Source organism: Apium graveolens, chromosome 11 (assembly GCF_009905375.1).
Source record: "Apium graveolens cultivar Ventura chromosome 11, ASM990537v1, whole genome shotgun sequence".
Lineage (NCBI taxonomy): Eukaryota > Viridiplantae > Streptophyta > Magnoliopsida > Apiales > Apiaceae > Apium > Apium graveolens.
In genome coordinates, this window is record NC_133657.1 from 76,038,664 (window position 1) to 76,110,752 (window position 72,089).

The window sequence follows — 72,089 nt, forward strand, 5'->3', positions numbered from 1 at the left end:
TTTTCGATACAATATTCGTTTCAGTATATCAATAAAACCCGTATTTTCGATAAACGGGAGCTTTTTATTAAACTATCACAATTATCACTTCGTAATACGTGTAACCAGGCGCTGCGACCAAGACCGCAGTACAAATTGTACTGATTTGGATAATTATCCCGAAAACCGATACCGTTTGGATCAGTTTTTACAAATAAACGTACCGTTTTATATCCGGAATGATCCAACGGGATCCCAATTTTTCGTAATTATAAATAGCCTTTTACCGTATTTTATTTCGTATCAAAATCATTTGCAGACAGATAATTATATAATTTTCAGAGAAAAACCCTAATTTCCTAGAACTGTTCTAAGAATCAAACAAGCATTTGGAGGTGTTATTGAATTCGGTTTGGAAAGCTCGAGTAACCAATCTGAAGGTCTTGAAGAGCTCTACCAGATTCTGTAATCCATACACCTGCAGAGATCAAGGTTATTTTTCTAAAAATTTATTTATTTTTGAATTTATTTTATTAAAAATATAAATTTTTGTTCGGATGATTGTTTGTATGATTTGATGATTGCATGTTGTAGAGCTTGTTTTCCTGATGATTTTCATATGTCATACGTCTGATTTGGAGTTCAATAACATGTTCAAATTTGAGTTTGATTTTCGAATTTTAAAATTAGGGTTTATAACCCGTATGAATGTTCTTAATTGAAATTTGGGGGTTTCTTATTCTGTGATAGGTTGATGTTGTGTTATAGTGGGTTGTGTTCTCTGTGAAATTTGCAATCTAGCCGTATAAGTTTCATGAACCAACGAGGTCTGTAGAGAAGGGAGTTGTGTTTTGAAGTTTTCCGATGTTCGCCGGAAACTGGAAAATTTCACGGTCAAATTCCGGCAAACTCAGGGATTGTTAGGATGAATTGATTGCATGGTTGTGTTCCTGGTGTTATGTAGATGTGATCTGGAGGTGATGGTGGCCTGAGCATCCCTGGAACGTGTTCTCCGGCCATCCCCGACTGTTTTCCAGCGACCCCCTGGAAAATTACAGTTTAGTACCTATAGTTTTGAAAACGATGCAGTTTAATCCCTGTAGTTTCCAGACTTTGCAAAAATTGGATTTCTGTTTTAAAAATATTTAAAAATCATATTTCCTATTTATTTTTATTATAAAAATTCGTTTTTAATTTCTGAAAATTCTAAAAATTATTATTTTAATTCTGAAAATTATTTTTAATTCACAAATAAATCTAAATTAATTAGTTAATTAATTTCAGTTAATTTCTAATTGATTAATTGGTCAATTAATTCGAAAATTAATTGATTAATTAATTTAATTAATTATTAATTGATTTTAATTAATTATTTAATTAGATTTAACTATTTAAAAATGATTTAAAAATTCTGAAAAATAGTTTCGAGCTTTAAAATATTATTCTAAATTATTTTCAAGGCTCGATAATTATTCTAAAATTATTTCGGAGCCAGAATTGGCCAACCGAACCCTGTTTATTAACCCGAAATTGATCCAACGACCCGTTTTAATTCCGAAAAATGTTTTAAAAATCACTTTAAATACCAGAAAGCCTATTTATGACCCGAGACTTCTTTATAAATAGTATATCATTGATTACGTGATGTATTATGTGCTATATGTGACTTGTTAATTGACTATCGGTCTATATATTCAGTGTTTACTTGATTATTGCATAACTTTCAATCCGTTAATCGGATTTGGGTAAAACGAAAGGTAGATAGAAGTATGTGTTGAATATAATTCCATGAGTAAATTATTGATAGATGCTTATGATATGTGAGCAGAAGAGGCAAGACGTAGGAAAAGGAAACAGATAGTTGAAGAGTAAGACGCTTGTGATTGGAAACGAGTGCAGTATAGTAAGCTAATATCAGGCAAGTGTTCTGAACTTTCTCGAGATATTGTAGTATTTGATAGTCAAATTGATATTGCAAGTGCTTTGAAGCACTGAAACCTAAACTCTGATTCCAGTTATTGTTCTCGAGCCATAAACCTTATTTTTTCTAGACCATTGATTGTTGTATACCTAAACACAAATCTCAAGTATACGATATTACTCCACAAATACATGTAAACAAAATCCCAAACACTGAACTGAATTACTTGTACATTCAATCTTTGTATCCTATGCTTTGAAAGCCTAAATCTTTGAAACCCTGAAATGTTGATTCCTTTGTTATCCAATTCTTTCATTACCCAGCATCCAAGCTTTTAAATTGCCTTATTGATCCTTACAAGGATTGAAACCCTTTCATTGTTAAACATTTATTGTTGTTAATGATTTCGGTTAGTTGTTTATTATTGCATATTCTGTTATTATGTTAGAATTGGATTGGTTTTTATAAAATTGTGGACCAGATTCATGGTCAGACCATATAATGGTCAAGTTAGGCCAATGTGTGCCTTGGATCCAGTAGTTAGAGCAATGTTGTGTGCCTTGCTCGGGGTTAGTGTGTGACTGATCAGCAGCCTAACCTTGGTTTTTAAATTAAGAGTATAATATCAAATTCTAAATCATAATCCATTGTTCACTTGATATCATAATCATATTCACCTGATGATCATTATTCTCAGTTTTGTCATTGTGACTTGCTGAGCTAGTTAGCTCATTTGTGCGATGTTGTTTATATTCTTTCCAGTTAAAAAGGAACCAGTTGGTAGCAAGGATCCCCAGTCCAGCGCGAGAGCTAGGGGTTCAGGTTGAGAAAGGTGAGCTAGTAGGCTTCTTTTGGGATAATTTAAGTTTGTAAAAGTTTGTAATAATGTTTAATACTTAGTTTGAGTTTGAAATAGTTGGGATTTGAACGGTTTGTAATATATTAGTGTGTTTGGCTTGTGTGCATACTTTAACCTATTGTGGTCCGTGGTGGTTGGTAAGTAGGGTCACTGCATATATTATTATTATCTTTATTATTGTTATTAGCAGGTTATAATTAAGGTTTGTGTGTGGACCCCAAACTTCTGACCCGGGTTTGGAGGGCGCCACAGTAGGCTCGTTGTTCACAGATGTTTTCTTCATACTTTATTCAACCTGGATATACTTTCCTACTCTACTTTGGAGCTGTAACATATTTTCTGGTGGCCACTTGGCTAGTGACATTTTGAAGAACTCATCATTGATTTCTTGTTGCAGTGTTATCATACCTACCTTATCGTGTAGATCGGGGACATTCAAGGCCTCTTTTGTGAATCGATTTAAGTAGTCCGTAAGAGACTCCTTCGCCCCTTGCACTATACTTATGAAAGAAGCAGAGTCTTTTTCATGCATCTTCCTGCTAATGGATTGCTTGATGAAAGCTTGACTTAAATCTCTAAAGGATTCAATTGAGTTTGGTGGCAAGCGGCTATACCACCTTTGGGCCATGCCTGGTAGGGTTTGAGGAAAAGTCCGCCATTTGATCGCATCATTCACGGGATTCAGCAACAATGCATTGGAGAAGGTCCTGACATGATTAGTTGGATCCCTCGTTTCATCATAGGCCTTTATATTCGGCATCTTAAACTTCCTTGTGATATGAGTATTCATGATTTCTGCCCTGAAAGGCGGGGTTGTATCGTCTGGGTCTCCAAGGGGAAGCAACTCGAACGAGTTTCCCTGAGGGATATCCATTATTTTTCTTCTAGGAGTTTCCCTTAAATCGATGACTTGAGCAGTTCCATTAGTTCCCCTAACTAGGTTGGCCCTCGTTGGCTGTCTAGCCCGACTTATTTCCATATCCCTCCTTAGCATTAGGACTTCTGCCTCATGAGCACGTATCCTTTCTTCGAAAGTCTGGGAAATTCGGGTTGCCTTCCTCCAACGGGCTCGAGGCGCCTGTCTCATACGGACTCTCTATCCCACATTTTCCTCTTGTGATGAGCATCTTCATCGGTTGACTCTCTACTCTACTCAGTGATATAGGGTCCAGATACATCTCTTTCATTGTTGGTTGGTTGCAGACCTCTAAGAAGAGAGGGAAGGAAGCTTGGATGGCTCTGAAACTTGACATGTCAAAAGCGCATAATAAAGTAGAATGGAGTTTTCTACAAGTATTCTACAGAAGCTGAGTTTCAATCATAAGGTGGTAAATTTGTATTAGCCGTGTCTCATCAGTCAAGTACCATATTTCACATATGGGGATAAATTTTGGTTTAATTATCCCTTTAAGGGGTCTCAGACAAGGAGATCATTTGTCTGCATATTTGTTCCTTACTTGTATTGAAGGCCTTATTGCTATTATTACTGACTATGAGAACAAAAAGCTTATTAAAGGCTTAAAAGTAGCACGTTCAGCTCCTCCTATTTCACACATATTTTTTGCGGACGATTCTTATCTCTTCTGTCAAGCTAGTATGGAGAGTGCAAATTTTGCAGCTGTTGAGTTTATTTGAAAAAGCTTCAGGCCATAAAATTAATGTGAATAAGTCTTCAGTTTTTTTTAGCAAGAATACACGCAATTCTTTGAAGGAGGACTTGCGTTCTAAACTTAATTTTCAAGAAGTCAATGATCAGAGCTTGTATCCTGGGTTACCTAATATTATCGAAAGGAACAAATTTGCAATCTTTGTTTACATTAAGGAGTGCAAGATAAGATCCGGAGGTGGGACAAAAAAACTTTATCCAAAGGAGCTAAAGAAGTGCGGCTAAAAATAGTAGCACAAACATTACTGGATTTTGCGATGAGTATGTTTTTGTTACCGTTAGATCTCTGTCAAGATCTTGAGAAGTTAATGTGCAAATTTTAGAGGAGAACGAGTTCGCAAAAAGAGAGAGGAATTCACTGGTTAAGTTGGAACAACATGAGCAAGAAGAAATTTGAAGGAAACATGGGTTTTAGAAACGTTCGAGATTTTAATATTATTCTTCTTGGCAACAAGGGGTGGGGGCTGTTGAAATATCCAAAAAAATTGGTTAGTAAAGTGTTCAAAACTCGTTACTATCCCAATGGTTCTTTTATCAATTCCAATTTTGGGTCCAACCCCGGCTACATATGGCGTAACATATTAGAGGCTCAATTTGTTCTAAAACAAGAAATCGATTATCGTGTCGAAAATGAGCGGTCCTTAAATATTGTAGAAGACTCATGGTTACCATCATAGAATGACCCTTATCTTCGTACCAACAACCTTTCGATTCATAAAAAAAGTTTCGTCTTTGACGGAGATAAATTTTTACTGTTAAGGTGAAGAGCTGGTTCTTGACATTTTTGAAAGTAGAGACATAAAATATTATCTTATCCATTCCCCTGAATAATGATGTGGAAGTAAGGACGCAACTTAGATAGGGAATTGCGAAGGATCTTTTATAAAGAACTCCATCAATAAAAAAATATCTCAGGGCTCGTACAAACGGTCTCTGTGCCTTCACTGTATAATACACTGTGAAGCCATCCAGTTTGTAAGTGAGCCTTAATGCTGCTAAACTCCGACCAAAACTTATGTTATCAAACTACGATCACAACTTTTTTCTATTTTTTTAGTATTTTTATTATAATTTTATAATTATTATATATTTATATAAATATATTAAAACTACTATATGATTAAATAAATAAAATTTAAAATTATTTAAATATTAACAAAAATAATACACGCAACTACAAGCAAAATCTACCACAACTCACGTACTTCCTCAACTTCGAACACTACCTCTGTTGATCCTGTGCGAAGAAGCTCAAATTGATCCCAATCTTTATCCTTTGTTGCATTTAAGGTTTGTTAAATCAAGATACTAATATGTTAGGAGTTGTCTCACATCGTTTGTGGGAGGGGCAGTTTGCTAGAATATAAGCAGTCAGACAACTCCAATTAGTATGAGGCCTTTTGGGAGGTGCCCAAAAACAAAAACCGTGCGGGCTCGGCCCAGAGCGGACAATATCATACTAATGTGGAGTTAGGCCTGCTCAGCAAGCCCAACAAGTGGTATCCGAGCTATGGTTGAAACAATCTATAACAATCTCAGATGGGCTCCAGAAGTGACCTAGAAAGAGGCAGATGGGCTTGCCCCAGAATGTGCTCAAAGAAAAGGCAGACGGGCCTTCCAGTATGGGCCTAGGGGAAGCAGATAGCCAGATGGACTTTCAGTATGGGTCGAGGGGGAGCCTGGTCACACTAAAGGAGGCAGAATCGACAGGTGTCGGGCCCGATGTGTGAAGGGGGAGATTGTTAGGAGTTGTCCCACATCATTTGTGGGAGGGGCAGTTTGCTAGAATATAAGCAGCCAGCTAACTCCAATTAGTATGAGGCCTTTTGGAAGGTGCCCAAAAACAAACCCGTGCGGGCTCGGCCCAAAGCGGACAATATCATACTAATGTGGAGTTAGGCCTGCTCAGCAAGCCCAACAAGTGGTATCAGAGCTTCAGGTTATAACGGTCCATAACAATCTCACGTGGGCTCCAGAATGGACCTAGAAAGAGGCATATGGGCTTGCCCCAGAATGGGCTCAAAGAAAAAGGCAGACGAGCCTTCCAGTATGGGCCTAGGGGGAGCAGATAGCCAGATGGACTTTCAGTATGGGTCGAGGGGGAGTCTGGTTACACTGAAGGTGGCAGAATTGACAGGTGTCGGGCCCGATGTGTGAAGGGGAGATTGTTAGGAGTTGTCCCACATCGTTTGTGGGAGGGACAGTTTGCTAGAATATAAGCAGTCAGACAACTCCAATTAGTATGAGGCCTTTTGGGAGGTGCCCAAAAACAAAAACCGTGCGGGCTCGGTCCAGAGCGGACAATATCATACTAATATGGAGTTAGGCCTGCTCGGCAAGCCCAACATAATCTCAATTTCCCCCTGTCTCTTAATTTCGCTGAATTGGTTATACAAATAAGGGTCAGTTACGGTGCCGAACAGGTTATACAGGTAATTAGGGTACTAGACAATCATGAGACTGGAATAGAAGGTTAAAAACATGGTCCCGAGAAGGTATTTTCATTCCCATTATCAATTATCAATACCAAATCTGATAATGATATTGTATCGTCAAAGCTCAAAGTTGAAAGTTTCATTTAGTCCAGTAAACATGTGATAAATAAATCTGAACTTTTTAGCTAATCAAATCCACACATCTACAAGTTGAAAAAACAGAAAAATATAAACATCAGTTTATTTTCATTTTATATCAAAATGTCATTTCAGATAAGTATAGCCAAGGTATAACTAAATTTCATCCTATATATTCTGTTCCTTGCACGTAATGAAGTGTGTCAATCATACCATTGTTGTACTTGGATGCTTCTCTTTTATTGAAGTTAAAGTCCATTTAGGAAAATAAAAGATACAGTAGATCGAGCATCCAAGTGCAGTTAGAACTCCGATCAATACCATCATGTATCTTTCCTGATCACCCTACCTTTGACGGTGGTAATGTTAATGAATGTGTCCTTATTTTCTACTGATTCATTTTAACATTTTATACTTTGTAAGTCCATATATAAATAAAATGAGTTGTAAAATTGACTTGAAAGTGTCCATATCTTTGACACTTGAGTTCCACATATATTTTAATAGCATTCCCTCGATTTTAGTCATGTTATTAACTTATTTGAGCATAGTGTGTTGATTAAGCCTGAGTTGCACTTGAGTAAAGTAGTTTTTGCCAATATACCAACTATTTTCATTATAAGAGTTTGTCACTCTTTAAGACATAGAAGTAAACTCACATTGTAAAAAGTAAATTGGTTATTTACTCATGTAAAACACAAATGACTAGATCAGTATTATCGTAAACATCTTATGATTGAACAGAATTCAACAGTCAACATCCATAGTGTATTCAATTTATTACAAGTTCTTCCCTATCTTGCTTCCGATCTTCATGCTTGGTAGGAACGTGTTGTCAGGAAAATCAAAACCTTGCCACAAAATATCTCTTTGATCAGGGTCATTATCTATTCTACTAACAAGTTCCAGTGTCTAACAACCGTGCCACAGGATTCTTCGAATATTTTATCGAGTTTAATGACCAAACTATGGTAAGAACTATACACATTCAAAATAAAAATTTAGAAAAAGTTCGTACTGCTTTAGATGTATGCTAGACTACTGTTTGTGCTAGCCTGAAGTGGAAGATTATATTATTGTAGAAAAATACTTTTTCCTTGATACTTAAAAAAATATTTCCAAAAAATATAAATTATTAATATCAAATGTCAAAAACATATTTGTTGCTTTTTCAGATTAAGATTTTTAAAATATAGGTTTTAACGTATAAAATTCAAATTAGACCGGCGATGCACGGATTATAGGCTAGTATATTTAATTATTATTATATTTGATAGCAGTGCGTCTCCATAATCTGTAAGTATCTCTCTACTTCCTCTCGATCATGTTATATATATTCAACATATTTAGCTACACAGCACTATGTCTAACTTTTGTTAATGAGCTGATTAATTCTCTATATTCATATAATTTGTTATATGCTTAATTTGAGTTTATAAACACTCTTCGTGCATCAGTTGAGAAATGGTGTTGAGTGTGCCCATAAGGTGTTTGTGTATTTGTTTACATGACTGCATTATTCTATTTCTTTCTGTTTGAGAGCTACATAAGTTACATTTTAAATTGAGTGTTTTTTTGTTTTTCATCACATGGGAAATGTTTGATGCTTAATTTGTTTCGAAATTGGCGTAGTAGAAACTCTGTTAAAGAATGGTTTGATTAAGCCTCTATAAATAAGATTTCTTTGAATGCGAGTTCAATTTATGTCCACCATTTGTCAACGTAACACTCAGAGTTGGTATCTGGCATTTTCCGTAACGTGGCTTGTTTTTTGGGCAAAATTTAGTGTATTAGTACTCCATTTGCGTTACATATCAGAATTGATTTTATAAAATCTACATGTATATCAAAGATAACTTTCTATCTTCTTTTAATGAATTTTATGTTTTTGTTAAATGTTTTCTGTGTAAGAGTAAAAAGATATATAACCTTTTAAGTGTGTAATGTGATCAAGAAAGTCCATCCTCATATACATAGAACTCATTATACAAAATAAATAAATAAATTTGTGTATAACATATATGTCATGAATTTGACCTTGTTAAATGATGCTCCTTGAGTCCTTGTGACTATTGATGGGAATGTACTTACATTTGTCCTCAACTTGTGTTTACTGTTGCTATATTCTTCTATATTAATAACTGTTATTTCTTGTTTCGTTAACCCGTGTTTAATCCTCAACTCGACTCTTGTTTGATTGTTCTGTCGATCGATCATCATCTTGTGTTTAGGTCCATTATTTGGAACTTTCGGATAATTATTGTTTCAGAACTATTTTTTTCATAGTACTTGGACATATTTGTAAAATTGTATAGATTTAGAATATGAATTGCAAGTAATATGATATAAATGACTATCAATTTTGTATTTAATTGCGATATTATTGATTCGTGGAGGCTGGCGCCGATGATGATTAGGTTGAAAGTTGTGGGTTCGATTAGGTCGAAAGTTTAAATGCCAAATATAGTCACTTAAAATTTTAACGTTCATTTTTTGGAATACTTTAATTTAAAAATAGAATCGTATAAAATATTGATTTTTTATTAAAACTGTGGACCAGAGGGAGTGCTATATTAAACTTTACTGATCTTTTTAGAAACCAGGACATGTAAAATAAATGCATGTCGATCGAATAAGTACAATGTTAAGCCAATAATAAGCATTCACACATAATATATACGCATCTTTGTGAAATTTGTAGATTTCAAGCAGAAGATTATAGAGGTGAGCGAAGATGAAGAATTAGAGTCTGGATTGAAACTTGGTGGGAGATAAAGAAAGAAGAAGCATTAAAATCTCACCTAAATTAAGGGTATGATTATTTTTATCTTCGGTATTTATGTATTAGTACATGCTAATCCATCTTTGATGGCTAATTTACAAACTGCAAGGGTGATATTATTGTACTTATATATTAAAATAGCAGAACAAGTCCCAGGTTTATTAATAATTTGAAATTTAGGTTTCATGCAGTTCTAATAGTATATGAACATATATTTGTACAAGTTAAATGTATTTAATTGGTTGTTACAATTTATTAACAAGTGAGTGCTGGTTTTTAATTTTACATCACATATGTTTTATTTGTAATTTCTTTTTGTTTTCAAATTTTAAACGCAACACAGACAAATGTTAGTCATACACTTGAGCCTTGATAAAGTAATAATCGATAAATTAATATCCTCTCTAAAATAATATTTTTCTCCGGTCCCAACATAATGGATACAATGTATTTTTACTCACGATAAATTAATAAATTTGCCAAAGTAATATTTGTTCTTTGTCCCAACCATATTATTTTAAAGGGGTTTAACTGTATGTGATAATGTGGAATGTTGTGTTATTAGCACTACATTTTTTGGGCTTTGGTCAAATGAGAAAGTTCTCTAGTTTAATTACCTATCACAATTTTAGCTGGATGTTGACTGTCAATGGTTTCACTTGTAGTTTCTCTTTGTATGATGGAGAGTGCCTTACCACTAGAGAAATTATCATTAGGGCCTAAAGATCATGATAACGGGTACTTTCTACTTTCACTCATTTCACCATTTTGTTCTTGTTAGCCAATTTACATTAAAATTCACTATCTTGTATCTAGATGAACATCGCAGGTTATCTTTGTTTTTGCTGGCATGTATATGTAATAAATACACAAATTCATAATACCCTAAAATGAAAGGCTGAAAGCAATATATATGCCAAGTACAACAAGCCATATGCTATATTTTCTAGTTCAGTTCCATCATTTAGGCCCAAATTTATTTCATGGCCCAATACGAAACTCTGGCCCAATTTAATCTTCGGGTGAACAGACTCACTTCGTGACAGTGTATTCATCTTTGTAGATACATATATGGCATTAGTTTTGTATCCTCAATTTATTAAGGCATGCATTGTATGTAAGAGCTGTTACTACTAGTCTTCTAGTAGTCTTCTGTACAGATTTAGGCGACCGATTTTTTTTACTACTTTTATTAGCTGACAAACTAACTTTTGGAATTTTAGGGAAACAACCTACATAGTTTTACTCTCTGCTGGAAGTTTCAATCCTCCGACATATATGCATTTACGTCTTTTTGGTAAGTGGCTATTACCCTTTTCTCTTTTACTCGAGATATTATAAATTGAAGCTTAACCTCAATTTAAAACTTACCAGGGACTCTTGTAAGATTGATGTAGGTCTTGCACGATTATATTAAGTCAGTAAATTTAGCTTATGGTACTTGTTTGAGGGCAATGTACACACACCATCACATATTTATACACGCTCATTAATATATATTTACATTTGTCTATGACTACGATAATTCTTATCTGCAATTTCTGGTGGAAAGCTGATCATTTTATAGTTAATTTTTTTATTGTATATTAAATATTCTTGTTGCTAGAGCTGGCAAGAGATGCACTGAATTCAGAGGGGTTCTCTGTTATTGGTGGTTATATGTCACTTGTTAATGATGCATACAAGAAAAAGGTATTTAACTGTCTATTAGAGCATAACGTATGCATTTTGTCCTTACACCTGATTCCCCGAGTATGGCCAAGTTTACATATGAAGTTAGTAGTGGAATGCGCTTTTATATGTAGGGTCTTTTATCAGCTGAGCATCGGATCACAATGTGTAATATTGCTTGTAGAAGTTCTGAATTTTATAATGGTGGACCCATGGGAGGTCTCTTTTTTCCTCACTCCTCGCACTTGTGTCTTTAAATTATTCAAAACTTAAAAAAGCGTCATGTCTTTTTACGAACATCAATACATAGGTTTTGATGTCAGCTGTTGTTTTGCTATGTATATATAATAAAGTATGTATCTCTGTATTAGGCAAATCAGAGTACCTTCCAACGGACATTAACTGTCTTATCCAAAATCAGGAATTCCTTGTATGATAACGGATTGATACCTATAGGTAAGCTTTGTGTTATGCCTTGTTTTTTACTCGAAGTCCTAAATTGAAGAACTGGCATAGTCACTTTTTGCAAACAATCTATAATCATATTAATCATCGGTATTCTATGACTGAGAAGACATGGTCCTAAAATGTTTGTATTAATAACATAAGGCATCATGCTATATTTGCAGAGTTTTTTTCAAGTTTTCTTTGCTTATTATTTTATAGATCATGCATTCATGCTGCAGTCAACTGTATTTGTATCTCATATGTTAGTATTCACTGTCTTTGTACTTGAATGTTATGGATAATGATATTTGGCGCTAAAGATATTGAATAGCGGGGTTAAAGGAGAGATGGACAAGGCTATGATGTTGCTTATTAAGAGAACATCGAGGAAGAGTGCTGATGGTGCCCCCTCTGGCCCGTCGAGGGTTGGGCATTCTGTGTCGATCGAGTTATTGGATGACCAAGGAAATAAAGTTGTAGAAGATCCTTGAAAGGCCGTGTCAGATGTGGAGCCGGCTGATCTGAATCCTCGCAAGAGGAAACGTCGAGAAGTGGAAGAGGAATGTTAGATATATTTGATAATGTCATGGATAATATAATTTATGTTTAGATTTCAGATCTTACTTAACAGGACAAATCAGTACTTAACCGTTGATCAGTACTTATACTGGAAGTCAGGACTTAAGGATATTAGTACTTATATTATCTAGAGATAATCATCAGAAGTTAGATATCAGAACTTAAGTGCTGAAGGACGATCAGATAAGGACAGTAGCTGATTAAAGGAAAGAAGATCAAGATAAACATAAGAAGAGATATGCATGAAGAAGGAGTTCCGTGAAGAATGGAATACTTGGAAGAAAAGATATCTGATTGATATATTTTAGGAAGCAGAATTATATTCCATATCAATTAGCGATTATCTTGTAACTGTGTAGTATATAAACACAGACATAGGGTTTACACTATAAGTGTTATCATATTCGAGAAGATTATTCATTGTAACCCTAGCAGCTCTCGTGATATTTGTTCATCACTGAGAGGTAACAGTTCCATACTGTAACAGAGTATTGTTTCAATAAAGTTTGTTTTCTGTCACTTAAGATATTAAAGTTCGATTTGATTGTATTATACACTGTATTCACCCCCTCTACAGTGTGTGTGACCTAACAAGTGGTATCAGAGCCTATCTGTTAACACACATACAGTTAAAGATCCAAACACAATCATGTCTGACACAGAAACTCCAACTAAGCCTACCAAAACTGAGGAACCACCAAAGACACAAATTCAGAGTCGGTATGAGACCATCAGAGTTCCTATACTGAGACCATCTGAATATCTCATATGGAAGGTGAGAATGACCATGTTCCTGGAAGCAACAGATCCAGAATACCTTGATAGAATCAAGGAAGGGCCTCACAAACCAACCAAGCTTGCTGTTGCAGTTACAGGTGAAGCAGCAAAGACTGTACCAAAGGAAAAGAGTGATTATAATGCTGAAGATATAGCATCAATTGCTAAGGATGCTAATGTACGACACTTACTGCATAGTGCCATTGATAATGTAATGTCAAACAGGGTAATCAACTGCAAGACTGCTAAGGAGATATGAGATGCTTTGGAAACAAGATGTCAGGGAACTGACACAATTAAGAAGAACAGGAAGACAATACTCACTCAAGAGTATGAACACTTTGACTCAAAGACTAATGAGTCATTGAATGATCTATATGATAGATTTGTCAAACTTTTGAATGATTTGTCATTGGTTGATAAAGAGTATGATCTTGAAGATTCAAACCTTAAATTCCTGTTAGTTCTTCCTGAATGCTGGGATTTGAAGGCAACAACAATAAGAGACAACTACAATCTTGATGAAACAACTCTTGATGAAATCTATGGAATGCTCAAGACTAATGAACTTGAGATGGAACAAAGAAGCAAGAGGAAAGGAGGAAAGTCAAGGACAGTTGCTCTTAAGGCTGAAGAAAAATCCCCCAAAGCAGCTTCCTCAAGGAAAGACAAGGGTAAAGCTCTTTTCATAAAGTTTGATACTGAGTCATCAAGTTCTGAAAGTGATGATGACTCAGATTCTGAAAGCTTGCCTGAGACTGATGCTGATGAGGAGATGATGAAGCTATGTGCTCTTATGGTGAAAGGAATCACAAAGATTGCATACAGGAAGTTCAGGAAGGGAAAGAAGTTTTCCAAGAAAGGCATAAGTTCTGAGTAAATCTAAAGGCAAAGTTATTTTGAAAGGATACAGGCGTGGTAACATTTATGAAGCTAAGCTTTCAACAAGTACTGATGGTTCTGCAATTTGTCTGATGAGTAGAGCATCAATTGAAAAAAGCTGGAATTGGCACAAGAAACTCTCTCATTTAAATTTCAATAATATAAATGAACTGGTCAAGAAAGATCTTGTGAGAGGATTGCTAAAGTCAGTATTTGCTCCTGATGGTCTATGTGATTCATGTTAGAAGGCCAAACAAAGAAAATCTTCCTTCAAGAGCAAGACTGAATCATTAATTCTTGAGCCTTATCATCTACTATATGTTGATCTATTTGGTCCAGTAAATGTCATGTCTATTGCAAAGAAAAAATATGCGTTGGTCATAGTGGATGAGTTCACCAGATACACATGGGTGTATTTCTTCCACACAAAAAGTGAAACTCCATCTATCTTGATTGATCATGTCAAACATCTGGATAAATTGGTCAAAGATTCTGTGAAAATCTTAAGGAGTGATAATGGCACTGAGTTCAAGAATTTGATAATGGAAGAGTTCTGCAAAAACCATGGAATAAAGCAGTAATTTTCTGCTCCTGGAACTCCACAGCAAAATGGAGTTGTTGAAAGGAAGAATAGAACTCTCATTGAAGCTGCACGAACTATGCTTGAAGAAGCAAAGCTTCCAACTTATTTCTGGGCTGAAGCTGTGCAGACTGCTTGTTTTACTCAAAATGCAACACTTATTAACAAGCATGGAAAAACACCATTTGAGATGGTGAAGAAAAAGAAGCCAAATATGAAGTACTTTCATGTATTTGGATGCAAGTGTTTTGTTCTCAAGACTCATCCTGAACAGCTATTTAATTTTGATCTAAAAGCTGATGAAGGAATCTTTGTTGGATATCCACTTTCCACAAAAACCTTCAGAGTCTTTAATTTGAGAACAAAAGTGGTCATGGAATCTATCAATGTCTCTTTTGATGACAAGAAGATTACTAGTCTTGAAGATTTCATTGATTATGATCAGCTGAGATTTTGAAAATGAAGACTCAAATTCTGATACTGAAAATCCTGACAGTCTAAGTCCTGATACTGTAAACTCTGATGGATTAAACTCTGATGTTATTGAAACTGTGGTGACTACGTCAAAGGAAGATGCACCAATGCAGGGGGAGCATACTCAAGATCCTACTACATCTCAAGAAACATCAGAACATACATCTGGCTCTTCAAGTTCTGATTCATCAAGTTCTGATAAGCCAAGTTCTGATAGTGCTGAAAATCTAAATTCTGAAGAATCCAACTCAGAGAGCATAGTTTCAGGGGGAGCATCAGAAAATGAAAACGAAGACAACATGGATCATGGGGGAGCATCCAGTTCTAGAGAAAACCTTCCATCTGCAAGGAAGTGGACAAAGTCATATACACCTGATTTGATAATTGGAATCCTGATGCAGGTGTCAGAACTAGAACAGGTACTTCAAATGAATGTCTTTACAATTCTTTTCTCTCTCAGACTGAGCCAAAGAAAGTGGAAGAAGCTCTTCAAGATGCTGATTGGGTGCAAGCAATGCAGGAAGAGTTAAATGAATTTGAAAGAAACAAAGTTTGGACCCTAGTGCCAAGACCAAAGAATAGATATGTTGTCGGTACAAAGTGGGTATTCAGAAACAAAACTGACAGTGATGGCATAATTACAAGGAATAAGGCAAGGCTGGTTACAAAAGGATATTCTATACAGGAGGGAATTGACTATGATGAAACATTTGCACCAGTTGTTAGGTTAGAAGCCATAAGGATATTTTTGGTTTATGCTGCTCACAAAAAGTTTACTGTCTTTCAAATGGATGTGAAAAGTGCTTTTCTCAATGGAGAATTGGAGGAGGAAGTATATGTTGAACAACCTCCAGGCTTTGTAGATTCCAAACATCCAGATTATGTCTACAGACTTGATAAAACACTTTATGGACTTAAGCAAGCTCCTAGAGCATGGTATGAGACTTTAACTCAGTTTCTTCTGGAAAGTGGATTCAACAGAGGAACAATAGAAAAAACACTGTTCTACCTCAACCATGGAAAGGACTTACTTCTCGTCCAGATTTATGTTGATGATATCATTTTTAGGTCTACAAATGACAGACTTTGCAAGAAGTTTGCCAAACTGATGCAGTCAAGATATCAGATGAGTATGATGGGGGAAGGCACTTTTATTTGTCAAGTCAAGCAGAATGAAGAAGGTACTTTTATTTGTCAAACTAAGTACACCAGAAACTTGCTAAAGAAATTCGGAATGCAAGATTGTTCAAGTGCATCCACTCCCATGGCCACTGCAACAAAACTGGATAAGGATACTGGTAAATCAGTAGATATTACTGATTACAGAGGTATGATTGGCTCTCTACTCTAACTAACTGCTAGTAGACCTGATATCATATATGCTACCTGTCTTTGTGCAAGATTTCAAGCAGATCCAAGAGAACCTCACTTAACAGCTGTGAAAAGAATTTTTAAGTATCTTAAAGGAACAGCTGATCTGGGATTGTGGTATCCTAGAGAATCAGATTTTAAACTAATAATTTACTCAGATGCAGATTTTACAGGTTGCAAAATTGACAGGAAAAGCACAAGTGGAAGCTGCCAATTTCTTGGAGGCAGATTGGTTTCTTGGTTCAGCAAGAAACAAAAGTTAATTTCCACATCAACTGCAGAAGCAGAGTATATTGCTGCAGGAAGCTGTTGTGCACAGATTCTTTGGATGAAGAATCAGTTACTGGATTATGGGTTAACATATTTCAAAATCCCTATTTACTGTGATAATCAAAGTTTTATTGCTATGACAGGTAATCCAGTTCAACACTCTATGACAAAGCACATCAGCATCATGTACCACTTCATAAGGGAACATGTGGATAAAGGTACAGTGGAATTGCACTTTGTTCCAACAGATCAACAACTAACAGATATCTTCACAAAACCACTGTGTGAAGCCACTTTTACAAGATTGGTCAATGAACTTGGAATGGTTTCAGGTTCTTTTTCTAAATTTGTCTAGTTTTGTTCTGTTTCATTAGACTTTATGATCAGTATTTACAGAATGTAATCTCTTTGTGTATTCTGTGATTAATTGAAATATGCGTTCAAGTACTGATTGTTGTCTGATATATGTTTCTAAACTCTAATAAGTGATATGTCTGTTTAAGTAACTATTCAATCCTATGAGGATAACTGTGCTAGATACTGACCTAGTAGTCTTCAATAAACAAATGATCCCATATAAGAAGTAATTATTTCTGTGGAAATCTTATGACACAAGCAAATTCTGATAATTGAGCTTAGTTGAGTTTACTTTGTTTATCTTATTACTAAGTCACAAATTAAAATAATGCTACTCATCTGTTAAGTTCTGATACTAGTAAATCTGTTGAATGTACTAAGTGCTGATAAACCTCAATTATCAAAAGAAAAAGCAAAAAGATCAAAGAATAAAATCAGGTACTCCTTTGAGATCTAGAGTAAACATGTGGAAGGGACGACCCAAGTGCATTGCTGGTATTAAGTAAATATGCATTAGAAAAGCAAAATATTTTCTTGGTGACTTTTCACACTCTATGATTACTGGAGAAATACTCTAATAATAGCATAAATTCTGATAAGCAGTCGTGGCTCACTTACACTGAGAAGCCACTGTAAAATAGAATTTAAAAAGATGCATAAAATTAGCACAAAACAGTTGAGGTGGACTCAAGCATGAACTCATTCATCAGTAGGTTTCAGGATAATGATAGCTCTTTAGCAAAATTTAGTTATGCCTTATTTCTAAGATGTACTGAAGTGAATCAGACTTTACTCCTTGTCTGAAATTTAGCTTAATGCACACACTAATCACTCCATCTGAATGATGAAAATTACTGTGGTGGTCTATGTTGTTTTAGATAAACAGTCATTATGTCATTTTGCACTAACTCCGAGGACAAGTTCTGGTTGCATATTCTGACGATTAAGTTCTGAAGAGTATAACTCAGAACTTGTATGTGGATTTACTCAGATAGGCATTCCTTTTTCGAGTTAAGAAATTATGTTCTGATGACTGTTAAGTTCTGATATAAGTCTAAGTTCTGATATTATAGTCTAATTCTTTACTTGACTTATCTGTGGATAAAATTTGATAACACTCTCGGTTCAAACTAGAATATGTTGAAGTGGAAGATTAATAGTCACTATGGTTAGGGTTAATGGTATTCGTACTTGAACAGTCCACTTTTACTTGTTTCTTGTGCGCATTCAACCATGTTTTCTCCTTCCAATGAATGTTATTCTTTTTCCAAGTCTGGGGAGACGAGGTAGAATTAATTCTACCTGTCAGCATTAAATACTTTTACGTCTCCTGACATTCTCTTGCCTATATAAGCAGCCACTTCACATCAGCCTTCCCATCAAATTCTTTCTCACAAACTTACCTTCATACTTTTTCTTTCAAAAATACAATGGTCAGATACAACATGTTTTTAAACTACCAAAACTTCAATATGGAGCTAAGCTGTGCCGACTGGCAGCAGGAATGGCACGTCACGGCCATTCCTGAGGAGATATGGGACTCTGTCCCACAAGAGGTACTGACCCACCTTCTGTTCTTCTATATGGATTACCCAGCCTTCAGTCTTTTCGAGCCAACAATTTCTGACGTTTTGGCGGACTGGGCACTTTGATGATGGTGGTAGACATGGCACTCCTAGTATTTTTTTCGAAGTGGGTGATTCTTCTTATGCAGTTACTCCTGGTACAATACGCAAGGCTCTACATCTCCCAGAAGGTTGCACCTTTTCAATTCCAGAAGAATCAGCTCTTCAGGAGTTAATGGCAAATTTGGGGTATGAAAAGAGTTTGGCAAAACTTGGGCAGTTAAAACAGGCTCATATCAGACGAGAATGGAGCTTCTTCTTTGACTGCATCACTAAAGCTTTTGGGAACAAATGTTCGAATTTTGATGATATCCTAATTCTGAGTCAGCACATCGGGTATGCTATTATACATCAAACTCATTTTGATTTTGCAACTGGTATAATTGGTTTTATTGGGGATAGGATGATAGAGGATAGGAATGTTGTCTATTTTGCTAGATTCTGTCAACTTATTTATACTTTTTGTACTGATGAACCTCAATTAGTCAGTTCCTCAACCCCACCTTTTAAAGTTGCAAAACGCTACTTTAATGACCTGGTAAATGCTGACACTAAGAAATCAGTGGTTAGACCATTACAGATTCCTCAGTCTGTAAAACAGATCCTAGTAAATGTTGATCCTGATACTTATAGATCTGTTTACTCTGATGTCCAACCAACAATGAACACTCAAAAACCATCATCCTCAGCACCTACCACTCATTCTACTCAACCTGCCCTAAGGAAATATCTCAAATCCTATCTCTCCACTTCACAGACTGATCAACCCTCATCCTCAGCACCTACTGTGAAGCCTTCATCCTCCAAGCCAAAGAGGACAAAGACTGTTCCTCAAACACCTCAAAAGAGAAGGAGGATTGCCTTGAGAGATAAATCTGATACTGAGGACCAGGTTCCTTCTTCAGAACCTGTTGTAGGTGAAGCTGAGAAAGAGACTTCTCAGAAGGATTCTGGAATTGGGGGATCTAGGCTTCTCAAAAGGCTTAGAAGAATGACAGTTCCTGAAACTCCCAAGGAATCCAAATCAACAACGAGATACAAGAAACAGAGGGCAAAAAGGCCAGTTTCAGATGATGAAGAGGAAGCAGCTAAGGAAGGGGATCAGGAATCTCTGATCTCACAAGACAAGGAATTGGCTCCAGTCACTTCTTCTCCATCAACTCCATCTAAGGAAGCTGTTTCTGAAAAGGCTAACACACCATCTGTGTCTCCTGTTGATCCAGGCACACGTGCTGATATTGATGTTCAAATCTTGGTTGTGCCTGAAGTAATTCTCTTAGAAGCTCCAACAACAACTAATCCTTCCACAACACCTGTTACTGATGTTGTTCAAACTCCAGAGTTATCTACAACACCTTCTCTGCATCAAGATGCTGATGATCAGACTTTAGGTGAGCATCAGGATATGGCTGTTGATCAGAACTTAGAACCAGATCAGCGATTAGAGGATGTTGAAGCCTCCATTGCTACTCACACTGTTATTTTATCAGAGGATACTGATTCTGTAAGTTCTGATACTGCAAATGCTGGAGATACTGGTGATGCTGCTCCAACTGCGGATGCTGATGCAGCAGGTCCTTCAGGACATGTTCCTCAACAAACTATTCTTAAGTCTGAAATTATTAAGAAGTTTGTTACCAGAGAAGCACCAGTACCTTGGAGTGAAACTCCTGCAGGACAGGAGTGGACTAAGGAATGGAATTCAGTTTCATGTGTTCCAACTGAAAAACATCTTGCTGAGCACTTGACTAAAGCTGATGAAATGTTAAATTCTGATGATTTCAAAACCCAGCTTAGAGTCACTGCATTGAGTACTAAACATCTACAAGGTCTTCACTCAACTACTCATGCAGAGCTACACAAGATTCAGGAAGAATTTATCAAACAGGAACAAGTTTGGAAAATTGATAAGAAAAAGTTCTTCCAACCTACTTTGACATGATTGCTTATATTGAGAAGACTCAAGATCATCAATAAGCTCAGATTGATGATATTCTAAAAAATCAAGCTTCTCAGCAATCACAACTGACTGAAATCCAATCCTCAGTGGAATTGTTTATCTCTCTTCTACTACCTGCTAATGCCAAAAAGGGGGAGAAAGTAATTAAGTCCAAATGCAAGACTGACAAGACACTGACAGGGAAGGATGATGAAAAAGATGATCAGGGAAACCCTGGAATGGGTATAGGTCATAGTCAAGGTAGAAGATTCACATCAAGAAAAGCTGAAATCACAAGTCACAGGACAAGTTCTGATACTGGGAAAAGAATAAGTTCTGCTGCTGGTAAAAGGATAAGTTCTGATGAACTTTTAGATCTTGATGAGGAAATGTCAATACAGTTATTTCTTCAGGAAAATCCAGGAATGGACTTGGAAAGTTTAATGGAAGAAGAAGTCAGGCTTAAATCAGAGAAAGTCACATCTAAATCTGAAGCTTCTGGTAAAAAGCCACTTCCAAAACTCAAAGGCATTGTGATAAAAGAAAGGACACATACTGAAGCAACATTGGCTAGATCACAACCGCAGATAGATCCAAGATCCAAGGGTAAAGAAAAGGTTGGTGAACCTATCAAGGTTTATGTGCCTCCTGAGGATGAAGAAATTAATGATGAAAAGGATAATCTTGCTCTGACTTTAAGAAAAGTTCTTAAAACAACCTCTGACATGGCTCAATTTGTTCAGAGTCAAGAAATTGTAAGTTCTGATATTCAGAAGAAGCAAGTAACCTCTGACATAGCTCAAGTTAACTTGATATCAGAAGATAGACCAAAGACACTCTTACCAGGATTCACTAAAGCAAAACAGACTCAATCTTTGAAGACTACTGCAAGTGGTTTTGAAGCAAGAGTAGTTACTGGAAAGGAAGCAAGAGATAAAACTGGATTGGGAAGTGCTGATGAAAGAAGAATACATAACACTACCAATGATCCAACTTCCTTGAGTGAACCAGGTATTGGAGCAACTCCTGAGAGATTGAATCAACTGGAATCTGTACAGATGGTTTACCATACCTACTTAAAAAAATACATCTTGTTGTATTTCATGACAGATGGTAGGGTTTATCATATAAGACAAAATGCCATTCCATTGAAGTATTTTGAAGAATTGGAGCATGTACTATTCTTACTTCAAGTGGATGACAGAATAACAAGAACTGCTGCAAACTATTTGAAAGAACAGATTCAGAGACAGAAAAGGCTTTATTCTGTTAAGTCTGACAACACATACGTTCCAAAGTACAGAGATCACAATGGTGATATAGTTGAAATGAAGCCCAACACTGCTAAGATTATAACTACCTTTCTGGGGTACAGGGCTGTTGAATTCAATCTTGAGTCTGATAAAGCTTATTTGATCAGACTGGATCAGGATATAAGAAAAGCAAAGATCAATGATCTCAGAGCTGCAATCTTTCAAATTGGTGAAGATACTGCAGAGCTTAAAGATGCCAAAAGGAGAATGATTGATGAACTCAGATATGCGGAGAGATGTTTGTTGAAGAATTATCTCAGAACAACTCCTGACATCAGAGAGATCAGATGATGAAGCCAAGTCGAAGATCTACAACTGCTTAAATTATGATATTTGTACAGACTGAAGTTGTTATCAGAAGTTGAATATTGGTAAAGCTTTAAGGACTGTAAGTTGTAGTTATCTAGTCTAATTCTCATGCATTTGTACTTAATGTTTTTGACATCATCAAATATTTGTTAAACTTGTATATTATGCTAATTTACAAGTTGGGGGAGATTGTTAGATATATTTGATAATGTCATGGCTAATATAATTTATGTTTAGATTTCAGATCTTACTTAACAGGACAAATCAGTACATAACCGTTGATCAGTACTTATACTGGAAGTCAGGACTTAAGGATATCAGTACTTATATTATCAGGAGATAATCATCAGAAGTTAGATATCAGAACTTAAGTGCTGAAGGACGATCAGATAAGGACAATAGCTGATTAAAGGAAAGAAGATCAAGATAAACATAAGAAGAGATATGCATGAAGAAGGAGTTTCGTGAAGAATAGAATACTTGGAAGAAAAGATATCTGATTGATATATTTTAGGAAGCAGAATTATATTCCATATCAATTAGCGATTATCTTATAACTGTGTAGTATATAAACACAGACATAGGGTTTACACTATAAGTGTTATCATATTCGAGAAGATTATTCATTGTAACCCTAGCAGCTCTCGTGATATTTGTTCATCACTGAGAGGTAACAGTTCCATACTGTAACAGAGTTTATTGTTTCAATAAAGTTTGTTTTCTGTTACTTAAGATATTAAAGTTCGATTTGATTATATTATACACTGTATTCACCCCCTCTACAGTGTGTGTGACCTAACAAGGAAAATTGTGGAGATGGTGGGTTTGGTGAAGCGAAGGCGTTGGTTGGTGGGGTGAACAAAACCCTCACATTGGTTGGTAACAGAGCGACAATGGCTCCTACTATCGACCCCCGATCGAAAAAAGAAGTTGTGAGGGTCGAGATTCAACCCCACGAACGCTGGACAGGTGGGACTACTGTACCGCTGAGGGTCTTCAACCTTTTTCATCTTCCTCAAGATGCGATTGCTTTCGACGGGCGTCGCCGAGAGGATTTAGCGGATCGATGTTAGAACCGAGCTGGAAGGGTATGTTAATTAATTTTTTTATTTTTTTTTGGTGCCTTGTCTTGTTTCATTTTTTATTGTTGTAATTTTGAATTGTGGCAGTTTCTCGCCAATTTCATGCATGTCGTGGAAGAATTTCGAGCCGGTGGAAGTGATGAGGCTCGAGCGAAGTTGGAAGCTGAAGTGAGCACTCTAGGGGCAGAGAAGAAGAAGCTCGAGGCGAATTACTCGGGTTTAGAGAGAAGGTCATTTGATTTGGTTAATGCGAACACCGCATTGTCAAAGAAAGTAAGTGAGATGGATGTTAAAGGCCAATCGATGGATGCGCAGGTGTCGGAGCTCGAGCAGAAGCTTCGCGATGCTGAGAAAGAGCGCGACAATCTGAGGGTCAAGTGTGAGGCCTTTGAGCGTCAAGTTGATGGGATGAATTCATCCTATAAGCTTATTGTTGACGAGAATACTGCTTTGAAGGCGGAGGTTGAGAAAGGGATCGAGGATATTGCGAATGCTCTCGGGGATGGCTATGGGAGTTGTGTTACTCGAATGCAAGGAGCGGGGTTCGACGTCACGGGGCACACTTTTGAAGACTATGTATGTGACCTCGCGGCTTCGCCATCTGATGATCAGACCGATAAGAATTGAAGGCGGGGAATGCCCCGTAGATGATGCATTGAATTTAAGTTTTATTTAATGACTTTATGGTTTCTGTGAAGTTGTGAACTTAGGCTTTCCTAATGTTGATCTTTAGATTTATGTTATTTCTTGCTACTCGCTGTTGGTGGATTTTATTTGTTGTTTGATGGTATTCTGTGTGTTTAGGTTTAAGGAGATATCTCTATTTTAGGCACTTAAAGTGTTCTTTTGAGTTGCGATATAACTTTCCTATAGTTAAAAATTTCGTTTTTCAAAAATATATTGTGTTATTGTTCCCCGTTCGTAGCTATCAAGCACATTTGTTTTACTTGGCTCTTTTTTTTAAATGTAGTCACATGTCGCTTGAAAGAACTTTTTTGCCTCTGGAGGTTTGTATTCTAAAACGGATATGACACGGATGTTCTCTTTTTGCCTCTTTGACGTGTATCTTTCCAGCTCTCCGGTTGATCCTCAAGAAGGCCTTCAGGTGGAGGAAACAAACATTTAGGCTTTAATGCCGACTGCTTTGGAAGCTCATAGCCATCGAAGGCCGAGGGATCGGCGGCAGGTTCTGCCGTCAATTCTTTAACTTGTGTTGGTCCGGCTGTTCCCGGATCAATCTCTTCTACAATCATTTTCTGGTTGGATCTGTTAAAGCAAAGCTCCTTCTAGCACCAAATGATGTGCCAACAATATTATTATTATTAGACTATAATTTTAGGAGATGATCTCTTTGCTTAATTTACCAACCCCCCTCAATGAGATTGTTGTCCTCCAATTATATCAAGTCCCAAATGGGCTTTATCTTACAAATTGGGCCTTCTTGGGCTTTACATTATGTTCCGTAATTATTCTAACTATGATTCCTTTGGGCCGTCTTGTCTTGGTTGAACAGATAATACATTGTCTTTGCTTCTGCTTTAGCATCCCTGAGAGTTATGCTCATCTGTGGTTCTGATCTACTTGAATCTTTCAGCACTCTTAAAGTATGGATCCCTGAGCAGGTAATTCCAAGTCTAAAATTAAATATTTAACTCAGATAAAAGCTTTCTTTCTGCTAGTTAAGGTTGAACAAATAACTCTAGTTTCAGAATCAATTAAAAATAAGTCATGTCTCGGTTCTAATCTGGACACCATCGCCATATTGTAATTTACCAAAGCATATGCACTCAGAAGCTTATGAGATCTTGGTAACTGTGTATCTGATGAAAGGTTTTATGTTGATTTTGATTGATATTTTGGCCTGTTAAACTATTTTTGCTTGATATAATAGTTTTAGGTTTTCCATTATTGAATATATCTTAATTTAATGAATATAAGAATTCCAGTACATGATAATGTGCAATGTCATATTATTTGAACGCATAGCAGAAATCTCCTTTTAGGAAGTAATACTTTTTTTATTGGTCAAGTTTTTAGGAAATAATATTGTGCAACATGTAGAGCTTATTTGAAAATGTAGACATGCAATTTTAGTCATGTTAGGTGGGCTTCCAATTTCTGATACAATATCAAATTGAGTATAAATAATGCCATACAAAAGGTTCTTATATTATTCAATACATGGAATGTTAACAAGTTGTCTGGAATTTGCTTCTACTTCAACAAGTATGTTGACTTGTATCTTCTGCATTTTAATTTGTGGAAAAAATCTCGATATATTGTTTCTTTTTCAATATTTAGGTCAGGACTATTTGTAGAGACTATGGTGTGGTTTGTGTTCGGCGAGAAGGTCAAGACATTGAGAAACTTATTGCTCATGATGAAATTTTGAATGAATGTAAGGTAAAAATAAACATTTATGTTAAATTCTCTTCTTTAAGGTGATTTTAGGTATGGAAATCGGGTCGGATCGCGCATAATTCAAATTCAAACCCAAATTTTTTAACCATACTTGAATCCAAAAAATACCCCAAAGTTGAAATCCAAACTTGATCATATAGATTCCGGGTCGGGTTTGGATATACCCGAAATCCAAAATTCTTTTATATTGGATTTGGATAATATCCGAACCTTAAAATCTATTGTATTGGATTAGTTTGCCATCCGGGATTTGGCGTTACATAGAAGTGTATAAGATGAATTCATTTGTTTCGCATCTTCCATTCAATTTTGTTAGAGCAAGTCCAATGCAAGATTCAAAATAGCTATAGCTATTGCTATAATTTGGCACCAAAAAGTGTCTTTTGATGCTAAAATAAAACTTCAACTCCAATGCTAGATGCATTTTGAAACCAAATATTTCCTAATTTACCTAAATTTTGTCACTTTCCCCTAAGTTTCATTTAAAGCACAACAACATTCATCTCATTTATAGTAGGTTGATGATGTGGCTAGATGCATAAATGCATCCTTGGTTTCAAATTTAGATACAAGGATGCGTATATGCATATTTGCATCCAAGTATAGAACTCTTCTGCAGTTGAAATTTTTGACATTTGGTTTCAAATTATAGAAATGACATCACTTATAGCATTGCATTGGACTTGCTCTTTTGTAATTTCTAATTTAATTGCATAAGTGTCAGATGTTTCCTATAATTCGACTTGTATTTTTCCAGAGTAACATCAAAATTGTGGATGAAATTGTTCCGAACCGAGTTAGTTCTACAATAGTAAGGTAACAACAGATTCAAATGTCTAGTTGGTTTGAGAGGGCTCCCATGTATCGTACTTGTATCTGTTGAGCTAACTCTAATCTGTTACAGGGATCGTGTTTCCAAGGGTTTGTCGGTGAAATATCTAGTGCCAGATGAAGTCATTGACAACATCAAACAACATAATCTCTACATAAACTCTGCATAAATCTGACAGTTGCACAACAGGTTTATAAAGCCAAGATATTTTGCTTGGTGATAACTTGGTGTTATGTTGTATGTTTAGCAAGATCTGCATTGTATAAGTGGATTGTAGTTATAGCTAAATTCTACTTCCCTTGTCCACCCTATTTTGATGTAACACTGTCAATAGAATTATATTATTATTGATGGCTTAAGCAAATGCCGTTAGTATCTTTATTATCTTTAAATATTCTCACTAGTAAATTCCGAGAATCTTCTAATAAGAAACAAAGGGAGTGTTGAAATTTTTTCGAGGCTGCGAGGCATTAGGGATATTTGAAATTTTTCACAAGGATAAGAAAGAGATGAAAATTTCTGAAAACAAGACTGACCTGAGCCTAGTTTGATAAATAACAGGGTTACAACAGGGTTGCTAAATTCAAAAAAATATATATTTGTTAACAGCGAGTAAAAGCTAGCTGGCTTCTCCAGAATTTGTGTGTATCTCTCCAGTCTCCACTTCATCAGTTAGCTACACATCACCGTCTAACTTTTATTTCGAGCTGATTATTTCTCATTTGTTATATGCTTACCCAGAGTTTATAAACACTCTCCATGCATTAGCGTGCCCACAAGGTGTTTGTGTATTTGTTTAAATGACTGCATTTTTCTATTTTTTGTTATATAGCCTAAATAAGTTGGGTGATTTGTTCATTTGTTATCACATGGGGAATGTTTGATGCTCTATTTGTTTCAAAATTGGCGTAATAGAAAACTCTATTGAAGAATGGTTCAATTAAGCCATTATATATAAGATTTCTTAGATGCGAGTTCAATTCATATCCACCATTTTTTGTCAACATAATACTCAAATTTGTTATTCAGGCATTTTCGATAATGTGGCTTGGGTTTAGAGCAGAAGTGCAAAACTTGGTGTACAACTGTCCTTCATTCGCGCAAATCAGAATGTTTTTATAAATTCCACATTTATATCCAAAAAAAACTTTCGGTCTTCTTTCAATGAATTTTATTTATGCTTTTCTTAAATATTATCGTCCAATAGTAAGACTATATAAAACTTTTAATTGTAGAATATAATCAAGGAGCATCAAGACTCTGTATCCTGATATACATTGAACTCATTATACAAAACAAATAAATAATTTCACGTACAACAGAATGCTATGAGTTTGGCCTTGTTAAATGATGCTCCTTGAGTCCTTGTGATGGCTGTTTGGAATGTACTTCTATTCATCCCTAACTTGTGTTTACTGTTGATGTATTCTTCTATATTAATAACTGTTAATTTTTTTGTTTAGCAGGCTTTCATCAATCTAATTAATGTTTGGGCATACATGGAAGTTTTGAAATTCAAATATTTTTTTTCTAATAAAAAAACAGAGATGTGCTTTCGTTACCAAAATCAAGCAAAGCCGGTCAGATTCTCCAGTTCTTCCATAATTAGAAACTTTTTAGTATTTCTTTCTTCTCAACCAGCCAGCCTCCTTCCTCTGGAGATATAGAATTTCAGGTTGAAAATCTTACTAAAATTATCAATGACAGTCCGTATCCTGATAACTTCCTCTGTAGATATAGAATTTCAAGTTGAAAATTTTACTAAAATTATCAATGACAGTCCGTATCCTGATAAACTACCTCGATTGTGGAAAACGTTCTAGGCTGCCTGTTTGCAACCCATGCTAATGGTCTAAAAGCCTCTGAGTTCTTTAGATATACTCTCCAAGCACCTCACTTGTATCCAAGTGCAGATGCATTTGAAAAGACACTGCATATACTTACACGAATGCGCTACTTTGACAAAGCTTGGGAACTAATCCAAGAAATCGAGAAAAAACACCCTTCTTTACTCACTATCAAGTCAATGAGCATTATTGTAATTTGCTTATTTCAACATTAACATAGATCAGCAATGGAGATTTGTATGTAAACTAGAAGAACATTAAAAACATTTTTCTATCTGAGAAGAGTAAAATATTGAGAATGATAGTTGTTACAATACTACTGCTAAAACTATGCAAGTCTCATCCTTATATACTAACAAACTATTGTAACTAATTGGTGGTGCTGTATCCAGCTGGTGTGCTTAGCTGGAAATGACTGATCATCAATGATGCAGCTTTGCAAGACAGCAATGGAACCACCAACACCCCCCCCTCGAGATAGGAGGTCCAGGAATGGAAGGTGCCTGGAATCCTATCTTGGAGAGCAAATGAGCAAACTGTGTAGGGGACAAACTCTTAGTAAAGATATCAGCAAGCTGGGATTTGGTAGGCAGATAAGTAAGCTGAATTAAACCTTCAAGAACCTTGTCACGAGTGAAATGATAATCAATTTCGATATATTTTGTGCGCTCATGAAAAACTGGGTTTTTGGTAATATGAATAGCTGACCGGCTATCACAATGAAGCACAACAGGTTTAAGATCAGAAATGCCCAGTTCAGCCAACAAACGAACCATCCAAGTTATTTCAGAAGCAGCAGACGCCATTGCCCTATATTCAGCTTCAGAAAAAGAACGGGAAATGGTGCTTTGCTTTTTCGATTTTCAGGTAATCAGAGAAGAACCAAGAAGAAGGATATATCCGGTGACAGACTTGCAAGAATCAACACAAGAAGCCCAATCTGAGTCACTAAAAGCTTGCAGCTTAATCTGTTGATCAACATGCAGTAAAATGCCTTGGCCAATGGTATAAGAAACATAACGTAGTGTATATAGTAATGCAGACAAATGAGATGTCCGAGGTTGTTGCATAAATTGACTTAGAGATTTGATATCATAAGCTAAATCTGGACGAGTGTTTGTCAGAAAATTAAGTTTACCAACTAAAGAACGATATAATTCCGGAACAACAAGGAGATCTCCATCAGACCCAGTGAGTTTAAGATTTAGAGGTAAAGGAGTAGAAACCTTCTTGGACAGATTAAAGTCACAGGAGTCTAAAAGTTCATGGGTAAATTTTTTCTGACTCAGAAAAATACCATCAGGCAAATAAGCCACTTCAATGCCAAGGAAGTAGTTCAATGCTCCTAAATTTTTAATGCCAAATTCAGAATTAAGATGAGATTTAAGATCCATGATAGCTTGAGTAGCTGTACCAATCAGGATTATGTCATCGACATAAACAACGGCCATACAAACAAGATCACCTGAATGTTTGATAAACAAACTTTAGTCATTTTTAGACTGTACAAAGCCCTGGTCCTTAAGTGTGAAAAGAAGTTTTGCAAACCATTCTCGAGATGTCTGTTTTAAGCCATAAATGGATTTACGAAGCTTGCATACCTTGTTAAAGGGATTAGGGATGCCATCCGGTACACGTATATACACCTCCTCACTTAAGTCTCCATGTAAAAATGCGTTGTTAACATCTAACTGATGCAAAACCCACTTCATACTGGCAGCTATAGCTAGGAGACAACGAATTGTAGCCATCTTGACAACCGGAGAAAACGTCTATTTGTAATCAATACCAAAGCGTTGATTAAAACATTTTGCTACAAGACGAGCTTTACAACTTTAAAGAGACCCGTCTGATTTATGTTTCACTTTAAAAACCCATTTCGAACCTATAGCCTTCTTACCCTGTGGTAAATCTGAAGGGTTTTTAGCACATAAACGCAACGAAAACATAAATTTAAATCTTAAAAAAAACCGAAACCCTCCGCAGGATCCATGCGAAAAATAATATTTAATTCGTAGTTCAGTATGTTTACCTTAAGAAGCTTTACGTTAATGGAAAGATGGAGGTCTTTAATAACGATCCAAGAACGATGAACGGAAATCCCTAGCAGCTGCTCCTCAAGTGTGAAGCACTCCACCGGTATCCACCAAGAGTGCAATGTGATTGAGGAGGAAGAGGTTGAGAGAATTAGTTGACTCCCTCTTGTTCTACTTTAAAATTAGGGTTAATTATTTGGGTTGAGGCAAATAGGGTTTATAATAGTATATTTATAGGCAAAATTTTCAGCTGAAAAATAATTAACCCTTTAATTGATTATTCTTATTAACCAATTAACTAATAATTAAAACATCTTTTAATCATTAATCCCTTTTCTAAACACTTTAGAAAAATAATTCTCTCACTTGATTTAATTTCCAAAATTAAATTCTTAATTAATAATATTAAGAATTTATTAAATCTCATTTAATCAATTATTAAATCTGCTAATTAATTATTTATTTCACAAATAAATTATTACCAGCCATTATTAATTAATTCCTCCACCATTAAATCATTCTTTTTTATGGTGTGACCCTGTAGGTTCAATATTAAGCCGATAGTAGAATAAATAATAATAAAACTATTTTATCATTATTTATATAAATTCTCTAAATCATTACATCGTGAGGGATACTTCTCAGCATATCGCGACTATCCGGATAAAACGAATTCACTGCTTAGAATACCAAGAACCTATTCAGTGAGTAGTTACCGTACAATCAATTCCTTCTACCCTGCAATGTCATGATTAAATACAAGGTATGGAACTTGTGTCAAGCCTATCTTATTTAATCATTTGCTTTCCCATTCACTATGCTTAGTTCTATTTAATGTAAATTAGAAACTCCTTTCTAATTTCATTCACTCTGGACAGAGATTCCTGAACTAGCATAAGTGGATCAGCATTGAACATTCTCTTCCTTCACTGGAAGGGGTAGATCCTTTATTGATCATACACTATCTTCGTGTACAAATTCCTATACCCAGTAGAGCCCTTATAATTGTCCCTGAAGACTAAGAACTAAACCAAAGCATAGTTCAGTGTACACAAGATGACTATGATGACCTCAAGTCTAAGGATACTTGTACAACTGTCACTATGTGAACAACTGCTGACACGTGAGTGAACTCCATCAGTTGTTCAGTTGTGTGAGTCATGTTCAGTGAACTTATTCTATAATAAGTACCTACATACTAGCTACAGTGTCACCACACAAATGTCTATGAGAACAGACATCCTTCATAATGAAGCAAGCATTGTATGTACCGATCTTTGCGGATTACTAATTACCAGTTAGTAATCCTACGACCAGGAAATATTTAATTTTAGAGTTATCATCTTTTAAGTCTCATTATTATGATCTCATCATAATCCATAAAAAGCTTTACTCTAAACTATGGTATATCTTATTTAAACACTTAAATAGATAAAGCCCGCAATAAAACCAAAACAAGTCTTTTATTAATAACAATGAAATCAAAACAGATTACATAAAAGTTATTCCTAATTCATCATACATGATTGGACTTAGGACACATCTCTTTCAAAATCAACCAAATCCCACGTGTGGTTACTGTTTAGAGCATCAATCTCCTTAGACATGGCAGCAATCCATAATGGATGAAGAGAAGTTTCATGATATCCATTAGGTTCACGAATATCACAAATCTTAGAAATTAAACACTGATGAGGACCATGCAAAGAAAAATGTTGGACAAGATTACACCAATGGGGTGTGGAGGCCACAGTATGACACAAAAAATCCTTAAGGTAATCAAGAAGTTTATGAACACGAGTAGACTGACGTGTAGGTTGGGGATTAGTAAGAGTCAGAACTGAAGTGGTATTGCTAGGCAATGATGAACGTTGATCATTATTAAATAAAGAAATTTCAGAATTTTCAGAATGTTCAGAAATTTCGAGAGTTGCAGATTGAGAAGGACTGACTACAGGAGAAAGATCAACTGTGAGATCTAAATTGTCACTACGGTGATTATCATCAGAAATGATACCAGGAAAGATTTCAGTATGAGTAAATGATCCAGGTGTGACAAGTGGTAAATATATAGCAGATGGGAAGGTAGTAATAGACTGAGAATTAGATTCAAATAAGTATGGAAAATGTGTCTCATAGAAAATAACATCCCTGGACACTACAATTTGTCGAGTGTGAAAATCGAGTACCTTATATCCTTTAGTATTTGCAGGGTAGCCAATAAAAACACCAGGATTGGCACAAGAAAAAAATTTAGTTCGATGAGCTTTAGGTGTAGAAATGTAACATAAGCAACCAAATGTCCGAAGATTATCAAGGTCTGGGGACTTTTTAAACAGCTTGAAATATGGAGAAGAATGATCAATACTTCGTAGAGGCATCCGGTTGATAAGATATGTGGCACACAACACACATTCGCCCCAGTACTGTAATGGAAGCTTGGACTAAAAAGACAAAGCACGTGCAGTTTTTTAATAAATGGTAATGTTTGCGTTCTACCACCCCATTTTGTTGGGGTGTGTATATGCAACTCTTCTGATGTAAAATACCTTGCGTATTGCAAAACAATTTCAAATCTCCCTCACAAAATTCTTTAACATTATCAGTACATATGGATTTAATAGTGGACTAAAACTGGTTCTGAAAATAAGCAACAAAATCATGTAAAATTCGCACAACATTAGATTTTCTTTTAAGCAATTGAACCCAGGTAAATCTACTGAAATCGTCTACAATTGTGAGAAATAAAGTACAACCAGAAGGGATTTTAGTTTGGTATGGACCCCAAATATCTAAATATAACAATTCAAAACAAGACAAAGCTTTGATACTGCTATGAGAAAACGGCAAACGTGCCTGTCTTGAAGCAGTACAAATTTGACATATAGTATCATTGATACAATCTTTGACATTACAATTTGGTTGAACTAATTTCAGTTGGGAAAAAGGCAAATGCCCTAGACGGAGTTGCCACAGTTTAGCATCCTCAACAGCTGAGCAACACACATTAGAAGTTTGAGATATTTGTGTACTGATACTATACAAACCACCAATCTGTTTACCAAGAAGCCTCAGAGATTGTTTCTGCAAATGGTCCTGGATGAAACAAGTATTATGATGAAATATTAATGTACAATGCAAATCTTTACAGAGTGTCTGAACTGAGTAGAGGTTGAACTTGAAATCAGGCACATGTAAAACATTATGTAGAATGATATCCTGATCAAGAAGAACATCACCAATATGACATATTTGAACCTTCTGCCATCTGGTACTATAATGAACTTATTCATTTCATCACATTTGTGAAAACTGTGAAATAATTCTAGGCTAGAGCAAATATGATCAGTTGCTCCGCTGTCTAAAATCCAATTCACAGTAAGGCTAGATGACAAACAAAAATTACCTGCAAGTAACGCATGTAAGTTTCCAGAAGGAGTAGGATCAGAATGTTTCTTTGTGCTTTGTTATTTTCTGAAGCATTTCCATTAACTGGTTATACTGATTAACAGTGATTGGACTAGCCAAATTTTCAATAACAAAAGTGACAGATTGAGACACAACTGCTGCTACTTTTCTGTCTTTGAATCCCTTGAAATTGGGCGGATAACCATGAACCTTGAAGCATATATCAAGGTTGTGTCCTACAATCTTACAGTGCGTACAAAAGTACTGAGAACCAGGCTTCTTATTCCAAGTTCCTGCAGGTCTAGAACTGTTAGCAGCGGTAGTTGAAGTTGATTTAAATTATGATTTAGGATCATTAAATTTTCTCCTATCTGAATAGAAGGCCAATGTTTCAGTTTGAGAAGTCATCTGAGAGATCTCCTTATGCCTTTCCTCTTGAGCAAATAACCTGTACGCATTTGTAATACTAGGCATAGGATGTTGCATCAAGATATTAGCCCTAATTGTAGAGAAATCCTCATTTAATTTCATCATGAACTGAATTAACTTTTGATTCTCCCGCATTTGTTGAAGTCGATGTTCTAAGTCACATGTACATTTGTGACAAGTGCATTGAGGTAAAGGATTGGCATCAGAAACAACATCCCATAGCGTTTTGAGCTTAGTAAAAAATTCTGAAATCTTATATGTTCCTTGATTCAATTCATGAAGCTGTTGTTCAATTGAATACATTTGAGTCATAGAAATGTAACCAAACCGTTCTTCGAGATCGTCCCAAATCTCTTTAGCAGTTCGCAGAAACAAAACACTTTTAGCAATAGTATCATCAAGATTGAATATGAGCCAAGAACAAACGAGATCACTGCATCTCTCTCAGGCTTTCAAATCATTAGATGTAACATCAGGCTTTGCTATACTACCATCTACAAATCCTAATTTGTTTTTAGTTGAAAGTGATAAAATCATTGATCGTTTCCAATTGCTGAAACCAGATCTGTTAAATTTCACTGAAACTAATTGTGAAGTGTTTGAATCAGACGGATGAATGATAAATACACTCGACGGATCCAGAGTCAAGCTACGAGTTCTATTGTTTTCACTCATGTTGTATTAATCTCGAATTTTGATGAACAATATCAAATTCAGTACAAACACAATGTCAAAATGTCAGATTCAATCAGAATGAAACTAATTCAAAAAAAATCAGCACGTAATGAATAAACTCTATATGTTTTCATGTTTCGAGTATGAATTTATCAGTGAATCACAGATCTAAGATAAAAAATAAACTCGAGTATCAACAAGAAAGATAGAACCTGTGAAACGAAGATTGTAAGTCATATGTCATAGTCTATTTGTATATTCGAGGATTCAACTCAACTCAAATAAGAATGTAATAAGTAAATAGTGGATCGACCGTCAGAGAGATCTCGCAAAATAATATCTGTCAAAGGATTCAGAAACAAGGTTCATCTACAGACTTGAGGAGGTAATTCACTGGAAGAAGTTCAAGAAGTTGATCATGCCTCAGTGATATAAATCAAGATCGTGGATTTAATCAAGTGACAGAGATCTCGTCAGAGTATCATTAATTACAAGGATTTAATCTGAAGAAAATCAAAGCGTCAAAGTCAAGACATGAAGAAATGTCACGGAAGTTAGTCACTCATGAACCAGACAGTACATCGAGTGTCAACGTTGAAGTGGTGGAATTGATTCATAATTCTCAGTGATTTTCAGAAGATATTCAGAAGAATGGATGCTGCTCAGGGTTAGTATTAATTCTCTATTAATTAATTAAGTCATATAATTTAATTAAGTAAATAAATTATATCTGCAAAGATTAATTTATTGATTAATTAAATTAATTGATTAATTAATTTAGAATTAATTTTAGGAATTTTCAGAAGTTTAATTGGATTAAATTCAATCTTAAATCAGCAAGACAATTGAAAATGAACTAGCATGACAATCTGGATTGTCATACCGATTGTCATGCTAGGCCATTTTCAATAGTCTCACCGAAAGTTACACTAGGAGAAGGATTGTCTTGCTAGTTCATTCTGATTGTCATGCTAGTTCATTCAGATTGTCTTGCTAGTTCAATCCATTGTCCTACCGAAAGTCTTGCCAGCTATAGGATTGTCATGCCAATTCAATTCTATTCGGCTGTTGATTAAAAAGAAGCAGAGAAGCAGCAACTCAACAATCCAGAACAAAGAAGTCAAGAAAAAAGCAGAAAAGAAAAACAAGAAGAAATATTTCATCTTTTCATCTGCATACTTCAAGATTAAATTTCTAGATTGTAAAGTTAAATCCAATCAACTAGAAATCTTTATCTTGTTCTTGTGTAACAATCTAGCGGATCAAAATCCCTAGAACTTAATCTCAAATCGCGTTTAGCATTTGATTCTAATTATTGCAAAAATAGAAAAAGTTCATGTCGAATTTATTCTAGATTTGTGATAATTGATTTGAGATTAATACCTTGTAATCGATACAGTTGTTGTAACACCTTTCAAGTTTAATAATATTTTTATTTAACTTGAATTTTGTTTCACATTTTTTATTCCGCATTTATTCGATTATTTGGTACTGTTTGTATTCAACCCCCCTTCTACAAACTATTTGGGACCCAACAATTGGTATCAGAGCCTTCTGATTAACGAACAAATCAAGATCCTAGACTTTTGTGATTTTTCAACTCCTTGAATTTTTATTTATTCAAAAATTCATAATGACTTCACATAAAGTTGGAACCGTTAAAATTCCACAATTTGATAAAGAGAATTATATCATGTGGAAGAAGAAGATGCTATTATTTTTACAAGTTGCAAATCCCAAATATTCAAACTTGTTAAAGAAGGGTATAAAAACTCCGATGGTTATTGAACCGGAGGTAATAATAGATGGTGTGGTGACTACTGAAGCTAGAATCTATCCAAAAGAGCCTGAAGATTTTACTCCTGCTGAGAAGGAAGAAGCCTCCTTGGATGCCAGCCTTCAATTAATATTAATTGATTCCCTTGATCCCTTGATGAACAGACATGTGATGAACTGTAAAAATTCCAAACACATGTGGGAAACTATTGAGGTGATTAATGAAGGCACAGAGGAAGTTAGGGAGAACAAGTTGGAAATCCTAACCTCTGAATATGAACATTTCAAATCAAATCCAGGAGAAGGAATTACTGAAGTGTTTGAGAGGTACAATGCGTTGATCAACAACCTGAACATCAATGGAAAGTATTATTCAATCAGGGAGGTCAACAAAAAGTTCCTTTTAACACTGCCAGCTCATCTTGAACATAGAATCACTGCCATTAGAGAAGCTCGAGATCTGAGTGAGATTTCTTTGGACAGGCTCTATGGAGTGTTAAAAACCTATGAGTTGGAGCAGATTCAACAGAAGGAAGTCTACGGGGAGGATAGAATGGTCAACACATCTACTGTACTTGTAGCTGAAGGTCAATAACAACAACAATCTCAACAGTTAGAAAGAATGGTACAGTTTTCCAAGGGTCAGGAAAATGAGTTAGTAGCAGAATATGATCCTCCTACTACAAATCAATCAAGTGATGATTTTTATTCCTTGGAAGAGCTGGAGCAATTGGAAGATGAATCAATGGCCCAAATTGTCAAGAGATTCTCCCATGTCAGATTCAGGAGGAATCCCAAGCTTAAGTACAAGTCCAACTACAACAAATTCCAGAAAGGTGGATCTTCATCCTCTAACACCAGCAGTGGTGGGTACAAAACAGGGATGGTTGATCGAAGCACCATTAGATGCTATAACTGCAATGAGTTGGGACACTTTGCCACAGAATGTAGGAAGCCAAAGCAAGTAAGAAAGAACTCTGAAAGGGCTTATCTGGCAAAGGGAAGAAGCTGGGATGATACTGACAGTGAAGATGAAGATGAAGGAAATCTTGCTCTTATGGCTATTGATGGAAAAGCTTCATCGTCAAGAATAGAGGTAAAACTTTCTGATGCTGAAATGGTTTATCATCTAAGAGGTAACTTAGGTTGTGCACGTCGTGATAATGAACTGTTAAGTTTAAAGATCACAGACCTTGAGAAAGAGGTCAATGAATTAGGACTTGTGCATATTAATCAAGACAAATTAAAAGAACAGGTATCTTTTCTAGAGAATAGAGTTGACTGTTATAGAAAACTCGAAACTATTCTCAAAGACAAGATCACCGGTCTTGAGACTAAGGTTAGAGCCTACTTCAATTCTTGTTCGAAGGCTAAAGAGTTCTACAGTAAGCAAGCTGTTAATCAAACATCTGGAATAGGATATGATTACAATGCTGCTATTGGAGAATTAGGCATAAACTCCCCTCCTCATGTCTGTGCTAAAGGGAGGGAAGTACCACATGTGCTTAAGGGTGTTGATGAACCCCTCTATAAAGCATCAATTGCTGAACCATTTGATGCGACCTCTTCTATTATTCAAGAAGAAATACGTGCTGAGGATCATGCTTATGAGAAGATTGTTTCCAAGTCAAGTGAGTCGAAAGTTCCAGTCAAAGTTGTGAAAGCAACTGAGACTAACTCAGACACACATGAGTTGGATAACAATAATGCCATGTCTACCATGCATAAATTACCTGCTGTTAATCACTCTCATAAAGCATGTGGTGTTGCTAATTGTATGTCTTGTGCTTTTAATATGATGTATGCTTATTTTAATGGTAAGCATGTGTCTAATGATAAGACTACTCCTCGTCAGCATGTGAATAACAAGAAGCATGATAGGTCTAAGACTGCCAGTCCTTCTAAGGCTAGAAAGGAGACATTTGTGCCTAAGCTTAAACAGAAATTTGTTAAGGCTGTTTACAAGGTCAAATGTTCAGTCATTGAGAAAGTTGAGACAATTAAAATTAAAAATGTTGTTTTGCCTGACAAAGGACAGTTCTACAAGTATGCCGGGCCCAACCAAGTTTGGGTTCCGAAGAAGGTCTAATCCATTTGTAGTGCAGGGCATTAAACAGGTGTAACCGGTAGTGTGGATTCTTGACAGTGGATCATCAAGACATATGACCAGAGATAGAGCCCTGTTATCAAATATGGATTGAGAAAGCTGGCCCCCTGATTACCTTTGGAGATAACAGCAAAGGTTTATCTGAGGGATATGGCTGTTTGCAAGCTGGGAATGTTATCATTGTAATTTTGTATATTGTGCTAGGTTATTATCAGGAAGCAGTATCTAACATATAGCACCAGTGACGAGACTTGAGAATATTACGACATATCAGGCACCTGCTGCACATTACACTTGGAATTGTACTCTAGTAAGATGTGTACAAGTGTACTCCTGATTGGTGAGTCAAAAGAGGAAGTCAATGCACCACAGTTCATGGACTTTGCAGCTACAGATCTATTGGACTATGCAATTTCTTCTTCACAATCTCACTTCAGGTTGGTATGAACTAGTATACTGCTCAAGCAATCGTCAAGGACATGGTATGGCACTCTAACTGCAGTTACAGTTTTATATGAATAAGTAGAGTCGTCATATTTATAACTATCTTATCACTAAGCACAATCATATTGTTTTATATGTGCAGTGGTATATTGATTATGCAACATAACAATTAGTATCTAAAGTACTTGACAAGTATCGGTCAATGATATCTTGTTAACACTATGTTACAGATATTCGTAAGCTTTTAACATGAATGAGAATTACTTAAACTTTACCCTAAGTGATCAATGTTTTATCCAAAAACTCATTCATATTGAAAAACAAAATTAAACTTCTTTCTACATTAGTGATTTCTTATTTCATGTAAAATATTTTGAAATCACTATTGTAAATCATTTTCTCTCTATTACCATATATTCTGTGTTACAGGTTCAGTCTCCAATGACTTTCTTTCATTAACAGTCATGAGGTTGAAAACCCACAACGTCTATCCCAGACTGTAAAGACAAACACAAAAACAGAACCAACCAACACTCTCTTACCATTAAATGTAGTATGAATGAGCGTGAGGGAGATAGTGCCTAGTGCACCACATAAGGAAGGTTCTGTAGTCAACCCAGTAGCTCTGTCTCCTACATAGATGAGTAGTATTTAAACCGAGACAACTGCTAGCCCCCATACATCTTCTCAAAAAGATGTAATGGCTGAAAAGGCACAAAAACAGTTACTAGATTCATTCTCTCAACAGGGTGCGTCTATTGAATTTTGCCTATCGGCCAAGGTATCCGATGTAGTGTCACCACTTCAAACATAATCAATTCTTGATGCACAAGGAGAGGTTACACACACAAAGGATGAGTTGACGGAAACAAGAGTTTCGACCATTTTAAGGTCAGATTCGATTGTTCAAGGTTCGTTAGTGGACCAATTGCCTGTACAGGTGTTAGGAGAGGATACTGATCCAAAAGCCATATGTCAGTGGTCAGTGTCTACCTCCCCAAGCTTAAATCCCCTGGATGCATCTGCGGATAGTGGATCTGACATAGGCGCAGATCGGCAACTTGTTGACAATGATTCAGATATTACCTGATGAGTCACAAGGAAATGTCTTCACAGACATTAGAAGGGAACTTTGATCTTTATGCTAAATTCTTTGGATCATTGTTTACCTTCCCAGAATTCAAATCTGAAACCCTAAAAGGGAAACTAGCAACTTGTAGATTATGACTCAGATTCATCTGACGAGTTTAACAAGGATGGGGATTTGCGAACTCCCATTGCACCACCTATGACCTCCTTAAGGATGGCTAAGGTGATTTTCCTTGCAGGTACAGCTGGATTATTGATCTATGAGAGAAGAGTGATACACTTGTGAGAATGAGTGTAAACACGAGTGGAGAGAAGAGTGAAATACATGTGAGGTACACTAAACAGAATCACACACTCACAGTGAGGTAGAAAAAGAAACTACTTGTTATTTCTTTTCCAACCAAGTGAAATATGAGAACTCCTTCAGACGACGGCATACATTCCTTCTTTAAGGGGGAGATAAAAGCTTAAGTAATATTTTGGAGGATTCCTCAACTAAGGGGGAGAAATAGCAGGGAGGAAGAAAAAGATCCTACATATGTACACTACACCACACCATTGTTGTTTGTAACTACGGATCCTATTGTACGGGAGAGGTGGTAAACACAAGGTGATTTTCTAGTAAGGGAAGAAGCTGTTAGGGGAGTACCATGGGTTTTTATCTGCGGATCCTATTGTACGGGAGAGGTGGTAAAACGAAGGTGATCTTCTTTAATCAGTTGATTCTCATAGGGGGAGAAGCAAGAGATATGGGCTTCTCAACAGGAAATGTGGTTGTACATGTGAAGATGGAACTACTTGAAGATATGTTCAGTCTAGAGGAACATCTACTTGGAATCTGGAAAATGTTAAATCTAGTCCAGAACTTTTCTACTATTTACTTTGCATTTCTATTTATATCTTTTTCTTATTTGTTAGTTGAGTTATCCTCTAGGTATTTGTGTGTTATTGTCTAACAAACAAATAGGGGGAGATTGTAAGTCATATGTCATAGCCTATTTGTATATTCGAGGATTCAACTCAACTCAAATAAGAATGTAATAAGTAAATAGTGGATCGACCGTCAGAGAGATCTCGCAAAATAATATCTGTCAAAGGATTCAGAAACAAGGTTCATCTACAGACTTGAGGAGGTAATTCACTGGAAGAAGTTCAAGAAGTTGATCATGCCTCAGTGATATAAATCAAGATCGTGGATTTAATCAAGTGACAGAGATCTCGTCAGAGTATCATTAATTACAAGGATTTAATCTGAAGAAAATCAAAGCGTCAAAGTCAAGACATGAAGAAATGTCACGGAAGTTAGTCACTCATGAACCAGACAGTACATCGAGTGTCAACGTTGAAGTGGTGGAATTGATTCATAATTCTCAGTGATTTTCAGAAGATATTCAGAAGAATGGATGCTGCTCAGGGTTAGTATTAATTCTCTATTAATTAATTAAGTCATATAATTTAATTAAGTAAATAAATTATATCTGCAAAGATTAATTTATTGATTAATTAAATTAATTGATTAATTAATTTAGAATTAATTTTAGGAATTTTCAGAAGTTTAATTGGATTAAATTCAATCTTAAATCAGCAAGACAATTGAAAATGAACTAGCATGACAATCTGGATTGTCATACCGATTGTCATGCTAGGCCATTTTCAATAGTCTCACCGAAAGTTACACTAGGAGAAGGATTGTCTTGCTAGTTCATTCTGATTGTCATGCTAGTTCATTCAGATTGTCTTGCTAGTTCAATCCATTGTCCTACCGAAAGTCTTGCCAGCTATAGGATTGTCATGCCAATTCAATTCTATTCGGCTGTTGATTAAAAAGAAGCAGAGAAGCAGCAACTCAACAATCCAGAACAAAGAAGTCAAGAAAAAAGCAGAAAAGAAAAACAAGAAGAAATATTTCATCTTTTCATCTGCATACTTCAAGATTAAATTTCTAGATTGTAAAGTTAAATCCAATCAACTAGAAATCTTTATCTTGTTCTTGTGTAACAATCTAGCGGATCAAAATCCCTAGAACTTAATCTCAAATCGCGTTTAGCATTTGATTCTAATTATTGCAAAAATAGAAAAAGTTCATGTCGAATTTATTCTAGATTTGTGATAATTGATTTGAGATTAATACCTTGTAATCGATACAGTTGTTGTAACACCTTTCAAGTTTAATAATATTTTTATTTAACTTGAATTTTATTTCACATTTTTTATTCCGCATTTATTCGATTATTTGGTACTGTTTGTATTTAACCCCCCCTTCTACAAACTAATTGGGACCCAACAAAGATGATGATGATGATGATGATGATGATAGATTCCTGATGTGAAACATCGCTAAACAAGTAAATCCTGCTCTGATATCATATTGTAATTTGCTTATTTCAACATTAACATAGATCAGCAATGGAGATTTGCATGTAAAACTAGAAGAACATTAAGAACATTTTTCTATCTGAGAAGAGTAAAATATTGAAAATGATAGTTGTTACAATACTACTGCTAAAACTATGCAAGTCTCATCCTTATATACTAACAGATCCTAACAAACAATTATAACTAATAGGTGGTGCTGTATCTAGCTGGTGTGCTTAGCTGGCAATGACAGATCATCAATGCTGCAGCTTTGCAAGGCAGCAATGGAACCACCAACAAGCATCGTGCTATCAAGAATTGCGAAATTCCAATCATTTGAAGAAACCCTTGAAGCATTCGAAAGAATGGAGAATGACATATATATTAGAAACAAATTTGGTACCCTGGAGTTCAACGTACTTCTCCGAGCATTTTGCACTCAGAGACAAATGAAGGAAGCAAAATCCGTATTCAACAAATTACATTCTCAGTTCTCTCCCAACACAAAAACAATGAAAATATTGCTCTTGGGATTCAAGGAATCAGGTGATATTACTTTGGTAGAGTTATTTTATCACGAAATGGCTCGAAGATGTTTTAAGCTTAATAATATAACTTACAATATGAGAATTGATGCGTACTGCAAAAAAGGTTCTTTTGGAGATGCTTTGTGGCTTTTTGAAGCAATGGAACGAGAAAGTTGTCTGCCTACATTGTAAACCGTAACTACTTTGATTCATGGCACAGGGGTTGTTCGAAACGAAAGCAAGGCAAGAGAGCTATTTGATGAAATTTCTCATAGGAATTTGCAAGCAGATACCGGGGCTTATAATGCTCTAATCAGTTCTTTTATTAGATGCCGAGATATGCAGTCTGCAGCTGGTATAATGGATGAGATGTTTGAGAAAAATGTTTCACATGATAATGTTACATATCATATATCATACTATGTTTCCCCCATCAAAGGGGTATGCTGCTGGGCTACCTGATCAAACCAGTGTGAAGTGATTGATATAGTTAACATATAGGCCATGTTTGTTTAATAGGATTATGGAAGAGATTCAATTAATCCTTTAAAAAAAATTATCCCATGTTTGTTATAAAAATTGGATCAAAAGATTATAATCCCCGGATAACATTAAAGTTTAAGTGTTGGCTATCACGCGGGATAATATAATCCGTGCTCAACGCAGGTATTGTGAAGGATTAGAATATGACGAGACGAATATACCAATGGTCAAACGAGTTGTTAAACCTTATTTCTCACTCATTTCTTCTCAGTCCCGTGACTTCATTACATACAAATACATACATATATATATATATATATATATATATATATATATAGCTCACCATATCATTAACAAATTGCAAATAATCATCTTATTATCTGGTAAGAAATTTTTGAATCTTCTTTAGTTTATGGGTTTTTTGGAAATTGAACAACTATTTTGTTGACGATTTTCTTCTGATTTTAGAATAACTATTTAAATCTAACGTTGTGTTCGAGAAACTTTTTTTGGAGAGAAAAGAAAAGAAATGTAAAGAATACATTTCTTCAGCTTGTTCCCGAACAACTTTTCTGAAAGAAAGGAAAAAAAAGCTGCAGATTTGGGAAGAAGTTTTCTTTATTTTTGTCTCCAAGATCTTCTTCCCACTTTTGGAAAGATTTGGAGAGAAAGGAAAATTTGTTATTTTCTATTCTTTTCTTTTCTACCCTAGATTCGGGAACACATCGTAAAGCAAGTTTCATTTGGATTGATATAAAATTTTATGTTTTTTATCTTGTAAGGTAATTTGTGCGTTTTGTTGTGGTTTGTTTTTCTATTTTTGATGTAGGCAAACTGTTTGTTTTAGTGCGTGAGTGAAGTTATGAAAATATGAGAATTTGTTAATTTTGTACAATCAACTATTTTAGTATCTTAAGATAATTTTACAAACAAACACGGGATTAGATTATTTTAAAAGATTAAATACTTAGAATAATAATGAGAGGATTATAGTAAATGTATTATAATCCGAGGGTTATAATACTACAAAACAAACATGGCCACACATCAAAATGATAATATTAATGTTTGTGGTGTAGGATGTAATGTCTGCAGTATGTAGGATGTAATGTCCTTTAATGTGTGATGAAATCAGCCAGAAGTCCAAAAATTAGTCATAATTTTTCCTAGGGGTGAGCAGAAAACCGCACAAACCGCAAAAACCGCCCGCATCGCACCAAACCACACCGCAAAACACGGTTTTTAATTTTCATGGTGCGGTTGCAGTTTGAATTTTTAATAAACCGCGCTGAGCGGTGCGAGTTGTGGTTTTAAATTTCTGAAATGCGGTTCAAACCGCACAGCACCGCATTACTTAATATATTATAAATATAAATATATATATACACACTTATATTCCTATCGGGTAACATAAAGAACCATTTTATGTTCTTAGTTAAACTGAATTTCACGAGATGACCATAGCATCCTTATTGAGTTAGAATTATATGTTAAATTCATTAAGGAATTCAAATGGACCACACGATCTTCTGACAAATAAAAAAAAGACTACACAATCTCTTGTTTGTATTTCTTCACTAGGAAAACCAAAATCCAAGTATTTATACTAGTGAACTAAGATGTTGCATTCTGATTGACTAAAACTATTTTCGGAAATTTGATTAAATTTAAGTTTTGTATATATTTAATTTTTTTGAACTTGTAAAGTATAAACTGCAGTGAACCGCACCACACCATACCGCATTTTCGTGGTGCGGTTTATGCGGTTTTCGAGGGTACGCGGTGCGGTTGCGGTTTGGAAATTTAAGCAAACCGCATGTGCGGTTTGATTTGCGGTTTGGTTTGCGGTTTGAGGAAAAAACCGCACCGCCCGCACCGCACTCACCCCTAATTTTTCCTTTCTTTTTTCGTTCTCTAAAGTTACTTTTTATAAATTTTTAACTGAAAAAATTTTAATTTTTATAAATAATACTCCTTCCATCCCATTTTAATAATTCACTTTGCAAAATAAAAATTCCAAAATATTTATCATATTTATTAACACATGCAAATTTTATAGTTTCAATATTGATTAGAAAACCCTTATCATAAATATCCTTATATTAGAATTGAAAATGAATATTATTTTATGAACTTTTGCGTGGATATATAAATGTACTCATTTTTTGGAGTATATGCAATTATGTAATGTGTAAAACTATATTGTATTATTCTGTGAAAATGAGAAAAAATATATTGTAATTTTTATTTCATGTGTGAAATTTGTAAAATGGACTATTAAAATAGGATGGAGGCAGTATTTGAAAGTTATTTTACATTTTTAGGCAGCATTGGCTCGTTATGCAAGTTTTGGGCATTTTGATAACTTAAAAGAGGAGAAAACAAAGCCGAAGAAAATGTCAAATAGTAAGATTATACTTACCGTTGTTTTTCTAATAAAAAGAAATGATGTATTTGTTGCATCAATTTGATGGGAATGCAATCATTATGCAACCAAACTATGAAATCGTGATTATTTTTTTAAATTTCACGAAAATAATTTAATTTTAATAAACCAATTTTATTTCTAACATGAATTGACATTGTTAATTTCTAAATATTGTTGAATTAGCTATATTATTTTAATTGTTTTAAAATAAACTTAGAGGTCCTATATAGAAGTTTTAAATAAAGTTACTTCTAAAAATTAAAATTAAAACATTAAATAAATTGTTTATTCTTCAATTTTTTTTAACAATTTAGTGAAACAGACTCTAATTTACAAAATTCAATATTGTTTTTGGTAATATAATGATGTTGGGCTGGGTGCGCCTATATAAACCACTCGATACATACATCTTCCCCTGACGGATCTCTCTCTCTCTCTCTCACCACAACTTTTAACAAAACAAACCCTAGAAATTAACAATGGACTCAAAATCGAAGAACGTTAATCCCCGATCAGGCGACGGTGCTAGTCCCGGGTTTGTGTCGTCTTCTCTTCTTGCTCTTATATTTCGTCGTTTTGGTATATATATTCTCGTATCTAATAGTTTGTATCTATCTTTGCTGTTGCAGAAAAATCTTCATCGGAGGATTGCCCAAAGATACCCTCTACAGTTAGATCTCTCTCTCTCCCTCTCTCTCTCCCTCCCTCCCTCCCTCTCTCTCCCCCCCTCTCTCTCTCTCGCTTCCCCCCTTTTCATATGCATATGTAATTATGTAATTGTTTGTGTGTTGATATAAGTTGTAATTGTGTGTACAAAAATCATATTTTATGGTTTAGGGTTTTGTGGTGTTTATAATTTGTTAATTGATTAAGGGTTAAATAATTGTTTGGTGTGTGTATTCATGTGAAATAGTTGTATTTGTTGTAATTGTTTGGTGGAGTATTGAATTTTGTTTGTTATTTGTCACCATCGTTAACACCTTTTATTGATTAATTTTAAACTTTAATTGCTTGTATCAGGGGGACTGTAATAATTGTAAATAGAACTTGTGCTTTGTAATTTTATAGGGTAGGCAAATAGAATACAGAGCTTAAGTTGTTATTATGTGATAGTGTTTATGATGTCAAGGTGCTCTTCAGACCATATTTAACCATCTGTTTGCTAATTACCAGTGGGTTTGTGTCATTTTTGTATAGGTTATGTTATTTAATTCACTTGTTTGATTAAATTTCTGGTTGGTTGATGGGGTTTGATGTTTAAAATTTAGATGCATTTACGAAGCACTTTGGAAAGTATGGTGAAATTACTGATTCGGTGATAATGAAAGATCGTCATACTGGACTACCTAGGGGATTTGGTTTCATCACTTATGCTGATCCTTCAGTTGTAGATAAGGTTATTGAAGACGACCATGTCTTCAATGGTAAACAGGTTAGATGTCTTTAAAGGCATTGGGGTTGGGTATAGTTGGACCTGGTTTTTATTTTTTTTTGGGGTATTGTGAATTCATTATTCTACTCATGCATATAGGGCTTGAAATGTTTTCTTTTCTCATTCAGGTCGAGATCAAGAGAACCATTCCTAAAGGGGCTGGTCAGTCAAAGGATTTTAAGACAAAAAAGATCTTTGTTGGGGGTATCCCATCAACCGTCAGTGCAGGTATGCCTTGCAAATAGCTTGTATCTATTTTAATTTACAGACTCCCTTGCATTCAACTGATGCATTTTCTATCATTTTCAGACGAGCTTAAGGACTTTTTTTCGAAGTACGGCAATGTTGTTGAACACCAGATTATATGTGATCACGAGACCAACCGATCACGTGGATTTGGATTTGTAATATTTGACAGTGAAGAAGTTGTTGATGAAATGTTATCTAAAACCAATATGATTGATATGGCGGGTACCAAGGTGAGATTAGTTGAAAGGTCCCTTACAGATATTTTTGTAATTGTACATACGTTTCCTATGAAAATTGCATTACTTAATATGCAATACATGATCTTTTTTTTTCATATTGTTAATCATATTGATATTTGCTCTCATTCCTTAATAAAATATTATACTCTAGTATATTTTGGTGTTCTGGCTTAATGCTAGGATGAGGACGTTACTGGTGTAGATTTTTACCAAGGGGAGGCTCTTAAACTAGTTCCTATGCAGCAGAAATTAGGTTAACTAAACTCCTTTATTGTAGGTGGAGATCAAGAAAGCAGAACCAAAGAAAGCCTCAAACCAACTACCTACTCCTGCTTATGGTAGCAAGCCTAGGGCCCGCTCTTTCAGTGATGAGTTTGGTCGATTTAACAGCTCTTATGGGGGTTACGATAGTGGATATAGCGGCCCTGGCCCCTATAGGACTCCGGGTGGTCTTGGCAGGCTTAGTGGTTATGGGGGTTATGGTGGTGGAAGTAGTGAATATGGTGGCTATGGGGACTTTGGCAGCAGCGCCTTAGGAGGCTATCGAGGTGAATCTTCCCTTGGTTATTCTAGCCGCTTTGGAGCTTATGGTGGCGGATATAGTGGGGGTTATGGTGGCAGTGGTTTAGGAGGTTATGGCAGAGCTGAAGGCTTAGGTAGTTATGGCAGAGGCGAAGGCTTAGGTGGGTATGGCAGAGGTGAAGGCTATGGAAGTTATGGTGGTAGTGGATATGGTGGTGGTTATGACTCTGGTCCTGGTGCTAGTTATGGCGGAACAGGTGCACTTTATGGTAGGGGTGGCTATAGTGGCAGTAGTAGGTTCCATCCTTATGGAAGGTAGACAGCCTAGATGGTCCAGTTGCACTTGAGCTTTGTCGTAGGAGTTCAGCACATGCCTCTAATAGTTTCTTGCCTGCTAGGCTCTATCTCAACACTAGAAGACCAGCATTAAGAGACAAGGATATAGCCTTCTTATGTATTTTCTAAGATGAACCTTTTAGATTTTGGGTTTCGAATTGTGTCTCGTTTATTATAGAGTACTTTTGGCTTAGCATGTTATGTAGACTATATAATACCTATTATAGGCTTTTGGCTACTTCTGTAGTTTAAGATTTAGGTTAATATGCCTGTAATATGACATATTCTAGCAATGCATGTTTTAAGTATTATTTCGAGTTGGATTTTATTATTGTGATACTTAAGTTTACTTAAGCTAGGGAATTGCATCCTGCTCCGAAAGCCTAATTTTATTACTTGGAATTTGACACTGGTTCTGTGTATGTTTACGTTGTACAGGGTTGGGGCTAAGTAGAAGTTATAAAGTTGTATATGTTATTGATTTGAAATAGGAATTTTATTCTTCCAACATGTTTAATTTATTAGGAAGATTGACAATCGTGCTGGGTGTTTTTAAGTTTGATTAGACCTTGTTTAGTGAAAATGGGGAGTACTTGGTAAAAAAATACTTTTGAATATGAATACTCTAGATAAAAACTTCTGTATTTGATATCATAATTGAGCAGGTAGTGTGTGTTTTCACGGTTAACATACATATTTTTCGTACCGTAAGGACTAGTTTTTTAGTACTTCTAATGCATCTTGTATAGCACCGAGGAGCACAAATGCATACTAATCTGGAACGAAATGCATCTGCCATCCATTTTTCTGATATGCAGAGATTGTGGGTTCTCTTGTTTGGTATATGATACATGATTTAGAGATTGTGGTTTCTTTTGTGTTTTTTGATATAATGCAGAGATTGTGTGGCTTCTCTTGTTTGGTATATGATATATGATTTAGAGATTGTGGTTTACTTGTTTGGTATGGAGCACTCTAGTACATATTCAGAATATAAGTCGCGGCGCAAGAACTGTTCAACTTAAGCAAAGCAATTTCTTGCCTCTTGTCTGGTTTGCTGTTGAACCTAGGAAAATATATCATGTGTTTGTAATTTTGTTAGCAGTGTCTGGTTTTTATATATGCAGTGGTGCTTATGTACGCAAATCAGTATATGTATCGTGTGAGAAATCAACGGAGGTAACCAATCTGTACAAAAACATATGTACATATTTAAATCATTATTTTTGTAAAAGACATAAATGAAATAGTATAGTTGTAAATAAGTTAAAGATTATTTATTTAGAAAAAAAATAAAAGGATTGTCACGTGTAATATATAACTATATTAAGGAAAAATAATAAAACTTTAATATTTGTTAATTTCAAATTCTTAACAAAAAAATATCTAATAAATACAATATAAGTTAAAATAATAATAAAAAAACTAATACTTAAATATATAGCATCATTAAAAATTATTTTTATTATTATGGGTTAATATTTGAAAGTGCAATATCGTTGTCATGTCGGCGACTAGTTTGCGACTAGTCGACTAAGCGGTGATTGGATGTCGACTCAGCTAGCTGAATGTCATGTCGATATTTCGGTCGCCTGGTCGACTAAGCAGTCGACTAGTCGAGCAGCTCAATTTATATATTTTTTCTGCACTTTTTTTGCATGCTGCACTACTACATTACATCAGAGTTGTATGGACAATTGTTATTGATCAATTGTTATATATGTCACTTGATTGCAAGTACTTTTCTTTGTTGTACTAACAGTTGCAAGTACTTTTCTTTGTTACTTATTTGTTAACTCTTCTAGCTTTTTCATCATTTTCTCGAAGCGTCGGATTCTTAATTCCTTAAAATCTGAAATAAAATATTATGGAATGAGTTGGACCTTAGAACCTTTAACTTAGAAATCTAAAATACATAATAAATATATATGCGTGTGTGTAAATATATATATATATATATATTATATATTATATTTTTAATTTATAAAAATATATCTAGTCAACGACTAGTCAACTAATCGACTAGCGTGAGATCCGTCAACTCGCCTTGACTCATCGACGTGACAACGACTGCAATTATAATTTATATATATATATATAGTCAACTAGCGTGAGGTCCGTCAACCCGCCTCGACTCATCGACGTGACGACTGCAATTATAATTTATATATATATATATTACTAATATTCAAATTAAATTATTAAATTATAATACTAACTTAACAAACATAAATTTTAGATGCAAACGGGACGGAAAAATGTCAATATTTAAAAGACGATATTAATGATTATATCATTTTTGACCAATAATAATAAATTTTAAAATAATGTGACAATTACTCAAATCTTGCTGTTTATATATTACTAACAATAATTTTCTAACCAATCACGGCAAGTTATATTTGATGTATCAATATATAAATGAATGCCACATCTTATTATTTGGGGGTTAAATTGAAACACAATTATTGATTGTTGATGTTGTCCGGACAATGATCGTTAATAATTCTTTAAATTGTCATTTGTATGATCAACATATAGCCTGGCAGAATTTGTTGTCCTACTATTATTTTTTTCAAATTAATTAGTGATGATCACAAATGTATGCTTTTCTTTTGATAAAAAAATTAAATAATATGTATTATTATTATATAATTAGTGTAAGTCATTTAAAATGATACGTTTAGATGATTTGGTCGTTAGGGCTAATAAGGTCATTTAAAAATTAAAATTATATATGCACTTCACACAAGTTTGGTTCAAAGTACAGGAAAAAACAACTCATTTTTTTTAAAGTAGTTTGTCCAATGAACTTATATAATGAAGATGAAGATGAAGATATAGTTTGTTTAATTAAACACATTCTAATCATTTATAACATGTAATTATTTTAGATAAAAACCGTACATAAATATAAAAAGCTATAAAACTAAATGAATAAATAAGAAACAAATACATAAACAAAAAAACCTAAAAAATATAAAAGTAAATTACATTAATTATTGCCCGCAAGGGTTGACTCAGTTGGTTAAAAGAGGAAAACTAACCTCTTGGTTACAAGTTCGAATCCCACGGGAGGAGAATTTATGATTATGCCTCCTGAGCCAGAGCCTGTCGCTTAAATGCGGTTTACCTTGGTTCACGTGGTTTGCAGGCTATTACGTGAACCCATAGGGTTACCCAGTGCGCACCCGAAGGGTAGCGGCTGCGGTTTACCTACGATAAAAAAAATAAATAAATAAATTACATTAATTATTTAATACATCAAAGTTACAACAAATAAACATTCAAATTAAAAATTAAAAAATAAAAAAAAAACAAATTAAAAAAATCATAATAGTTGTGAAAACACTATAACAAAGTTTTATATTATTTACATACATACGCGTAATTAAAATTAAAAATAAATAAAAAATAATTTATAAAACATATTACATGACATGTTAAAATTTATCATATGTTCTTAATATTTATATTAAAATATTAATCACAAATCAAAATATATAACAAAATCATATAAAATATATATATTTAAATATACTGTTGTGCAAAACATGCATGTACTTTAACATGATTAAGTTAAAATTGACAAGCCCTAAGTAAGTTGTATGATAATCTAAATTTGCATTTTGTATTATAGCACTTAAGTCTATAATAAATAGGCTAGACTGGAGTATTTTTCTGTAAAACAGTCTCAAGCCTAAGAATAGACTCTGGAAGAAGATCATGCCTCAGAAACATTGTGAATAAGCTTGGAGTTGAATAAATATGTTAAAGGGAAAAATATTCTAAGTCAAGAAATCTACAAGTCACAGATTAAGTGTTATAGAGAAGTCATTCGAAAACTCCAGAATGACTTATCGAGAAGTCAAGAAAAGCTTATAGAAAAGTGTCAGAGATATCGACAAGCCAAATTGAAGATATGGAGATTGGAGATATCGACAAGTCATTTCTTTACTAGAGAACTTTGATATATCGAAAAGTCAAAATATCACTAGAGAACTCAGAGATATCGATAAGTTAATTCTACATGCAAAGAAATGGAGACCTCGATAAGTCAAGTTCATTCGAGGACTCACTCAAGAACTCAGAGACCTCGATAAGTCAAGATGATACTCGAGAACTCAGAGATCTCGACAAGTCAATTTCACATTTGAGAACTCAGATACTTCGATAAGTCATAACAACTATAGAGTAATAAGAGATCTCGATAAGCCATTATACTTAACGAGATATCTAGTTCTCTATATACCAAACTGGAGATCTCGAGGTAAAACTCAAAGTACAAAGTGCAGACCAGTTAAATATCGAAGATTATCAATCAACAAACAAATCAATCAATGATTTGAAAAGTCTACAAAAGCAGCTTGAAGAATACAAGATCAAAGGTCAAGATTAACTGATAAAGTTGAAGTCACAGACATGCACGATTTGCAAAGATACACTAATCCAGAAATAGAAAGTTTTAGTTAACTTAAAGTAGGGTTTAGTACATGTTATTGCATGTTGTGTAAAACTAGTGGTTACTGTTTTATAAAGTAAACACATGATGCTTTATTTCAGTTGTAACAAAATAGATCTAAATTCTTGTAACTCTCAAGAGAGAAGTTGAGTTCTTAACATATCAAGAACCCAAAATTTTGTAGCAAAATATTAGCTTGATTTTTATATAAGATTAAGTGAATTTTGAAGGATAGTGTGTTCATATACATATTTTATCATTTCTGTTAAAGCATATTATCTCTACAATACATATTACTTTGTTCACCATTCATAACAGTTCAAAAAGTCATTAAAATTGTCAAAAATACATTCACCCCCTCTGTGTTGTATTTATTACCTAAAAAGTGGTATCAGAGCAAATCTGAAAGCAAACAGATTAAAGATCTTGGAATAATGAATACACAGAAGCTGAGCAGTATCAAAATCCCCACATTTGACAGATCTAACTATACACCATGAAAAAAGAAAATGTTATTGTTCATCAGGATGGCCAATCCCTTATATATTCAGATCCTCAAGAATTGGCCTTTCATCCCATGGTAAGAGTTGAGGAATCTACAGATGGAGACACGGTCATTCCATCACATTATGCTCCTAAAGATCCTTCTGAATATAATGAAACTGAAAAAGAAAAGTCTCTCTGGATAGTGGTTTGCAGCTTATCTTAATAGAGTCACTTGACAATATAATGTACAACAACATTGTCAACTGTGACACAGCCAAACGGATCTGGGAGAAAATAGAGATTTTATGTGAAGAACAGAGGAGGTTAGGTCAAACCGAAGGAGGATTCGGGTTTCTCGGTATGAAGGGTTTATGGCTAAACCAAAAAAAGGAATTACTGAAGTTTTTGAAAGGTTTAATAAACTGATAAATGACTTGCAACTACATGATAAATATTATGAAGCTGAGGAGGTTAACCTAAAGTTTCTGCTAGCTCTTCCTGATCATCTTGAACAGAAGATATCAGCTATTAGAGAAGGAAGAGATTTAAGCAGAATAACTTTGGAAGTTCTATATGGAATCTTGAAAACTTATGAACTTGAAATGCTGCAAAGAAAGTCATTGAAAGCACACCATGGTCATATTGTTGGTGGATCAAGTGATTTGATTGTGAATGACAGAGAAGAAAGTGAAGATGAGCAAGATGATCAAGTTCCAGTTATTCAAGCTATGGAACAAAAGAACAAAGGACCTCGGAAGTAAGTTGTATTGGAACTAGAGGAAGATGAATATTATACCTTGGATGAGCTAGATGAAATGGATCAATCCATGGATTACTTGGATAGGAAATTCTCCGACATAAGGGTCAAGAAGCCAAGAAAGGCAAGGGACAATCTTCTAATAGTAATAATTGGAAACCAAAAGCTCAGTACAATTCAGTTAGCAAAGGTGGCTAAAAAACAGGATCTGTTGACAGATCAAAGATAAGGTGCTTCAACTGTGATGAGTTGGGTCACTTTACTACTGAATGCAGAAAGCCTAAAAAGGTGAATAAAGACAAGGCCTATCTTGAACCGGAAACAAAGTATGAAGCTCTCTTGAAGAAGCAATCTGGAAAGGCTTATATTGCAGAAGGAAAGAGTTGGGATGATACTGATGTTGGGATGATACTGATGTTGATGATGAGGATGAAGAGGTTGAAAACTATACATTCATGGCTTTTGAGCATGGATAAGCATCCACTTAAATCAAAGGTACCAACTCTAAACAATATTGATTTAAATGCTAGTCAATGTAAGGTGATTGTGAAAAAGATGAGTGTAGAGATGTTTCATATACACACTAGCTTGGTAGCAGCTACTGAGAAAGTCAGTAGGCTAACAAAAGCAAATGAAAAGTTTGAGAGTGAGAAGCAAAAGATGGATTTACTACTTGTGGAGCTTGAGTCAATCAAGCAAGAAAATGAGTATTTGGAAAACAAGCTGAAGTGTGCAAATGAGATTGAAAATGTGTTAAGAGAAAAGATTGAGAAGACAGAGGTGAAGCTAAAATCATTCAGAAATACATCTGAGTTGGTTGGTCAGTATCATGAGAAGAACAAGTCATGTGCTAACATAGCCATTGCTCTTGATTATGATGTTTTGAACAACAACAAGAAAGCCGTAGATGATAAATGAAAAATAACAGAAAATGAAGATGTTCCAGCTATGCTGAGAAAGGTTGGATCACCTATGTTTAAAGCATGTGAAGTAGATTTCAGTGAAGAAGAGTTGATCATAAAGCAAAAAATTGCTGATGAAGACAATGAGAAGAAAAATACAGAAACAACTCCAATTTATAAAGCTGAAAAGAAGCCCATGGTCAACCAAAATTCCAAGAAACTTGTCAAGGAAAAGAAAACTGAAGATGCAAGAAAGAAGAAGAAGAATAAAAATGGAAAGATTGAGATAAACAAGAGCAATAATTTTGCTTATGTTGCAGATGCTCCAAGAAAACAATGTCAGAAATGTGGCTCTGTGAATCATCTAACCCGTCTTTGAAAAAAGGTTGTTAGTAAGCCAGAAGTAGGAGCATCCAAGTACAATGAAGCAAAAACTGAAGATCCTTACTCATTCCGTGACAAGTTTGATTACATACCTTACAATATGAAAGTAATGACAAGTTGCCACAAGCTGAGATTTGATCTTAAGGAAATCAATTTTGAGTCTTCAGCTAAAAAGGACACTGCACATTTTTGTATGAACTCTATTCTTTCTGGATCATCAAACTCTACCTCTATCAAATCTGTTAACAAGAAGAAAGTACCCAACACTGCTTGGGTTGCTAAACACACTTAAACTCATTGTGTGCAGGGAAAAAAGAAGAAAGTCATATGGATTATAGACAGTGGATGCTCAAGACATATGATAGGTAATATGGCCATGCTATCACAGTTTGAGGGGAAGGTTGGCTCATTAGTGATTTTTGGAGACAACAAGAAAGGCTTCACAATGGGATATGGTAAATTAATTTCTGGAAATATTGTCATTGATGATGTAGCACTGGTAGTTAGTCTTGAAGTGAATCTTCTCAGTGTCATCCAATTTGCAGACAAAGGTTTCAAGGATTTATTTAACAAAGAAGAATGCACTTTTATCAGTAAGAAAACTGGTGAAGTTGCTCTAAAAGGAGCAAGGAAAGGAAGCTTGTTTGTTGCAGACTTGGACTCAACAAATGAGGATGGAATTTGTTGCTTCTACACCAAGGCATCTATAGAGCAAAGCAAGTTATGGCATAAGAAACTCTCACATCTAAACTACAAGGCAATCAACACTCTGGTCAAGTAAGAGTTGGTGAGAGACATGCCAAAATTAGAGTTTGCTCAAATTGAAGTTTGTGAAGCCTGTCAGAAAGAAAAAATGAAAAGATCAAGTCACAAGTCAAAAACTGCGAATTCCATAAGTGCACCATTACAACTTATTCACATGGACTTGTTTGGGCCAGTAAATGTCTTATCAATTTCAAGAAACAAATATGTACTTGTGATGGTGGATGACTACTCAAGATACACATGGGTAGAATTTATGCATTCTAAAGATGAGACTCCACACATCATAATTGAGCGCATAAAGAAGATAGAGAAACAGGCTGAAGATCAAAACTGTGTGAAGATATTGAGAAGTGATAATGTAACAGAATTCAGAAATGCAATATTGAGTAAATTCTGCAAAAACATGCATTGTTCAAGAGTTCTCTGCTGCTAGAATACCACAACAAAATGGGATAGTTGAGAGAAAGAACAAAATATTAGTAGAAGCTGCAATAACAATGCTGCAAGATGCCAATCTGCCAACTAGTTTTTGGGAAGAAGCTGTTAATACTGCATGCTACACTCAAAACAAATATCTCATTAACAAGATTCATCACAAATCACCTTACTCAATCATGTCTAAGAGAAATCCTACTGTAAAGCATCTTCATGTGTTTGGAAGCAAGTGTTACATTTTAAAAGACAACTCTGAATATGTGGGAAAATTTGACTCAAAGGTTTTTGAAGCAATTTTTATGGGATATTCATTGGAGAGAACTGCCTACAAGATCTATGTAATTGATCAAAAGAAAATTACGGAGAGCACATATGTGATTTTTGATGATGACAAGTATCCAGGCTCAGAATGCCTTGATGAAAATGAAGCTGAAGCCCTTGCATTTGAAAATCTCAACACTGATAGTGATTCTGATGAAGAAGCTGAAGTCATTGTACAACAGATGATGAATGAAGAGACTACTGAACAGGAAAATCATGGAAATAGAAGCTCATCTCAAACACCTGAATTTGATAGCACAAACTCAGGGGGAGAAAGAGAAGAAGGATCTACTAGTCATACCAATAAGGAAAGAAAATGATGAAGGCACCAGTCAACAAACTCACACCAGAAAATGGGATAGGAGTCACAATCAAAATACAATAATTGGCGATCCCAATACTGGTGTAAGGACTAGAAATGCAATTGCTAATGAGTGCCTACATGCATGCGTTCTATCTCAAGTATAGCCTAAGAAAACTGAAGAAGCTCTTATGGATCCTAATTGGATATCTGACATGCAAGAAGACCTTAATCAGTTTGAAAGAAATAAAGTTTGGGAGTTAGTTGCTGCACCTAAGAATAGAAGTATAATTGGAACAAAATGGGTGTTCAGGAACAAGATGGATGAAAATGATATAGTTACCGGAAACATGGCAAGGTTGGTTGCAAAAGGCTACTCACAGGAAGAAGGAATTGATTATGATGAAACTTTTGCTCCGGTTGCAAGACTTGAAGCAATAAGGATTTTTCTAGAATTTGCTGCACATTCAAACTTCAAAGTGTATCAAATGGATGTCAAGAGTGCCTTTCTAATTGGTGAGTTAGAAGAAGAAGTTTATGTGCAACAGCCACCTGGCTTTGAAGATCCAAAATTTCCAGATTTTGTGTACAAGCTACTCAAGGCTCTATATGGACTAAAGCAGGCACCTAGAGCTTGGTATGACACACTGACAGATTTTCTACTTAAACATGGTTTCACTAGAGGAACAATAGACAAGACACTCTTCTATAAGCTACATGGTGGTTATATGATCCTAGTTCAGATTTATGTGGATGATATCATTTTTTGTTATATTAATGAGAAGCACTGTCAAAGATTCTCTAAGCTTATGCAGAGTGAATATGAAATGAGTATGATGGGTGACTTAAGTTACTTTCTTGGACTTCAAGTCAGTCAAAGAAATGATGGAATCTTCATCAGTCAGACTAAGTATGTTAAAGATTTATTGAAAAAGTTTGGCATGGTTGATTGTTCACCTCCATCTACACCTATGTCTACAGCAACAAAGTTGGATGAAGATAAAAAGGGCAAGAGTGTAGATATTACAAACTACAGAGGAATGATTGGATCATTGCTTTACTTAACTACAAGTAGACCAGACATCATGTTTGCTACATGCCTGTGTGCAAGATTTCAAGCCAATCCAAAAGAATCACATTTGATGGATGTGAAGAGGATTTTCAGATACTTGAAGGGGATTCTAAACTTGGGATTGTGGTATCCTAAGGGAACTGATTTTGAAGCTGTTGGATATACAGATGCAGATTTTGCTGGATGCAGGGTTGACAAAAAGAGTACTAATGGAAGCTGTCAGTTTCTTGGATAAAGACTTGTATCCTGGTATAGCAAGAAACAACAATTTGTGTCTACTTCTACAGCAGAGGTTGAATACATAGATGCTGGAAGTTGCTGTGTTCAAGTGCTTTGGATTAGAAATCAGCTAATGGACTATGACCTAGTGTTACAAAAAATTCCAATTATTGTGACAATACTAGAGCTATATCTATTGTGGCTAATCCAGTTAATCATTCTAGGACAAAGCACATTGATGTAATGTACCATTTTATTAGAGAACATGCTGCAAATGGTACCATTGAGATCATTTTTGTTCCAACAGATTAACAATTAGCTGATATTTTTACTAAACCTTTGGATGAAGCAACTTTCACCAGACTTGTAGGTGAAATTAGAATATTAAATTCTTCATTCTAAGGCAAGAACTTAGCTAATATGTTGCAGCAGATTAATTTCTAGTAAATCAAAAGTAATTTGATTTTATTAGAAATTAACTGAAATATGAATTATAAATATTTCAGAAATCTCTGCATATTTATTTTTCAAAATTCAAAATTCAGCTTGAAAATTCTCAAATTCTAAGTAAACTGTCTAGATTTTGATTTACATTTTCAGTATGTAAAATAAACACAAAGCATAATCAAAATGATCAAAAGTATATAGAGAACTGAGTTCTCGATAAGTCTAATTGGCTTATCGACAAGTCATTTCAAGACTTCTCGAATCAATTCTCGATAAGTCAGTTTCCTGACTTCTCGAGTAACTTCTCGATAAGCTTTATTATGACTTATCGATAAGTCATTCTAGAGTTATCTATAAGTTTTAATTCACAGAGTTCTCTACAAGTATCGTTTTAGACTTATAAATAACTCAGAACTGAAATAATTTAATTCAATAAATTATTTTGGTAAAATATTTTTGGCAAAATTATTCTGATTTTATTTTGATTTATTCAAATAAAAATTAGAAACAATTCAGTCCATTTTGGTCAAACTGGGTATTTATTTGATATCTCGATAAGTTAACTTTTAGTTCTCTAAAAGAGTAAATTAAAATGTCTTCTCGATATGTAATTCACTTTCAAAATGACTTCTCGATAAGTATACTCCAAACGTCTATTTTTGAGTCATCGATAAGTCATTTGTTTTTACTATAAATACCCAGACATCTCGATACACATATACTTACGCCTTCGAGAACTCTAATTGACATAGCTTTTTCAAAATCAAACCGATTTCTCTCTCATTTCAAACCCTTTCTCGCTAATTTTTCTTACCCATTCGCTCTTACTCAACAACAATGACCCTCAATAATGTTAGAGCTGTAATCCCAGAGAAAGGAACCAACTATATTGCTTTTACTGATGCAAACCAAGCCCCTGACAGTTTTAAGGGGTTTATAAAATTTCTGTCTGAATCTTATCTTGCAGGTGCTTTAACTGCTAACCCAATCCTATACTTGGATGTCCTGCATGAATTCTGGAACACAGCCATGTTGAGAACTGTTATGAATGACAATTTTGTGTCTTTGGTGGTAACTTTCTCAATTGGAGGCCAACAGATAGAGTTCAATGAGCAAGATGTGAATGCAACTTTGGGACTTCCAACTGCAAATCTAGTAGAGGTGCTAACACAGGATGAACTAGCCGAGTTCATGAATTTCATCAACTATGGTGGAAGAATCAACCTGTCAAGCTTGAACAGAACAAACCTAAGGAAGGAATGGTCTTTTGTGTTTGATTCTATAGTAGGGGCCTTCACATGTAGGAAGACATGATATGACAACATCTCAAGTGTGGTGCAAAAGCTGGTGTTCTCAATAGCCCACAACAGACACTTGAATGTTGGTCTATTGATCTGGAAGAACTTGCAACCAGGCTCACAATGCCCCAATCTACTAGAGGTAAAAAAAATTTCTTTCCTAGATTTATTATGTCTACTTTAAATCATAAAATAACAGACATACATTTGTTGAATGGTATAGACAGCATTAAAATAGGCAACTGTAAGCAAGTGTCCAAAATTATATTTGGTTCACTTACTACAAAGAATAAGGTAAATGTGAGTCTGAAAATCACCCCATTCATGATGAAGAGGTTTAAGACTTACCCTTACCCTATGTCTGACATGAGATCAAACGCTCAATCTAGTACAACTATGGTCCCTGAACCCGTAGAAGCTCAAATACAGGAAAACTAACAGGGGCCTTCCCAAGCTGAGATCACTTCTTCAAAATAAATAGCAGCTAGAAAACCAACCACTTCATCCTCTCAAAAGGATGAAGTGAGTAAAAAGAAGAGAAAGGAGATAACCCTTACTATAATGAATGAGAGTGGTGAGGAACAAACACCAACTGAGTCACCCTTGGTCAGAAAATTAAAGAAGGCTAAGAAAACTGAGTTGACCACTCAAACCACCTTTGTATCCTCCCAAAAGGATGCAGTTGTACAAATGGGTCTAAAACGGACTATAGAGACATCCTCTAAACATGATGTTTCTATTAAAAAAACATTCTCCCCAATGTACCTTGTAATGAGTCTGCACCTGCACTAGATCAAGTTATAGTGTATGAAAGAAGAAATAAGGATGGCACATACAGTGAGAGCACATCTATTGAAGCTCCCTTATCCATCCAGGGGAAACTGCCAACACTAAGTCCTAAACTTTAAACTCTTATATCTAATATTTCTTCTTCCTATACTGAAGCGCTTGAATCAAATTCTCAAGTGTTTTCCCAATCAAGTGACTTGGTTCAAGAAATCTTGCTCACCACCCAGACACCTCATTTAGATGGTGAGAGGCTACTAGCTGGGGTAGACCTTGATGACACCATCAAAACCATGGGGGATTCATCAGTTTTTACTGAAGACCCCATGGAGATCACAGATGGACCTTCATGTGCAAATCATCCTTCACAGGCTGTTAGGTTTGAGGGTAGTACTACTTAGGGGGAGCTATCTAAATCCTCTCCAATTTAATTGGAGGTTCCTGATCCAGGAACAACTCCCCTCAAAACCCTAGCAGAAATTGCATTAACAATTGATGCTAGGAATATAATTGCCAATGATCTTGTCATATAGGAGACAAGTATAACACATTTAAGTGACAGTGTGGTGCAATACACACAAGGGTTTGAGGCTGTTTCAAATGACAGTAGCACAGTCAAATCCCCTCCAATTCAAATGGAGTTTCCCACAACCGGTGAGGAACAAGAGCCTGTCAAAACCACAGTGTAAACTGTGAGTTCAACTATGATTTCTGTCACAGGTGTTCCCGACTCCTCACAAATCTAAACAACTGAACCCTCAACTTCTCAACCAACTCATCTAGTCTCCAACTGGCTACAAGAAGTTGCATCTCAATCTAATCTTGAAGATTTCAGGGTTGATCAGCTAGTAGGACTTGCACAGATCTCTCAACAACTCCTAACCTCAGATATGTCTAACCAGGATTACCAAGCCATAATGATCTCATATCAAACAGATGTCCAAGAACAACAAGATAAAATTGTAATTGAAGGTGAACAGGATGGCAACTGTGATGCTTGGCTGAACAAGGACTATAATCTGGAAATGGAGGGTGTTTTAGCTAAATTCAGGAAAGATTATCTAATTATTTTGGGGAGAAATGCTAAAGCCTTAACTCCTGCTGAAGTTTATGATGCAATCAATGAAGTTTTTAAAGCCCAACTCAAAGCTTTCCATCTCTTTGGAAAAGCTCTAGAACTCAGGTTGATTGGTCATGAAGACAGGGTAAGGAAACTGCTAAATGAGAGGATGGATGAGATTATACATTCTCAAGTGAAGTTCACTTCAAAGTTTCAACACTTTGCTGACCAAATAAAAAGACTAGATCTGACTACTATGGAAAAAGATGTCAAAAATCTCAGACAATCTTTCATTGCTCTTCATGAAGTGGTTCAACAACAAATCACAAGTTCAAATGACACAAAGCTAAAGTTGAACCAGCTTCACCAAAGCAGATATGAGCCTTCTGCACTGCTAATGGAGGGTATCAAAAAAGCTGTGGAATACACATTTGGACCTTCTACTTCATCAAGATCCCATCAACCTGCCTCTACCTCCACGAATCTTCAAATTCAGTCTCTTCAATAACAAGTCTCTAACTTGTAATCTTCCAATGACTCACTCACAACTCAAGTGCATGCTTTCACCTCATTGGTGCAGAGTCAACAAATAGATATTCAAACCTTGGTGGACTCCCACAAGCACTTACAAATACAAAATGCCGTGGCTTTGGGAGCTATCATGGGAAAGCTTAACATAACTCTGCCTACACTCTCGGAAGTTGTGAGGCCTGAAATTCCTACTCCCCTTCTAACAGTTGTGAGGCCTGCCAACAAGACTAAGGGGGAGATAGAGGCTAGGCTATTAAGATCATCTACTCAAACTGTCCAAGTTGCTGACAAGCCGAAGGACCTAGTCTGAGTAGGGAATTTGTTGAATTGCTTAAGGATCTCGGGGCTTCTCTCAATAACAATCTCTTCATCTACAAAAAGGCCTTGGACATGACAATAAACTCTATAAGGGTGATCTTAGTGACAAAGAACAATTTTTAGGAGAAAAGAATTGTGATCAACATAAATGACTCAAGGGTAGACAGGTGTATGCAGGTGTCCCTCAACTATCTTATCTCTCAAAAGGGCATCTGAGTTGGACATTCTAATAAACAAAGTCAAAATAGTGATTCCTGAAGACGCTCTCCTGTTAACTGAGTTAAATAATGCGCAAGTGGCTGCTTTTCCAGAAAAATACTTACAGCCAAGCAAGGGAGTGACATACATATGTGTTAAGAATATGTTGTGAACTTGATGATAAGTTAAACAAAACACCTTAGTAGATTTAACTTAGTGATATTTGTAGCTCTCGATGGATGATCTAATATAGTCCCGATGGATGAACTTTATAGTCCCAACGGATGATAATTTGACATCCATCGAGAGTGTAGCTTATGTAACAAATAAGTACTGTAGCACATTTATGCAAACAACATGTTTTAGTCCAGTAGATTGTATAGGGTTATCTAAGTCATGTTGACTACTAGATTGATATGTAGAATAGGTTAACTAATTGTAAATATGAGATGTCTTGTAATTCTGTATAAGTGAGATAGAGTCAAGTGGCAGATAGACTCCCTACGGATGATCTACAAGACTCCCGAGGGATGATCAACAAAGCTCCCTACGGATAATCATCAAGACTCCTGACGGATGACAAATAGAGTCCCGACGGATGATCAAATTCAAAATAGTTATTGATAGTGACAACACAGTCATATGCGTTGGGTGTTTGCAAAAGGAATGTGACAGCCTGCTAAGCAATTTTTTGAGAACAAAGAAGCATTACCATTTCCATGCAAACGTGAAGATATTCAAAGATGCTGGAATAGAGTAGTGAAGTAACATGGAGTTAGACTATATATATTTTGTTTTATTATCTTGTCTTACTGTCATGTAAACTTGGTGATATATAAACCAAGTGTAGCAAGTAGAACAATTAACTAAGCAAGCTTATTTTTCAGAGAAACATATCAAGCTGTATTCAAAAAGCATTTCTCTGTAATTTTGTTTGTTCAACTTGTAAAGCAGATGTGAGCTATTCAAAGCTTCACAAAGTTCTCAATTGATATATATATATATATCTGGTGGATACTTTCAAATCCACCAAAAAATTTTAAAAGCTTGTGTTTTTATTACTTAGTATTTTGATTCCTACTACTCTTTTATTCCGCATCATTGCAAATCAAACACTGTTATTTTTATCAAGTTAGAACATTCTTAATTTTGAAAAAGTAGCCAGAATTAAATTCAACCCCCCTTCTGTAATTCTTGTTGTATTTTTAGGGAATAACAATTGGTATCATAGCAAGCTCTTGAAGAACAAAGAGTATAAAGATCACAACAAAACAACAAGATGAACAAAAAGGATGTTGGAGTAAAGATTCCATTTATGGACAAAGATAATTATCACTACTGGAAGGTGAAGATGCACCTACATCTTCTTTCCCAAGATGAGGCCTATGTGGACTGCATAGAGAGAGGTCCTCATGTACCTATGAGAGCTGCAACTGGCAATGAGCCATCTATTCCAAAACCTACATGAATGGTCAAACCCTGATATTGAGCAAGCCAGGAAGGATAAGAAGGCCATGAACATATTGTTCAATGGAGTTGATGGTGATATGTTTGATAATATCATTAACTGTAAAACAACCAAAGAGGTTTGGGAAACTGTTAGATATATTTGATAATGTCATGACTAATATGATTTATGTTTAGTTTTCAGATCTTACTTAACAGGAAAAATCAGTACTTAACTGGGAATCAGTACTTATACTGGAAGTCAGGACTTAAGGATATCGGTACTTATATTATCAGGAGATAATCATCAGAAGTTGGATATCAGAACTTAAGTGCTGAAGGACGATTAGATAAGGAAAGTAGCTGATTAAAGGAAAGAAGATCGAGATAGATATAAGAAGAGATATGCATAAAGAAGGAGTTCCGTGAAGAATGGAATACTTGGAAGAAAAGATATCTGATTGATATATTTTAGGAAGCAGAATTATATTCCATATCAATTAGAGATTATCTTGTAACTATGTAGTATATAAACACAGACATAGGGTTTACACTATAAGTGTTATCATATTCGAGAAGATTATTCATTATAACCCTAGCAGCTCTCGTGATATTTGTTCATCACTGAGAGGTAACAGTTCCATACTATAACAGAGTTTATTATTTCAATAAAGTTTGTTTTCTGTTACTTAAAGATATTAAAGTTCAATTTGATTGTATTATACACTGTATTCACCCCCTCTACAGTGTGTGTGACCTAACAAGTGGTATCAGAGCCTATCTGTTAACACACATACAGTTAAAGATCCAAACACAATCATGTCTGACACAGAAACTCCAACTAAGCCTACCAAAACTGAAGAACCTCCAAAGACACAAATTCAAAGTCGGTATGAAACCATCAGAGTTCCCATACTGAGACCATCTGAATATGCCATATGGAAGGTGAGGATGACCATGTTTCTGGAAGCTACAGATCCAGAATATCTTGATAGAATCAAGGAAGGGCCTCACAAACCAACCAAGCTCGCAGTTGCAGTTGCAGGTGAAGCAGCAAAAACCGTACCAAAGGAAAATAGTGATTATACTGCTGAAGATATCACATCAATTGCTAAGGATGCTAAGGTACGACACTTACTGCATAGTGCCATTGATAATGTAATGTCAAACAGGGTAATTAACTGCAAGACTGCTAAAGAGATATGGGATGCTCTAGAAATAAGGTGTCAGGGAACTGATACGATTAAAAAGAACAGGAAGACAATACTCACTCAAGAGTATGAACACTTTGATTCAAAGGCTAATGAATCATTGACTGATTTATATGATAGATTTGTCAAACTCTTGAATAATCTGTCACTGGTTAATAAGGAGTATGATCTTGAAAATTCAAACCTTAAATTCCTGTTAGCTCTTTCTGAATGTTGGGATTTGAAGGCAACAACAATAAGAGACAATTATAATCTTGATGAAACAACTCATGATGAAATTTATGGAATGCTGAAGACTCATGAACTTGAGATGGAACAAAGAAGCAAGAGAAAAGGAGGAAAGTCAAGAACAGTTGCTCTTAAGGCTGAAGAAGAATCCCCCAAGGCAGCTACCTCAAGGAAAGACAAGGGTAAAGCTCTTTTCACAAAGTCTGATACTGAGTCATCAAGTTCAGAAAGTGATGATGACTCAGATTCTGAAAGCTTGCCTGAGACTGATGCTGATGAGGAGATGATGAAGCTGTGTGCTCTTATGGTGAAAGGGATCACAAAGATTGCATACAGGAAGTTCAGGAAGGGAAAGAAGTTTTCCAGGAAAGACATAAGTTCTGATAAGAAGAATTTTAGAAGATCTGAAGGCAGAGGAGGAAAGTCTGATAGAGGAGATTATACCAATGTCAAATGCTATAACTGTGGTGAGAAAGGCCACATATCTCCTGATTGCAAGAAGGTAAAGGGTGACAAAGGCAAGGCTCTTGTCACAAAGCAGAAAAGCTGGACAGACACCTCAGACTCTGAAAGTGAGGAGAACTATACATTGATGGCAAATGCTGATAAAGAAAGTGCTGAGAGCAGTTCTGAAACTGCTGAAACAAAGGTACCTCAGACTACTTATGCTTTTCATACTGATGATATTAATGAGTTGAGAAGATATCTTAAAACCATGTTTGTTAGTTATAGAGATCAAACTTTAACATGTGAAAGATTAACTTTTGAAAATCTTGCTTTTAAGAAAAGAAATGATTTCTTAGAAAAAGAGTTAGTTATGTTCCATCAAACTCAGAAGGATAGAGATGATGCTCTTTATGTTAGGGATGAAGTGCTAAAAATGAATGAATCTCTAAAAACTGAGTTAGAAAAGGAAAGAGAGATAATCAGGACTTGGACTAACTCTGGCAGAACAACTCAAAATTTGCTAAGTAGTGAAAATTGGAAAGAGGGCTTAGGTTATGGAGAGGATAAGAATGATAAAGCAACTGTAGAAATTATGCCTGTTGTTAAGCAAAAGCCAAAGTTAGAACCTGTTAAGTTTGTAACTGAAAAGTCTGATAATGATAAATCAGAAGTTAGAGAGGGATTAACTTCTGACAAACTAAAATAGGAAAAGACAGCTGAAGTAAACATAGGCTTAATGACAAAGAAGCAGCTTAAGCATAAGCTGAAAGATGTTAAGAATGCAAACAAGGTAAAATCACTTAGGAAAAATAGGAATGGAAAGGAAGGTGTGAATAAAAGCAATGATTATTAACCTGTTCCTGATGCTCCTAGAAAAACATGTCATAACTGTGGAAATTCTAACCATCTGGCTTCTTTTTGCAGGAAGAATAAGAACATTAACTCCTTACCTTCAAAATCAGGAGTTAAGAGTCAGTCTGTTAGATATAAAACACAAAATCCTTATTTTCATTGTGGTAGTTTATGGCATTCCATTTATACTTGTAAGGAATATCATAGTTTGTACTATGATTATTATCAAATAAAACCTTCTTTGAAGAAAGTTTCCATTGTTCCTTCTAGTGTAAATTCTGATACAAAGTCTGATAGTGTAAATTCTGATAAGAAAAATGTTAACATAAACTCTGATGCTAAATCCGCTGCAAATGTTAACAAACTTGATAAGGCCAAAGGATCCAAGCAAGTCTGGGTCCTTAAAACTAATAATTAGTGGTCTTTGTGATTGCAGGGCAACAGGAAAAATATTCTAGTTCTGGACAGTGGATGTTCAGGACATATGACTGGAAATAAGGCCCTGCTATCAGACTTTGTGGAGAAAGCTGGCCCAAATGTTTCTTATGGAGATGGCAACATTGGAAAAACATTGGGATATGGCAATATCAATCTTGGGAATGTCATCATTAAAGAAGTAGCTTTGGTCTCAGGACTTAAACACAATCTGCTGAGTATAAGTCAAATCTGTGACAGAGGTTATCATGTTAATTTCTTTGAAGAACACTGTGAAGTTGTGAGTAAATCTAAAGGCAAAGTTGTTCTGAAAGGATACAGGCGTGGTAACATTTATGAAGCTAAGCTTTCAACAAGTACTGATGGTTCTGCAATCTGTCTGATGAGTAGAGCATCAATTGAAGAAAGCTGGAATTGGCACAAGAAACTCTCTCATTTAAATTTTAACAATATAAATGAACTGGTCAAGAAAGATCTTGTGAGAGGACTGCCAAAGTCAGTATTTGCTCCTGATGGCCTTTGTGATTCTTGTCAGAAGGCCAAACAAAGAAAATCTTCATTCAAGAGCAAGACTGAATCATCAATTCTTGAGCCTTATCACCTACTACATGTTGATCTATTTGGTCCAGTAAATGTCATGTCTATTGTAAAGAAGAAATATGCATTGGTCATAGTGGTTGAGTTCACTAGATACACATGGGTGTATTTCTTGCACACAAAAAGTGAAACTGCATCTATCTTGATTGATCATGTCAAACATCTGGATAAATTGGTCAAAGATTCTGTGAAAACCTTAAGGAGTGATAATGGCACTGAGTTCAAGAATTTGATAATGGAAGAGTTCTGCAAAAACCATGGAATAAAGCATGAATTTTCTGCTCCTGGAACTCCACAGCAAAATGGAGTTGTTGAAAGGACGAATAGAACTCTCATTGAAGCTGCACGTACAATGCTTGAAGAAGCAAAGCTTCCAACCTATTTCTGGGCTGAAGCTGTGCAGACTGCTTGTTTTACTCAAAATGCAACACTCATTAACAAGCAAGGAAAAACACCATACGAGATGGTGAAGAAAAAGAAGCCAAATCTGAAGTACTTTCATGTATTTGGATGCAAGTGTTTTGTTCTCAAGACTCATCCTGAACAGCTATCCAAGTTTGATCTAAAAGCCGATGAAGGAATCTTTGTTGGATATCCACTTTCCACAAAAGCCTTCAGAGTCTATAATTTGAGAACAAAAGTGGTCATGGAATCTATCAATGTCTCCTTTGATGACAAGAAGATTACCGGTCTTGAAGATTTTATTGACCATGATCAACTGAGATTTGAAAATGAAGACTCAAATTCTGATGCTGAAAATCCTGACAGTCTAAGTCCTGATACTGTAAATTCTGATGGATTAAACTCTGATGTTATTGAACCTGTGGTGACTACGCCAAAGGAAGATGCACCTGTGCAGGAGGAGCATACTCAAGATCTTACCACATCTCAAGAAACATCAGAACATACGTCTAGATCTTCAAGTTCTGATTCGTCAAGTCTCGATAAGCCAAGTTCTGACAGTGCTGAAAATCTAAATTCTGAAGAATCTAACTCAGAGAGCATAGTTTCAGGGGGAGCATCAGAAAATGAAAATGAAGACAACATAGATCATGGGGGAGCATCCAGTTCTAGAGAAAACCTTCCATCTGCAAGGAAGTGGACAGAATCACATACACCTGATTTGATAATTGGAAATCCTGATGCAAGTGTCAGAACTAGAACAGGTACTTCAAACGAATGTCTTTACAATTCTTTTCTCTCTCAGACTGAGCCAAAGAAAGTGGAAGAAGCTCTTCAAGATGCTGATTGGGTGCAAGCAATGCAGGAAGAGTTACATGAATTTGAAAGAAACAAAGTCTGGACCCTAGTGCCAAGACCAAAAAATAGATCTGTTGTTGGTACAAAGTGGGTATTCAGAAACAAAACTGACAGTGATGGCATAATTACAAGGAATAAGGCAAGGCTGGTTGCAAAAGGATATTCTCAACAGGAGGGAATTGATTATGATGAAACATTTGCACCAGTTGCTAGGTTAGAAGCCATAAGGATATTTTTGGCTTATGCTGCTCACAAAAAGTTTACTGTCTTTCAAATGGATGTGAAAAGTGCTTTTCTCAATGGAGAATTGGAGGAGGAAGTATATGTTGAAAAACCTCCAGGCTTTGTAGACTCCAAACATCCAGATTATGTCTACAGGCTTGATAAAGCACTTTATGGACTTAAGCAAGCTCCTAGAGCATGGTATGAGACTTTAGCTCAGTTTCTTCTGGAAAGTGGATCCAACAGAGGAACAATAGACAAAACACTGTTCTACCTCAACCATGGAAATGACTTACTTCTGATCTAGATTTATGTTGATGATATCATTTTTGGGTCTACAAATGACAGACTTTGCAAGAAGTTTGCCAAACTGATGCAGTCAAGGTATCAGATGAGTATGATGGGGAAACTTAGCTATTTTCTAGGCCTTCAAGTCAAGCAGAATGAAGAAGGCACTTTTATTTGTCAAACTAAGTATACCAGAAACTTGCTGAAGAAATTTGGAATGCAAGATTGTTCAAGTGCATCCACTCCCATGGCCACTGCAACAAAACTGGATAAGGATACTGGTAAATCAGTAGATATTACTGATTATAGAGGTATGATTGGCTCTCTACTCTATCTAACTGCTAGTAGACCTGATATCATGTATGCTACCTGTCTCTGTGCAAGATTTCAAGCAGATCCAAGAGAACCTCACTTAACAGCTGTGAAAAGAATTTTTAAGTATCTTAAAGGAACAGCTGATCTGGGATTGTGGTATCCTAGAGAATCAGATTTTAAACGAAGTGGAAGCTGCCAATTTCTTGGAGGCAGATTGGTTTCTTGGTTCAGCAAGAAACAAAAGTCAATTTCCACATCAACTGCAGAAGCAGAGTATATTGCTGCAGGAAGCTGTTGTGCACAGATTCTTTGGATGAAGAATCAGTTACTGGATTATGGGTTAACATAATTCAATATCCCTATTTACTGTGATAATCAAAGTGCTATTGCTATGACAGGTAATCCAGTTCAACACTCTATGACAAAGCACATTAGCATCAGGTACCACTTCATAAGGGAACATGTGGATGAAGGTACAGTGGAATTGCACTTTGTTCCAACAGATCAACAACTAGCAGATATCTTCACAAAACCATTATGTGAAGCCACTTTTACAAGATTGGTAAATGAACTTGGAATGGTTTCAGGTTCTTTCGCTTAATCTACTTAGTCTTGTTCTGTTATATTAGACTTTATGATCAATATTTACAGAATTTAATCTCTTTGTGTATTCTGTACTTAATTGACAAATGTGTTTAAGTACTGACTGTTGTCTGATATATGTTTCTAAACTCTGATAAGTGATATGTCAGTTTAAGTAACTATTCAATCCTATGAGGATAACTGTGCTAGATGCTGACCTAGTAGTCTTCAATAAATAAATGATCCCATGTAAGAAGTAATTATTTCTGTGGAAATCTATTGACACAAGCAAAATTCTGATAATTGAGCTTAGTTGAGTTTACTTTGTTTATCTTATTACTAAGTCACAAATTAGAATAATGCTACTCATCTG

The 72,089-nt window shown here is 35.4% G+C and overlaps 1 protein-coding gene and 2 pseudogenes across 1 annotated transcript; all 3 read left to right on the forward strand.

Moving 5' to 3' along the window:
• Positions 1-10,851: 10,851 nt before the first annotated feature.
• LOC141695605 (nicotinamide/nicotinic acid mononucleotide adenylyltransferase-like) lies at positions 10,852-26,878 on the forward strand (annotated as a pseudogene).
• A 1,635-nt stretch (positions 26,879-28,513) lies between these two features.
• Positions 28,514-46,356, forward strand: LOC141695606 (pentatricopeptide repeat-containing protein At3g61360-like; annotated as a pseudogene).
• Positions 46,357-46,694: 338 nt separating this feature from the next.
• Positions 46,695-49,408, forward strand: LOC141697465 (heterogeneous nuclear ribonucleoprotein 1). The gene is made up of 6 exons (XM_074501857.1): positions 46,695-46,848; positions 46,943-46,983; positions 47,582-47,745; positions 47,874-47,973; positions 48,055-48,224; positions 48,511-49,408. The coding sequence occupies exons 1-6, from the start codon at positions 46,793-46,795 to the stop codon at positions 49,072-49,074; spliced, it is 1,095 nt and encodes a 364-aa protein (XP_074357958.1). The 5' UTR covers positions 46,695-46,792; the 3' UTR covers positions 49,075-49,408.
• The last annotated feature ends 22,681 nt before the right edge of the window (positions 49,409-72,089 follow it).

Excerpts from the sequence above, each read along its gene's own strand:
- LOC141697465 (XM_074501857.1), top strand. The coding sequence starts at position 46,793 with ATGGACTCAAAATCGAAGAACGTTAATCCCCGATCAGGCGACGGTGCT. Across the intron at positions 46,849-46,942 it reads GGCGACGGTGCTAGTCCCGG|AAAAATCTTCATCGGAGGAT; the intron begins GTTTGTGTCGTC and ends TTGCTGTTGCAG. Across the intron at positions 47,974-48,054 it reads CCCATCAACCGTCAGTGCAG|ACGAGCTTAAGGACTTTTTT; the intron begins GTATGCCTTGCA and ends TATCATTTTCAG.